Source organism: Salvelinus fontinalis, chromosome 6 (genome assembly GCF_029448725.1).
Source record: "Salvelinus fontinalis isolate EN_2023a chromosome 6, ASM2944872v1, whole genome shotgun sequence".
Classification (NCBI taxonomy): domain Eukaryota; kingdom Metazoa; phylum Chordata; class Actinopteri; order Salmoniformes; family Salmonidae; genus Salvelinus; species Salvelinus fontinalis.
In genome coordinates, this window is record NC_074670.1 from 77,402,344 (window position 1) to 77,474,432 (window position 72,089).

General features: G+C 43.2%; 2 protein-coding genes across 2 annotated transcripts; both read left to right on the forward strand.

The window, feature by feature from the left end:
- The first annotated feature begins 15,518 nt into the window (after nt 1–15,518).
- On the forward strand, nt 15,519–34,529 carry LOC129858484 (SPARC-like). Its single transcript, XM_055927748.1, has 10 exons — nt 15,519–15,628; nt 26,955–27,022; nt 27,134–27,172; nt 28,257–28,353; nt 30,729–30,850; nt 31,062–31,182; nt 32,170–32,303; nt 32,666–32,814; nt 33,172–33,320; nt 33,698–34,529. The coding sequence occupies exons 2-10, from the start codon at nt 26,963–26,965 to the stop codon at nt 33,724–33,726; spliced, it is 900 nt and encodes a 299-aa protein (XP_055783723.1). The 5' UTR covers nt 15,519–15,628; nt 26,955–26,962; the 3' UTR covers nt 33,727–34,529.
- An 11,442-nt stretch (nt 34,530–45,971) lies between these two features.
- LOC129858485 (ras GTPase-activating protein-binding protein 1-like) lies at nt 45,972–57,865 on the forward strand. The gene is made up of 12 exons (XM_055927749.1): nt 45,972–46,115; nt 47,167–47,283; nt 47,423–47,504; nt 47,726–47,899; nt 48,019–48,109; nt 48,384–48,474; nt 54,623–54,845; nt 55,191–55,292; nt 55,616–55,733; nt 56,089–56,217; nt 56,569–56,678; nt 57,070–57,865. Exons 2-12 carry the CDS (start codon nt 47,189–47,191, stop codon nt 57,310–57,312), a joined length of 1,458 nt encoding a protein of 485 aa, XP_055783724.1. The 5' UTR covers nt 45,972–46,115; nt 47,167–47,188; the 3' UTR covers nt 57,313–57,865.
- Nucleotides 57,866–72,089: the final 14,224 nt, after the last annotated feature.

Genomic DNA, 72,089 nt, shown 5'->3' on the forward strand with positions numbered 1-72,089 from the left:
AACACCAAGCACAGGCTGTGATTCAGTAGTCCCATACACCACGTCATCAGAGTTTTAAACAGTGGGCTACATCTGCAGACATTTCACTACTCAGAGGGACTAGTCGGCTGCCATGCAAGGCAGCTATTCCTCAGTTATAGCCTGTTGAAAGGTCTCTTCACCTGTTGAAAAGTCTCTTCACCTGTTGGACTGTAAATATACTGTCCTACTTCAAGAATGGATAATGTCTACTATTAGCTATATTAATGTAGCTAGTAAATCTGTCAGACAGTCTATAGGGCTTCACTGTTCTTCACTGTGCTGCGCTGTTCTTCACTGTTCTTCACTGTTCTTCGCTGTGCTGCGCTGTTCTTCACTGTTCTTCACTGTGCTGCGCTGTGCTGCGCTGTTCTTCACTGTTCTTCACTGTCCTTCACTGTGCTGCGCTGTGCTGCGCTGTTCTTCACTGTACTTCACTGTTCTTCACTGTTCTTCACTGTGCTGCGCTGTTCTTCACTGTTCTTCGCTGTGCTGCGCTGGTCTTCACTGTTCTTCGCTGTGCTGCGCTGTTCTTCACTGTTGTTCACTGTGCTGCGCTGTTCTTCACTGTTCTTCACTGTGCTGCGCTGTTCTTCACTGTTCTTCGCTGTGCTGCGCTGTTCTTCACTGTTCTTCACTGTTCTTCACTGTTCTTCGCTGTTCTTCACTGTTCTTCGCTGTTCTTCACTGTGCTGCGCTGTTCTTCGCTGTTCTTCACTGTCCTTGATAGTCATTTTAAGTCATCTACGTGTCCTAGCTATTATCCCAAAGTCAGTTAAAAGGGAGAATGAAAGAACTGTCAAAAGACGTCTTCTTCTCTGCATCCTGCCAAAATAGGTCGTCTTCTCTGCATCCTACCAAAGTAGGTATTATTTTCTGCATCCTGCCAAAGTAGGTATTATTTTCTGCATCCTGCCAAAGTAGGTATTATTTTCTGCATCCTGCCAAAGTAGGTATTATTTTCTGCATCCTGCCAAAGTAGGTATTATTTTCTGCATCCTGCCAAAGTAGGTATTATTTTCTGCATCCTGCCAAAGTAGGTATTATTTTCTGCATCCTGCCAAAGTAGGTCTTCTTCTCTGCATCCTGCCAAAGTAGGTCTTCTTCTCTGCATCCTGCCAAAGGTGGTCTTCTTCTCTGCATCCTGCCAAAGTAGGTCTTCTCTGCATCCTGCCAAAGTAGGTCTTCTCTGCATCTTGCCAAAAGAGGTCCTTTTATTTCAATAAAATCAAATACACTTACTCTCTCAATATTAACAATTTGACATCTGTAGGCTAGTGAAGCCTAAAAGACATCATGGATGGGCCTAGAAACTGCTCCACATGATGACAATACCGTCAGCGTCACCTGGTGTCCTCTGTGTGTCTCTGTGTAATTACAGAGTACAACTAACTGCCAATCAGTATAAATCTCCAGGGTTACTATGTGGTCAGACAGACAGTTACGATAGCCTGGACTCAGATTTGTTTTGTGCAAGACATCACACACAGATACGGGACCAGGTTGGTACATAACAACATTCATGCATTTTATTTTATTTGTTTTGATTAGGATCCCCGTCGCCGATGGCGACAGATCGTCTTACTGGGGTCTGACACAAAAGACTTTACTATTAACACATATTTAAAACATTGACATATAGGTGTGTGTGTGTGTGTGTGTGTGCGTGTGCGTCTGTGTATCTATCAGTTACACATACATGTCAGTATATACACACAACAAGTAGTTCACATGGTGGAGAGGCGTTGTGCCACGAGGTGTTGCTTTATTTGTTTTTTGAAACCAGTTATGCTGTTCACTTACGCTACATAAGATGGAAGAATGTTCCATGCGCTCATGTCTCTGTATAATACTGTACGTTTCCCTGAATTTGTTCTGGACCTGGGGACTGTGAAAAGACCCCTGGTGGCATGTCTGGTGGGGTAACTATGTGTGTCAGTGCTGTGTGTAAGTTGACTATGCAAACAATTTGGAATTCTCAACCCGTTAATGTTTCTTATGAAAACAAGAAGTGACGCAGTCAGTCTTTCCTCAACTCTTAGCCAAGAGAGACTAGCATGCACAGTATTACTACTATCCCTCTAATTACATGGAAGAGCAAGACGTGCCGCTCTGTTCTGGACCAGCTGCAACTTAACTAGCTCTTTCTTTGCAGCTCTTGACCATATGACGACAATAATCAAGATAAAATAAAACTAGAGAATGCAGGATTATATATTTTTATATGTATATATACAGTTGAAGTCGGAAGTTTACATACACCTTAGCCAAATACATTTAAACTCAGTTTTTTCACAACTCTTGACATTTAATCCTAGTAAAAATTCCCTGTCTTAAGGTCAATTAGGATCACCACTTTATTTTAAGAATGTGAAATGTCAGAATAATAGTAGAGAGAATGATTTATTTCATCACATTCCCAGTGGGTCAGAAGTGTACATACACTCAATTAGTATTTGCTAGCATTGCCTTTAAATTGTTTAACTTGTGTCAAACATTTCGGGTAGCCTTCCACAAGCTTCCCACAATAAGTTGGGTGAATTTTGGCCCATTCCTTCTGACAGAGCTGGTGTAACTGAGTCAGGTTTGTAGGTCTCCTTGCTCGCATGCGCTTTTTTAACTCTACCCACACATTTTCTATGGGATTGAGGTCAGGGCTTTGTGATGGCCACTCCAATACCTTGACTTTGTTGTCCTTAAGCCATTTTGCCACAACTTTGGCAGTATGCTTGGGGTCACTGTCCATTTGGAAGACCCATTTGCGTTCAAGCTTTAACTTCCTGACTGATGTCTTGAGATGTTGCTTCAATATATCCACGTAATTTTTCTCCTCATGATGCCATCTATTTTGTGAAGTGCACCAGTCCCTCCTGCAGCAAAGCACAGGATGATGCCACTCCCGTGCTTCACGATTGGGATGGTGTTCTTCGGCTTGCAAGCATCCTCATTTTTCCTCCAAACATAACGATGGTCATTATGGCCAAACAGTTCTATTTTTGTTTCATCAGACCAGAGGACATTTCTCCAAAAGTACGATCTTTGTCCCCATGTGCAGTTGCAAACCGTAGTCTGGCTTTTTTATGGCGGTTTTGGAGCAGTGGCTTCTTCCTTGCTGAGCGGCCTTTCAAGTTATGTCGATATACGACTCGTTTTACTGTGGATATAGATACTTTTGTACTTGTTTCCTCCAGCATCTTCACAAAGTCCTATGCTGTTGTTCTGGGATTGATTTGCACTTTTCGCATCAAAGTACATTCATCTCTAGGAGACAGAACGCGTCTCCTTCCTGAGCGGTATGACGGCTACGTGGTCCCATGGTGTTTATACTTGCGTACTATTGTTTGTACAAATGAATGTGGTACCTTCAGGCATTTGGAAATTGCTCCCAAGGATGAACCAGACTTGTGGAGGTCTACAATTTTTTTCTGAGGTCTTGGCTGATTTCTTTTGATTTTCCCATGATGTCAAGCAAAGAGGCACTAAGTTCGAAGGTAGGCCTTGAAATACATCCACAGGTACACCTCCAATTGACTCAAAGGATGTCAATTAGCCTATCAGAAGCTTCTAAAGCCATGACATAATTTTCTGGAATTTTCCAAGCTGTTTAAAGGCACAGTCAAATTAGTGTATGTAAACTTCTGACCCACTGGAATTGTGACACAGTGAATTATAAGTGAAATAATCTGTCTGTAAACAATTGTTGGAAGAATTACTTGTGTCATGCACAAAGTAGATGTCCTAACCGACTTGCCAAAACTATAGTTTGTTAAGAAATTTGTGGAGTGGTTGAAAAACAAGTTTTAATGACTCCAACCTAAGTGGATGTAAACTTCCGACTTCAACTGGATATATTTTATTTTTATTTTATTTATTTTATTTTACCGTTATTTTACCAGGTAAGTTGACTGAGAACACGTTCTCATTTGCAGCAACGACCTGGGGAATAGTTACAGGGGAGAGGAGGGGGATGAATGAGCCAATTGTAAACTGGGGATTATTAGGTGACCATGATGGTTTGAGGGCCAGATTGGGAATTTAGCCAGGACACCAGGGTTAACACCCCTACTCTTACGATAAGTGCCATGGGATCTTTAATGACCTCAGAGAGTCAGGACACCCGTTTAACGTCTCATCCGAAAGACGGCACCCTACACAGGGCAGTGTCCCCAATCACTGCCCTGGGGCATTGGGATATTTTTTTAGACCAGAGGAAAGAGTGCCTCCTACTGGCCCTCCAACACCACTTCCAGCAGCATCTGGTCTCCCATCCAGGGTCTGACCAGGACCAACCCTGCTTAGCTTCAGAGGCAAGCCAGTAGTGGTATGCAGGGTGGTATGCTGCTGGCTAATATACTGTATATGGTTTTTTTTTTGGGGGGGGGGGGGGGGTGGGGGTAGGCCAGCTTTAATATTGCAGATAGATTGTAACTTCCATCAATGTAATTGTCTGCATCACTTCCAATCTGTAACGATTGTTCTCCTCCTCGTCTGGGGAGGAGCATGGATCGGACCAATATGCAGCGTAGTTTGAAGACATAATGATTTATTAAAATAAAGACGAACACGAAGCACACTTGATAAATTACAAAATAACAAACGACGTAAACAGACCTGAACATGAGAACTTACAGACAACGAAGAACGCACGAACAGGAACAAACTAACAAACGAAACAGTCCCGTGTGGCACAAACACTGACACAGGAACAATCACCCACAAACAAACAGTGTGAACAGCCTACCTTAATATGGTTCTCGATCAGAGGAAACGTAAAACACCTGCCCCTGATTGAGAACCATATCAGGCTAATTGAAAAGAACCCAACATAGAAACACATAACATAGAATGCCCACCCAGCTCACGTCCTCACCATAGTAAACAAAGACAAAATAAAGGAAATAAGGTCAGGTTTTTGTACTGTTTTTCTACTTGTCCAGGTGTCGACTATCTTCCCCATTATCCCCTGTGTATTTATACCTGTGTTCTCTGTTTGTCTGTTGCCTGTTTGTCTTGTCAGGTCTTACCAGCGTGCTTTCCTGTCTTCCTGCTTTCTAAAATGTCTGTTTCCTAGTTTCCCCGGTTCTGACCATTCTGCCTGCCATGACCCCGAGCCTGCCTGCCTGCCGTTCTGTACCTCATTGGCTCTGCCCTGGATTACGGACCTCTGCCTGCCCTTGACCTGTCTTTTGCATGCCCCCTATTTGGGTCAATAAACATCTGGGATTTCTAGCTGTCTGCATCTGGGTCTTATCCTGAGTTATATATATATATATGAGTACCAGTCAAAGTTTGGACACACCTACTCATTCAAGGGTACTCCTTTATTTTTATTATTTTCTACATTGTAGAATAAAAGTGAAGACGTCAAACTATGAAATAACACATTTGGATGGACAGTACCTGTCACGATCGTCTTTACGTGAATGAGTGGACCAAGGCGCAGCGTGAGAGAAATACATCTTCCTTTTATTTGACGAAGACGTAACACGAAACGAAACACTCTTACAAAACTAACAAAACAATAAACGACCGTGAAGCTATAAACGAAAGTGCACACACAAGCTACTAACGTTCAACATAGACAATTATCCACAAAATACCCAATGAATATGGCTGCCTAAATATAGCTCTCAATCAGAGACAAATGAACAACAGCTGCCTCTAATTGAGAACCAATCTAGGCAGCCATAGACATACAAACACCTACACCAGACCATGACCCATTTAACATACAAAAGCCCTAGACAATACAAAAACAAAAAAATTCCCCATGTCACACCCTGACCTAACTAAAATAATAAAGAAAACCAAGATAACTAAGGCCAGGGCGTGACAGTACCAAAACAAATGATCTAATGATTCTGTCTCTTTGCAGCAAAATCTGCAGAGCTGGGAAGGTTGTATACTTCATATAAATAACATTATATTCGTTGCAAGAATTTTGTATAATAAGTTAATTAAAAAGTTATACGTTTTGAATCCTCCGTCATTTTGTTTACCAGTTCATAAACCATGTGTCATGGAATCGGTATGTCAAAAATCTCTTCCTAACTATTTTGTAAATATATGTCAACTTTTTTATTTATCAACATTTTCTTTAACCAATTATGGTCTTTAATGCAGGGCCGACAGAACAGTTACCTACTTTTTCCCCATCCACCTTCCTCTTCCATTTTTGCAGTAATGCTGCAATTAGTTGGTTGTAATTTTGGGTAGAGCAGACATTTCCATAGGTTTTTGTTAGCTGTGTGTGTGACATAACTGCACTAGTCCTATTTATGATATAATTTATGAAGATTGTACCTTGTTTAAAATAAAATAAAATTAAATACTGTTTTTTTAATCAACTATTATATTTGACTTTAACCACAATATTTGTTGTAATATTTCTGTCTTTTCTGGTGGATTGAATTGAAATTGCAACCAACTTTCAACGGCTCGTTTTAAAAATTGCGATGTTTGGGGGATGATTTCCTTTTCAAATAACTGAAAGTGGGAGATTGTAATCTGAATAAAGGGAAAAATGCCTTTCTTTAACATAGGGTGAGACATTCTTACTAATTTGCTAAAGAACCAGTTTGGATTTAAGTATAACTTTTGTGTGACTGAAGCCTTTAGTGAGATGTCAGGTGCTTTAATATCATTTCTGCCCTCCGAATTCATATTCATTATATAAATAGGCCAGTTAAACTTTGTCTGACTTGCCGTTCCAAATAAGATTGAATATTTTTTCCTCAAATAATAAAAAAAAACTGTTCACTAGGTGTAGGCAGGACCATAAGCAAATAGGTCAACTGGGATATGACTAAAGAGTTCATCAGGGTGATTTTTCCACAAGTAGACAGGTATTTACCTTTCCATGGTAGCAAGATCTTATCTATTTTTGCTAACTTTCTATTAAAATGTATTGGAGTGAGATCAGTTATATATTTTGGAATGTGTATACCAATTATATCCACATCACCATCAGCCATTTTATTGTTAAACTACACGATAATGTAAAAGTCATATTTTTTTGTGATCCAGTCATTTGTTTGTAATCCAGATAGGTTAGAAAAATTATCTAGATCCTCTATGAGGCTGCGGAGGGATCCAAGTTGTGGATTTAAAAGAAAACATGAATCATCAGCGTACAATGACACCTTTGTATTTAAGCCATGGATTTCTAATTCATTGATTCTATTGTTGGATCTGATTTTAATAGCTAACAATGTGATGGCCATAATAAAAATATATGCCGATAGTGGACAACTTTGTTTTATTCCTCTTGACAGTTTAAAACTTTACGAGAAGTAGCCATTATTTACTATTTTATACCTAGGGGTACTATACATGATTTTAACCCATTTTATGAAATTCTTCAAAATTGAAATATTCCAGGCATTTATATATAAACTCAAGTCATACTTTCTCAAAAACCTTTTCACGGTCAGCTATGAATAGCAGGCCTGGTTTCCCAGATTTATCATAGTGTTCTTTTGTTAACAGTACGTGCAGTATCTCCAATGTATTGTCCATGGAAAACCTGTCTGATTAGAATGAATAATGTCCGAGCTTTTTAATTCTATGCACTATACATTTTGCTAGAATTTTTGCATCACAATACAGAAATGTAAGGGATCTCCAATTTTTTAAATGGACTGGATCTTTATTTTTCCCACTTGGATCCTATTTCAGTAATAGTGAAATCAGACCTTCTTGTTGAGTGTCTGATAATCTACCATTTATATAGGAATGGTTAAAACATACTAATAATGGTCCTCTGAGTATATCAAAAAAAAGTTTGGTATACCTCAACTGGTACGCCATCCAGCCCTGGAGATTGGTATACCTCCACTGGTATGCCATCCAGCCCTGGAGTTTTCCCCGACTTAAAGGCTTTAATTGCATCAAGAAGTTCCTCCTGTGTAATTTTGCCTCCACATGAGTCTTTCTGTACAGCTGTTCATTTTACATTATTAATAGAAAACGAATCCATGCAATTAGCTTCGGTTAGAGGAGATGGAGGAGACTGCTTAAAGTCCTTTGCTTCCTCTTTCAAAATATAATTTGGTGAATCATGGGTGACTCCGTCATTTCTAACAAGATTCAGTAAATTATTTTTGGTAACATTTCTATGTGGGAGATTAAAAAATAATTTGGTGAATTTTTCCCCATATTCCATCCAGTTTGCTTAATTTTTAAAATATACTGTATTACACTTTATCTTTCTTGAATAAGTTCCTCCGTTTCTTTTAGTTTTTCCTTTAACTTCTTCCTGCCTGCAGGACTTTCTTTGTGGAGTGTGGTGTCAAAAAAGCAAAGCATCTCTTTATTACGGACAGACCTCTCCCCATCTTTACAGCCATTGAATCTATATGTTTTGACCATGACAGTGTACAGTCTAAGGTAACAAGGGATTTAGCATAGGGCTGCATCAGCCTGCATTGTCATCTATGTGCGTGTTCACAAAAGTCTTGTTATGGATTATTGTACCAGAGAGGGACAAACAGAGGACAATCAAGAACCTATAATTTACACTTTAACTAAAGAGTAAAACCCAAAACGAACTCACTAGGCTTTCATTTATTCCAGTCTGTGTTTGTGCTGCTGTTGGAGTTGCATCCCGAATGGCAATGTTCACTATGTAGTGCACTACTTTTGACCAGGGCCCATAGAGTGGTGCATTACTTTTGACCAGGGCCCATAGGGTGCAGTTTTGACCATTTGTAGCGGTTAGCATAAAGCCAAACATCTATCATATAAATGGACCTCTGTCCCTCCCAGTGCAGTCATCATTGTTTAAGGACTCAGTGAGGCTTAGGTGTTTGATCTTTCCAGCAGCATTTAATGTTCAATCCTCCCCTCTCCCCTTTTTGAATTTCCCAGCTTCCCCGTGGTATGCACTCATCCTGAAGAATATACTTATATACTTTACTTACTCCCTCATTCTGAAGTATTTACTTAGTATACTTTTCTAATTCGCTCATGCTGAAGGAGTGTCTCCTGACCCCTCCTGTCTCAGCCTCCAGTATTTATGCTGCAGTAGTTTATGTGTCGGGGGGGCTAGGGTCAGTTTGTTATATCTGGAGTACTTCTCCTGTCTTATCCGGTGTCCTGTGTGAATTTAAGTATGCTCTCTAATTCTCTCCTTCTCTCTTTCTTCTCTCTTTTGAGATATTAGCTGATGTACGAAGGGCTATATGAATAAATTTGATTTGATTTATTTATATACTTTACTAATTCCTTCTTGCTGAAGGATTTATTTAGTATACTTTATTGATTCACATGCAGGTCTGCCAGAAGCGAAAAATAAAAACTGTAGAAAACTGAAAAATCACATCACTAAGCAGGTTTCCATCCTTTTATCTCTGTAAAGTACATGTCAAATAAATTTTTTTATGACAGGCTTGATGGAAACAGAACATCAGAAAACTTTCCAAATGTTGACAAAACAAAATATGCTAGACAAGATGGGATCTTTTTGTGTTGGTAAAAATTATTATGCAACAAATGTTGGTGGAAACGCTTTTATGCCCAAATCTTGATATAATAACCATCATACTGAAGTACTGGAGTCAAGCGATGACACGTTGTGTGTTCCTCCCACTACGACTCAGGAAAGCATGCAGTTTAATAAGCTACAGATGAAATAAATGAGGATGAACTTCACAGGATGGTGAAAGTGCAAGGTGATGATGTCACGATTGTCTTGACGTGAATGAGAGGACCAAGGCGCAACATGATATGAATACATCTTTATTTATAACAACGAAGATGATCACGAAACACTTAAACAACACTAACAAAAACAACAAACGATCGTGAAACTTCAAACGCAAGTGCACACACAAACTACTTACGTCGACATATATACATATACAATGACCCACAAACAGCTAAAGCCTATGGCAGCCTTAAATATGGCTCCCAATTAGAGACAACAGAAACCAGCTGTCTCTAATTGAGAACCCATTCAGGCCACCATAGACTTTCCTAGAAAACTACACACCCATAGACACAGCTAGATACATACACTCAACACAAAACCATACACTACAACCAACACCCCCTCTACCATATAATACCCCAAACACACATACCCCATGTCACACCCTGACCTAACTAAAATAATAAAGAAAACAAATAATACTAAGGCCAGGGCGTGACATAACCCCCCCCCCCCTTAAGGTGCGAACTCCGGGCGCACCAGCACATAGTCTAGGGGAGGGTCTGGGTGGGCGTCCTTCCACGGCGGCGGCTCCGGCACTGGTCGTGGTCCCCACCCCACCATAGTCATAAGGGGCAGCACCGGGATAAGGGGCAGCACCGGGATAAGGGGCAGCACCGGGATAAGGGGCAGCACCGGGATAAGGGGCAGCACCGGGATAAGGGGCAGCACCAGGATAGATGACGGCTCTGGCGGATCCTGGCTGGACGGCTCATGGCTGGCTGACGGATCTGGCTGCTCATGGCTGGCTGACGGCTCTGGACGCTCATGGCTGGCTGGCGGATCTGGACGCTCATGGCTGGCTGGCGGATCTGGACGCTCATGGCTGGCTGACGGATCTGGACGCTCATGGCTGGCTGACGGATCTGGCAGATCCTGTCTGGTTGGCGGCTCTGGCAGATCCTGTCTGGTTGGCGGCTCTGGCAGATCCTGACAGACGGGCGGCTCTGACGGCTCGGGACAGACGGGCGGCTCTGACGGCGCTGGGGAGACGGATGGCTCAGACGGCGCTGGGGAGACGGATGGCTCAGACGGCGCTGGGGAGACGGATGGCTCAGACGGCGCTGGGGAGACGGATGGCTCAGACGGCGCTGGGGAGACGGATGGCTCAGACGGCGCTGGGGAGACGGATGGCTCAGACGGCGCTGGGGAGACGGATGGCTCAGACGGCGCTGGGGAGACGGATGGCTCAGACGGCGCTGGGGAGACGGATGGCTCAGACGGCGCTGGGGAGACGGATGGCTCAGACGGCGCTGGGGAGACGGATGGCTCAGACGGCGCTGGGGAGACGGATGGCTCAGACGGCGCTGGGGAGACGGATGGCTCAGACGGCGCTGGGGAGACGGATGGCTCAGACGGCGCTGGGAAGACGGATGACTCTGGCCGGATGAGGCGCACTGTAGGCCTGGTGCGTGGTGCCGGAACTGGAGGCACCGGGCTAAAGGCACGCACTTTCAGGCTAGTGCGGGGAGAAGGAATAGGGCATACTGGACCCTGGGGACGCACATTAGGCCTAGTGCGTGGGACCGGAACTGGTGGTACCGGACTGGGGACACGCATCTCAGGGCTAGTGCGGGGAGCAGCAACAGGATGCACAGGACTCTGGAGACGCACAGGAGGCTTAGTGCGTGGTGCCGGAATTGGTGGTACCGGGCTGGAGACACGCACCATAGGACGAGTGCGTGGAGGAGGAACAGGGCTCTGGAGACACACTGGAAGCCTGTTACGTGGTGTAGGCACTGGTGGAACTGAACTGGGGCGGGGAGGTGGCGCCGGAAATACCGGACTGTGCAGGCGTACTGGTTCCCTTGAACACCGAGCCTGCCCAACCTTACCTGGTTGAATGCTCCCCGTCGCCCGACCAGTGCAGGGAGGTGGAATAACCCGCACCGGGCTATGTAGGCGAACCGGGGACACCATGCGTAAGGCTGGTGCCATGTATACCGCCCGAGAAGACGCACTGGAGACCAGACGTGTTGAGCCGGCATCATGGCACCTGGCTCAATGCCCAATCTATCCCTACCAGTGCGGGGAGGTGGAATAACCCGCACCGGGCTATGAACACGTACAGGAGACACCGTGCGCTCTACTGCGTAACACGGTGTCCGCCCGTACTCCCGCTCTCCACGGTAAGCCTGGGAAGTGGGCGCAGGTCTCCTACCTGCCCTCGGCCCACTACCTCTTAGCCTCCCCCCAGGAAATTTTTTGGGCTGACTCACAGGCTTCCTACCACGTAGTCGTGCTGCCTCCATTCGCCGGTATCCCTCCTCACACTGCGCCAGAGAATCCCAGGCTGGCTCCGGCACTCGCCCTGGGTTGATCGCCCACCTGTCGATCTCCTCCCACGTAGTGTAGTCCAGATTACACTCCCATTTCCATTCCTCCTTGCGCTGCTCCTGTTGCCGCTGGTCATGTTGCTTGATCCGGGTTTGGTGGGTCATTCTGTCACGATCGTCTTGACGTGAATGAGAGGACCAAGGCGCAACATGATATGAATACATCTTCTTTATTTATAACGACGAAGATGATCACGAAACACTTAAACAACAAACGATCGTGCAAGTGCACACACAAACTACTTACGTCGACATATACATATACAATGACCCACAAACAGCTAAAGCCTATGGCAGCCTTAAATATGGCTCCCAATTAGAGACAACAGAAACCAGCTGTCTCTAATTGAGAACCCATTCAGGCCACCATAGACTTTCCTAGAAAACTACACACCCATAGACACAGCTAGATACATACACTCAACACAAAACCATACACTACAACCAACACCCCCTCTACCATATAATACCCCAAACACACACATACCCCATGTCACACCCTGACCTAACTAAAATAATAAAGAAAACAAATAATACTAAGGCCAGGGCGTGACAGATGAGCTTGATGCTCTTTTCAATAAATATTGAGGGTCTTATTCTGGTGACATGATCATCAATGCTTGGCTGCCATTTGACAAATAAAAAGAATCTTGCTCTTTTGTCCATAATAATCTCATCATGTAGACTAGATAGCATTTTTATAGTATAGTAGATAGTATTTTCATAGTATTCTAGATAGTATTTTCATAGTATACTATATTGTATTTTTATAGTATACTAGATAGTATTTTCATGATATCCTAGATAGTATGTTTTATAGTACACCAGATAGTATTTTTTATAGTACACTCTATAGTATATTTATAGTATACTAGATAGTATTTTTTATAGTATACTACATAGTATTTTAAAAGTATACTAGATATAATTTTTTATAGTACACTACATAGTATTTTTATAGTATACTAGATAGTATTTTTTAAAGTATACTAGATATAATTTTTTATAGTATACTAGATAGTATTTGCATAGTATACTAGATAGTATTTTTTTCAAATATAATACTTGATAGTATTTTTGTAGTGTAATAGATAGTATTTTTTATAGTATACCAGGTAGTATTTTCTTATAGTATATATACTACATAGTACTTTTATAGTATACTAGACAGTATTTTATAGTATTTTTATAGTACACTAGATATGATTTTTATAGAATACTAAATATAATTTTTTATTGTATACTAGATAGTGTTTTTATAGTAGAAGTTAGTGTAATATCTTACAGTATGTTGTTCTTGTCTATTACTGTTCTGTATTTTGTCATGTATTTGTATGTTTTATGTGGTCCCAGGAAGAGTAGCTGCTGCATGTGCAGTAGGAAATGGGGATACTAATAACCTAAACTAGGCTAAACTAAACTAGACATCCCACACAGCCTACCTTCACTGTATCTGCGAGCTGTTGGCTAGAGAGCAGGTGCCAAGACCAGAGTAGATCCATTTGCTATTTAAACACAACAGTTTTTTGTAACTAAACTATCGGTAGTGTTGAAAATGCAATGGAAACACATCGAACTTTAGATTTTGTTTCGGTACATGAACATTTAAGCGAAGAAGTACAATTTATGTGCACTACCTCATCACGTACAGATTTTATCCGCCATAAGTACATTTTGTGAAAACCTACCACTGGATTATAGAATAGTCACATGAAAATCTGTCACCCATTGGATGGAAACCTAGCTATAGATCTCTGTCTACAAGTGATTGCTGCCAACTTTTTCAACTAATTCTTTCTTTCTCAGATAATAATTTTGATAATGAAGGTGTATATAGTAATCTGAGGCTCACACACAGCTTGTTATCTGTACTGTAGGCAGGCAGCTGGGTTGCCTGTTTTGCATGTTATTTTGGCATTAATACGTGTCACATATCAATTTGCAAACAATTTAAAAAAAATAATATATATATATTTACGTTTTTGCCCCACCAAGATTTACATGCTAAAATCACCACTGTCTACACTAGATTCCATCTTCCAATCCTTCTGTATAACTAAATCTGTGACGACTTGTTGGCTCAGATACAGGCTGTGTACTAAATGGCCCCCTATTTCCTATAGTGCACTACTTTTGACCAGAGCCCGCATAGGGAATAGGGGGCCATTTTAGACACAGCAGCCTGTACAGACACTACTGCTGCCACGTCTACAGGGAAACGTGAGACTCGGTTTAACTCTGTATAATTACACCGCCTCCTTTCTCTCTCGCTCCATCACATGCATTGGGTCTGGGGTTTAAGAATCTGTTCCGGACAGAATGGAAAATGCCACGTTGCATTGCAGCTATTTTCCCCTTGTCTGATCCAGATGTTGTTCTCCGTCCACACTGGTCTGACTGGGAAACAGACATTAGTAATCCACCATAGAGAGGCACCATCCGATATATATGTATCTGTAACCCAGTGTTTCCCAACTCCAGTCCTCCAGTATTCCCAACAGTACACATTTTTATTGCAGCCCCGGACACACCTGACTCAACTTGTCAATTAATCATCAAGCTCTCAATGAGTTCAATCAGGTGAGTTTGTCCAGGGCTACAACAAAAAGGTGGGCTGTTGAGGCTACTGGTGGACTGGAGTTGGGAAACACTCCTATAACCCACTTCACAAAAATGTGATTTGAGATTGATTATTTCTGTCTGATGGTTCAATGTTGCACCAGTCACTGACTCCCCCAATGATAGAGAAATTGTTACAGCAGGCCAATAAGATTACTTATCTCCACGTTGCCTCTCAATTTGTTCCCTTGAGGTTTATGAGAAATATTTGAAACAACGTTTTAAACTTATGGAAACAATAATATGAATCAATATTTCATCTCATCTGACATTGAAATTGAGAGTGAAACACATGACAGTTTGACAATGGGTGTGTTCTGTATTTCAGCAGCTTCTTTCAGTAGTTATATCATTTGTCCTGTGGAGTCACGGTCAAATGTCATCTAGTGGTTGTGTATATCAGACCGAGGATGGAAACCTGTAGGCCTAATTAGTTAGGGGTGAACCACGATGACATGACCCTGGTCAGGACGGTAAACATCACAGTAATAACAGTCATGAGATCTTCTCCCTGGTTTCCCAGACACTTCGTCAGACAACATAGAAGCTGAACATAGGAGTGGTTTCATGCGTTTCAAAACGTTATCACTGTCAAGTAAAATGTATACACAGTCAAATATCTGCTGTCTACTGTAAGATAGAAACATAAGAGTAACAACTTCTGAAAATGCATATCCTCCCAGTCTCTAAATAATGTCAACAACAACAACAAAGAAAGTAAAAAAGCAGACCTCAGAGTGTCTTCTGTCTAGAAGGCAGCATAGAGTTAAATTTAGGAGCGTCTGTCAGACCTGATCCCCTCCCCCAGGGGGTGGGGTGGGGGGGCTGCTTGGGCCAGCCCACTGTAAATGTCTTCTGTGTGAACTGGTGTAGCAGTTAGATTGACCCAGGAGCCTCTGCACAGCTGACTTCTCTTCTGCCTTTTCTGCTTTTTGGTGTTCTGAAGGTAAGACTGAGTATCCCCCTGAAGGACTTGCTGTGATTTAGCCAGTAAGGACTTCTCGGGCTAACGTGGCATTAGAAACGTTGTGCAGTGTTTTGAGTCGCTGTGATACTTGAACTATGTCAGGGTTTTCACAGTGTTTATATGCACAACAGTGATTGGAGGCTTTCCTGTGGTTGTAAAAAAAGAGCAGTTATATTCAAGTTATGCTTGAAAATCATTGTTTTTTTCTTGACCTCACCTTGAAAGTTAAAGTATATTGTGTGAGAGAGTAATGACACGACAAAATATCTATTATATTTGAATGGTAAATAAGTTAAGGTTTTAGTGCAAAATTTGAAATTAGTAAATATTTATTTTGAAACTATTGTTAATAGAATATTTAGTTCAACAGAATATAGAAAAGTTATAGTCAAACAATTGATGTCCTTTTTCATTCATTCTCTTTTGGAACAGCACAATGTTCCAGAAGTATTGTGTGCCACATAGTCACTAGGAGGAGTGGTGGAGGGGGATGGGGCTCGACAAAGCCTGAGAGAGACCGAGACAGAGAGAGACAGAGACAGAGACAGAGAGACAGAGACAGAGAGACAGAGAGACAGAGAGAGAGAGAGAGAGAGAGAGAGAGAGAGAGAGAGATTATTACTGTTAATTTTTATTGTTTATTTCACTTTTGTTTATTTTCTACTTCACTTGCTTTGGCAATGTTAACATATGTTCCCCATGCCAATAAAGCCCTTAAATTGAATTGAATTGAATTGAGATAGAGAGAAAGAGAGACAGAGACATAGAGAGAGAGAGAGAGAGAGACAAATAGACAGAGAGAGAGAGGAACTATTTTCAACACAGATCGCTCCCTCCACTCCCAATTACTTCCATCAAAAGGAATGCATGTTACCATGGCAACCCCCACCAGCTGTTTAGGGGCTTTGTGAGACCTTGCAGATGTCTGTCTGATGGACTCTGAGTTTGACAAAGTCTCTGTCCACTGTTCTGCCTGAGAAGAACTGCAACTTTTAATACAAATAAATACTTTTAAAACAAAGAAAAGTGATAACCATCTATTCTAAATTGCCTTTTTATACAATGATTAAACTCTATTAGGATATTAATCAATGTTTTCATATTTTTTCCTTATGTTTTGAAGTTGTCAGCTTTTCAGGAAAAGCACATTTCACCCGTTGAGAAATCAAAGCTGGCTTATAGGATCTATTTATCTTTTTTTCAGTCTAGCAGTGAACTAAATGAAGTATTCAGGTTTGAGTTAACGACTAAAGAATGGCAAACTGTTTACGCAATGGAATGTTTTTTTTCTTCACATATCCTCTTGCCTTTTGGGGAATTTAAAACGTTTATTTAACTGTCTAACTTAGTATGAGAGGAGGTCGCATTTCCCTCCTCTAGTTGTTTGGTTCTATGTGCTGAAGGGTAGCTACTGTTGTGCAGAGTTGAACGTTTAAACCAATTCAAGAAAGAGAGAAAGGACTGTGGACATTTTGAATTGGCTGCATGGCAACCCTAAGAAAGCTCTAATCCTTGACAGGAAGGAAGTTATTGTCCTCATGCCATCTCTTCACCAAAAGTCTGACGTGGACATGGCGAAAATCTAAACTCGAGTCAGCATTTAAAAAAAAAACCCCGATGGAATTAACCATAGAGTCTTAGCTAGACCAGGAACGCCGGATCTCACTCCTTCACTTCTTCAACCACTGAGCAAATGTACAGAATCACAAGGGGATGGAAACCCAGGGGGATGGGTGTGAGAGAGAGAGGGAGAGAGACTCAGAGAGACGAGAGGTTTAGATTTACAGGAAGCAGGAGCGTATTGTCTAGCGACACTCCTCTGGTTCCGTGCCAGTACAGCTAGAAGCGATGAGGGTCTGAAGGCCTGTATCCAGCGTTGCAGACTGGCTAGCCCGTTTGTAGATGACAAAAGAGCTTCTGTGTTACATCGTAAATGGCTGACATACTCAATACCACATCAGGCCAGACTTCAGAGTGAAATGTGTTTATTCCAGAAACACATGTACAGCCAACTCCATACTCAATACGAACTCAAACACATAATTGGCACAGATTTTGTATTAGTTACAGCTTGTGGTAAATTGTTAAATGATGTAACTGGAGGAATAGGAAGCTGATATCAGTTGTTTAATGTGAGACAGGCGTGTGTTTTAAAGTTTGGGACCAGTAGACAAACTGAGCGGATTTAAGTCCAGAGAGAATAACAGAGAAAAGGTCTAACACACAATTCCATTCAGATATGTATCTTAGTCACATGTTTCAACCCACTGCTTTAAGGTTATACCCCGTGAGAAAAGAGACAAAGCAAGAGAGAGGTGATGGTGGGATAGGGTCAGGTGACTAAGTCTTAACGGGTTACATGGACTCCATATATCAGTCCTTGACTTTTCTCCCGTTCTCTTTTGTGTAGCTTAGAGGTCCCATGTGTAATGAATGGCCCATGTGTGTCAATATAAAAAACCTTTTCTAAATCTATTTTATTTGCCCCTCCTGAGATTTTTTCTCAGATAGAGCACTTTGATTTGTTGTGAAAAGGTGTCATTTAAAGCATGGTAAAAATATGCTTGCTGTTCAAGTAGCTTGCTGTTCAAGGAACGATAACATCAACATAGGGATTGTGGACATAGGGTATTGTGGACATACCCAACATAGGGATTGTGCACATAGGGTATTGTGGACATACCCAACATAGGGATTGTGGACATAGGGTGTTGTGGACATACCCAACATAGGGATTGTGGACATACCTATTCCAAAGGTTCTGGAATAGGTTCGCAACATTTGACATGTTGTGAGATTTGCAGTAAAGGTTCTGAAATGGAATGGACAGGTGTGTCCTGTGACAGATACCACCTATTTCCTGTACTGCATCATGTATCTCATTGGACCTAGTTGTCCAGAGAAAAACAGCTAATTCAGAAAATATGTTATTTGTTAGTATATTTCTCAAGACTAACAACGTATGACTAGATTCATTTATAATTTTTTTAAATTATTTTATTTCTAAATAAGTGCATGAGTTCAAAAGTGCATTGAGTCTTTGAGAGGTACTTTTCCAGTGTTTTTCAGAATGTACATTTAATGCCGGTAAATGTTTGTCTATTTACCATGCTGAGGTCCTCCTCTGACCCACATGCACAGAGGCTGAGCCCCTAGTCCCCCTTTAGCCACCAAGCTTCTTTTCCAAGACATTTAACCACCGGTTATATCACCCTGGATAAGCAGAAAGAATTCCCTAATCCTGCAGCCTTTAAAGCCTCTTTGAAAACGTTTAGATCTGCCTGGGCTGTTTCCCTCATAGTCGAGTTTACGCCCCAACCCAACTTGCTTACCCAACAAACATTCAAATTAAATACCTGCTGAAAAAGGGCCTCTTTATATCAGTTTCCTCTACCTCTACCCTGTTTGATTATGAGCACCGCTTTCCAAATAAAATAATAATAAAATAATTAGTCATCCTCCCAATGAACTGATTGTCTTCCACATAATTTAAGAAAACATGACTAAGTATGAATATGTTAAAATATCATTAAATAGGAAGTTTGGGAACACCGTAGCCCTCCAAGCTCAATATGGACATTTCTTGGAGATGATACCAGTATCTTTGTTTTCACTGTCGGTTCTCACATCTCTAGCATCCTCTCAGACACTACCTAGCCATATGTTTGTTAGAGGTGGTAGTCCAAGTTCTCAGTGAATAAACACTTATTTTTTTTATTTTTCAAAGCAGAGAACTTTCCTTGTGCACAGTATTTTGAGACGTCATCATCCGCAACTGCTGCCAGAGTCCCTGTTTTTTTCCACATCCAGAGTTCCAGACGCAGCAGAGGAACACATAGCTTTGACACGGCTCATCTCTAGACCGGGGCCTTGATCCCTTCTCCTACTGAGTAGTTTTCCTCGCTGGCCAATCAAAAAATGTGAGCTGAACAGACTAAACAGGCTTGGCATGATTGGTTATTGTGACATCTTAGGCCATTGTGATTGGCTGCTTACATTGTCACTCAACTTTTGCGGGAACATGACCCAAACTGCATATGGTCCTCATCAGCAGTGGCCTGTTGTGATAGCAGTGACCCACTGACACAATGTAGTCTGTTGTGATAGCAGTGACCTACTGACACAATGTAGTCTGTTGTGATAGCAGTGACCCACTGACACAATGTAGTCTGTTGTGATAGCAGTGACCCACTGACACAATGTAGCCTGTTGTGAAAGCCACTCTAAAATGTGCTGTTTTGTCACACAACCACAGATGTCTCATGTTTTGAGGGACCATGCGATTGGCATTCTGACTGCAGAAATGTCCACCAGAGCTGTTGCCAGATAATTGAATGTTAATTTCTCTACCATAAGCCGCCTCCAACATCACTTTAGAGAATTTGTCAGGACGTCCAACTGGCCTCACAATCGCAGACCATGTGTAACCACGCCAGCCCAGGACCTCCACATCCAGCTTCTTGACCTGCGGGATCATCTGAGACCAGCAACCCAAGACAGCTGCTAAAACTGTGGATTTGCACAACCAAATAAATTCTTCACAAACTGTCAGAAACCGTCCTTAACAAGGTCTTGACCTGACTGCAGTTCGGGGTAGTAACTGACTTCAGTGAACAAATGCTCACCTTCGATGGCCACTGGCATGCTGGAGAAGTGTGATCTTCATGGATGAATCCCGGTTTCAACTGTACCAGGTAGAAACGGTTTGCGTGTGGACGAGCGGTTTGCTGATGTCAACGTTGTGAACAATGCCCCATGGTGGCAGTGGGGTTATGGTATGGGCAGGCATAAGCTACAGACAACAAACACAATTGCATGTTATCGATGGCAATTTGAATGCACAGAGATATCATAACGAGATCCTGAGGTCCATTGTCGTGCGATTCATCCACCGCCATCTCGTCCTGTTTCAGCATGGTAATGCACAGCCCCATGTTGGAAGGATCTGTACACAATTCCTGGAAGCTGAAAATGTCCCCATTTTTCCATGGCCTGTATACTTACCAGACATATCATCCATTGACCATGTTTGGGATGCTCTGGATCGACTTGTATGACAGCGTGTTCCAGTTCCCACCAATATCCAGCAACTTCGCACAGCCATTGAAGAGGAGTGGGACAACATTCCACAGGCCACAATCGAGAGCCTGATCAACTCTATGCGAAGGAGATGTGTGGCGCTCCATGAGTCAAATGGTGGTCACACCAGATACTGACGGGTTTTCTGATCCACACCTTGACCTTTATTTGCGGGGTATCTGTGACATGAGTATCTGTCAGGGGTGAATGTTAGGCGGTACAGTACGGTACATCATCCGAGCAAAAGACATAGTGGGGGTACGCCGTACCGGTAAAACATGAGCCTATCGCAATAATTTTAAAAAAATGTCCAGAAAACTATAGGCCATTATACCACTTTTTATCATTACTAAACTCAGCAAAAAAAATGATCTTCCCTTTTTCAGGACCCTGACTTTCAAAGATAATTCGTAAAAATCTAAATAGCTTCACAGATCTTCATTGTAAAGGGTTTAAACACTGTTTCCCATGCTTGTTCAATGAACCAAAAACAATTAATGAACATGCACCTGTGGAACGGTCGTTTTAAGACACTAACAGCTTACAGAGGGGTAGGCAATTAAGGTCACAGTTATGAAAACTTAGGACACTAAAGAGGCCTTTCGACTGACTCTGAAAATCACCAGAAGAAAGATTCCCAGGGTCCCCTGCTCATCTGCGTGAACGTGCCTTAGGCATGCTGCAAGGAGGCATGAGGACTGCAGATGTGGCCAGGGCAATAAATTGCAATGTCTGTACTGTGAGACACCTTAGACAGCGCTACAGGGAGACAGGACGGACAGCTGATCGTTCTCGCAGGGGGAAACCTACTGTTAGCTTTATATTTTGAAATAAATAAATACAAAGTATACAGATAATATAACCATGTTTAACTCCGTGAACCATGTTTAACTCCGTCCTCATGCCTCAAACGTCAAGCCATGCTACAAACAAGCTTTAAAATGCCTGCGAAAGATGTGACTCTGTGTCACGATCGTCATAAGGAGTGGACCAAAATGCAGCGTGGTATGTTTCCATCCTTTTTATTCGGAAGAAAAAACTCAAATAACAAAAACAATAAAGCGAACAAATGAAACGTGAAGCTCAGAGTAGTGCTCACAGGCAACTATACCTAGACAAGATCCCACAAAGCACAAAGGGGAAATGGCTGCCTAAATATGATCCCCAATCAGAGACAACGATAAACAGCTGCCTCTGATTGGGAATCAGGCCAACATAGACATATAAACACCTAGTCACACCCCGACCTAACCAACATAGAGAATAAAAAGCTCTCTGTGGTCAGGGTGTGACACTCTGATGCGTATGGGGATACATTGATTAATCTCTATGACCATCTGAAGCTGAGCTGCGGCCTTCAATATTCGAGGAGACAAAAAAAAAAGGGAATTTTCTATTCTGCCCCTATTAATTGAGCTTTTCACTTTCTGAAAAAGAGATGTTTAAACCCAGGCAGCTTTTAGGGAAGCACTTCTGCTGTTGGGTTTATCAACGGACGAGTAGTCAGCAGTTTAAGCTTACAATGTTCTGTGTCGATCGAGCCTCTGTCTGGGTTTGAAAGGTATAACTTTTGGAAGTGCCATGCTTAGATTCATACGGATGTCTAATATTTCATTATTTGCTAATAGGAACCGTTTCGTTGCAAACAACACACTCTGGTTTGATATAGGAGAAATACGGTAAGAATGCCTATTCCTCTGTCCATTCTTCCCCGTAAACTTATATTTTCATTATCCACCTTTCTTTTGAGACAATCTCAGAGGGATCTCAGAGGGGCAATCAGAAGGAAGATATTAGGCTACGTTATTAACATTGAACTGATTATATAGCCTACTAACCAGATGTGGTAAAAGGTGTTTAATATTTGCCCAAGTTCAAACCTCTCGCCGACCCTTGCTGTACACTATTCTAGTTTAGTGAGGATAGGAGGGTGAACAGGGCCGTTCTGCCACCCATACATTGTTTGGGGTTCATGTGCATGCAGACAAAGAAGGTCCTGTACCCAGAAGATATAATCTACTTTCATCCCTGATATCTGTGTTCTCAGTCATGTGAAATCCATAGATTAGGACCTAATGAATGTATTTCAATTGACTGATGTCCTTTGGGAAATGAGAATAAATAGAGAGAGAGAGAGAGACAGAGACAGAGACAGAGTCAGAGACAGAGATACAGAGATACAGAGACAGAGATACAGAGACAGAGACAGAGACAGAGACAGAGACCGAGATACAGAGACAGAGATACAGAGTCAGAGATACAGAGACAGAGACAGAGATACAGAGACAGAGACAGTCAGAGACAGAGACACAGAGTCAGAGACAGAGATACAGAGTCAGAGACAGAGATACAGTCAGAGACAGAGATACAGAGACAGAGTCAGAGACAGAGATACAGAGTCAGAGACAGAGATACAGAGTCAGAGTCAGAGATAGAGAAGTCAGTGAAGTGCACCTGTGAGACAAAGGGCCCTTGTTTTGAAGCACAGATCAAACTCTTCACAGGGCTCAGTCAGAGAGAGATGGAAGACAGGGGTTTTGCTCTACAGGACAAAGATATAGTCCCTGTTGGGGTCAATTAGAACTGTCCTTGTTTTTGAAAGAAAAGCAAATTTTTTGTCCATTAAAATAACATAAAATTGATCAGAAATACAGTGCAGACATTGTTAATGTTGTAAATGACTATTGTAGCTGGAAACGGCAGATTTTTTTTATGGAATATCTACATAGGCTACAGAGGCCCATTATCAGCAACCATCACTCCTGTGTTCCAATGGCACGTTGTGTTAGCTAATCCAAGTTTATCATTATAAAAGGCTAATTGATATTTAGAAAACCCTTTTGCAATTATAGTAGCACAGCTGAAAATTGTAATTCTGGTTAAATATGCAATAAAACTACCCTTCTTTAGACTAGTTGAGTATCTGGAGCATCAGCATTTGTGGGTTTGATTACAGGCTACGAATGGCCAGAAACAAAAACCTTTCTTCTGAAACTCGTCAGTCTATTCTTGTTCTGAGAAATGAAGGCTATACCATGCGAGAAATTGCCAAGAAACTGAAGATCTCGTACAACGCTGTGTACTACTCCCATCACAGAACAGCGCAAACTGTCTCTAACCAGAATAGAAAGAGGAGTGGAGGCCCCGGTGCACAACTGAGCAAGAGGACAAGTACATTACAGTGTCTAGTTTGAGAAACAGACACCTAACACGTCCTCAACTGGCAGCTTCATTAAATAGTACCCACAAAACACCAGTCTCAACGTCAACAGTGAGGAGGCGACTCCGGGATGCTGAGCTTCCAGGCAGAGTTGCAAAGAAATAGTCATATCTCAGACTGGCCAATAGAAAGAAAAGATTAAGATGGGCCAAAGAACACAGACACTGGACAGACACACCTCTCCCTACCATAATACCATGACAGTAGTAAATAAGATAGAGAGAGAAAGAGACAGAGACAGAGACAGGACCTCTCCCTACCATAATACCATGACAGTAGTAAATAAGCCAGCGTGGAGAGGGAACATCCCACTGGGCACGAACTGGTTGAAATCAACGTTGTTTCAACGTCATTTGTCAACGTATTGTGACGTGGAATCTAGGTGGAAAATAGGGTGACATTTCAACCACAGAATTGTGTCATTCATCATGGTAACCAATTTTCAACATAGACAAACTTATTTATAAAATATGTTTAATTTTTACCTTTGAAACAACGTCAGATCTTCAACGTTTTATCAACTACCCCCCCCCCCCCCCAAAAAAAAAATTTTTTTTAAAAAAGAGACTGGGCAGCACCTCCTAGTGGAGAGCAGATCCATCTACAGCTGACATTTGGTCTCCAAACCAGAGTTTTAACCAATCCCTGCTTAGTTTTGATATTTGTCACTGACTACTACCAATGTGCTGTGGTGAAAATGATTATTGAGCGATCTCTAAATAATGAAATAGATTCACTGTTGCTATCCAAGTCATTCCAAAGGGTAGGTTTAATAACAGAGCAAATGAAATGGGACTCGTACTTTATCCCTCCTGTATCATCAAGGATGATATTTAGGCCTGTAGAGCATTAAGGAAGTCATCAACAGATATTGTTTCAGTTCAACCCAGGATTCAACTAAAAATAGACACTACATATAGAGGCCATAGAGCTCCAATTATTATCTGTCAAGTTGATCATTCATATGCGGGATTCACATCTCCATCTCATCCAAAAATAGGACTAAATCAAATCAAACTTGATTTAAAGTGCGTTTAAAAAGTTCGATGTAGTCCTATTCTTTAACTTTTTGTTGAGATGGAGACATGAATCCAACATATCAATTATTAATTTGTAAACTGGATTTTGAATTGTATTCGGTTGTCAACGCGACCAAATTTCGACATTTAAAGGAGATGTATCTTCTGCTTGGATAGTTCCATCTATACCACAGACTTAGACTGGCTTTAATTACAGTTTGTCTACAAATTAATCATTCATATGTTGGATTCATGTCTCCATCTCAAACAAAACAATTAGTCTGTGTGATTAATGGGGGGGGGGAACTTTACATCTGTAAAGTTCGAATGGTTTGAGCTACAAACTATTAAAAGATATCTATGAAAAGCTGAGAATCTCACGAACACACAAGTAGTGTCTATAATACTGTAATAAGCGCACATAGTTGCTGTCACAAACTCTAAACTCCACACAGTTGTCACTGACTAGTTGGACAATACTTTCCCACTGAGAAAAATATATAAATTCATTTTTATCAGGTTTTTGCTTTGGCACAACTTGTTTTTTTTTATTGACATTTGTCATTAAAACTCATGAAAGCAACTGTTTATGTCAAATAATTTTGTGTTCTACTTGTATCCCTGGTTATTGTGATAATAAAATGATAAAACACTTCATTGTGAGGCTCAATATAAGGGCTGGACATGCAGACAAATGAAAAGCTGATTTTTAGCTGGGATCTCAGGACTGATAGGGTTAAAAAGAAATGATATGTTGGATTCAAGTCTCCAACTAAACTAAAGAAAAGGATTGAATCTATCCAAACATTACATACCTAGTTGATATTTGGTTGGGTTGTCAACCAAACAACACAATTCAAGATTACTTTAGTTAAGAATACTTTAGTTACGGTTATCTTACAAACAAATGTATTTATTCAACCTTAAAAGGAGGTTATTGTAACTATAAATGTAATCATAGAAGGCGTGCATGCTTAAGATAGCATGTGAAAGGTTTCAGGTCTGTGGAGATTCTTCACAATTGCTATAGCAAGCTGTTCAGAACCTCGACAGCATCGATCATGTACTTTTACTGTGCTATTGATGTAATCTCAACTGGAATCCAGGTCATTTGATTGTTCTATGAGATGAAGCACAGTGATAACACAATAAGTTGTTGTATAAAATGTAAAAAATATCTGACATTGATAGTGCAGTGAAAACACATTTAGATGACAACTAAACCAAAAAAATTGAAATTGTTTTCCGTTGGACTGGTTGAAAGCATAGCGATAACACATTGGGAATTCAACATATTTCTGGTTGTCTTTTTGAGTGTGTGAAAATAGGTTGGAATCTCATTGATCAATATCAGTCTTTTTGAGTGGGTGAGTAAAGGTTGAAACGTCTCAAACAAATATTACCCACATTTCCACAAATAACGTGGTGTGCCCAGTGAGATGCCTGTTCATAAAGAAGGTGGAATGTGATCCAAGTCTATGCTAAAAATCTATACAAGTTTACCTCAATGTAATACTGTAGGCCACTAGTACTAGACTATATTCAAAATTACTTATCTTATTATCTATTATTCAGGTGGAAATCAATAAGTCGATCAGGAGATGGAATTTAGCTCCGGTGATTGAATTGAAGAGTCATTTGAGCTATCCACAAAGAATGTGAACGTAGATATCTCCATATAATCAGACAGGACAGTGAACGGTTTGTCTGGAACCAAACACTACCCATGAGCCTTTGTGATTCTTGAAGTAGCATCTTGTATTTTGCCTGCATGACTTGTTTGACCACACCTGAGCAAATGTCTGGACTGTGTCTGGCCCGTACACTTTATACACTGTGTATAATAAGGTACATAGTGCTGCAATCTAGACAGGTGGTAAACTGGAAAGGTATATGACCTCAACTGCACCTCGTTATCAACCAAACGTCAGTTGAATTGAATGTGTGTAATGTGTATTAAAATGTTCCTCTTTGTGTCTCTCTCTAGACTGAACGATGAGGGTGTGTATCGTCTTCCTCCTGTGCCTAGCTGGCCAGGTGTTCACCGCTGCCATTGTAAGTGTCCCTTTGATGTGTGTGTTTGTGTGTGTGTGTGTGTTCACTTGTATTGTCACTGAAAAAGCATTGCAAGCAATCATAATAACACCATCATCATAACCATTTCAGACCGAGGAGGAGCCCATCATTGATGATGTCGTTGAGGAGGTAAGGTCATTGACTTGTTTACAGAATTCTATGGACAGGTGTGCTAAATAAGGGGGGAAACAATATTACACAGCTTGAACATACCCACTGGGCACACACTGGTTTGTTTGAATCAATGTTGTTCCCACATCATGGATTAGATGTTGAATTGATGTCTGTGCCCAGTGGGAGCAAATTAGGAATAGTGTACTGTAGGAATAAAAACAAAGCCAGATGAAAATAATTAGGAATATTGTAGTTTAGGATTAAAAACACAGCCAGATTAAAAGCAATGACTCTACATTTATATTCTTTACTCTCTCTGTGTCTTTTGACAAATTAACAAACTAAAACAAAACAGTACAACTTTGAATAAAATAATTTATCTCCACCATTTTGTGGCAGAGGACTTTTCTCTTGAATGATGACCATTTCCTGCAATGAAGCCAAATCGAGAGAGAGAGAGAGAGTTAGAGTTAGAGAGAGAGCGAGAGAGAGTTAGAGAGAGAGAGAGAGAGAGAGAGTTAGAGAGAGAGAGAGAGAGTTAGAGAGAGAGAGAGAGAGAGAATTAGAGAGAGAGAGAGTTAGAGAGAGAGAGAGAGAGAGAGTTAGTTAGAGAGAGAGCGAGAGAGAGTTAGAGAGAGAGAGAGAGAGAGAGAGAGAGAGAGAGAGAGAGAGAGAGAGAGAGTAGAGAGAGAGCGAGAGAGTAGAATCCCACAGGTTATAAATACAGCGGACTGGAAACCATGACGTTTTAATGGCTTCACCACATGTGGCTCAGACTCTATCCATCCCATCCAGCTGCAGGCTGCTAGACCTCTCTCAAGACCTGTCTGAAGTATAGATGTCTGCTAGACCTCTCTCAAGACCTGTCTGAAGTACAGACTTTGGCTACACTTCCTTCTGCACCGTGATAACTAAAGAGATTTAGCTACAGCTCAATTTCCTGGTACTGAAGTAGTGCTACCAAATCATGCCCATTGCCCGTAGCTTATGTACAAAACTGTCATCTTTGATATGGTATATATTCACTTTAAATGTGATGAGTCAAACTGTTGGAAGTACAGTCTATTGTCGGCTCCATGTTGTGACTGGTTTGTCTCAGGCACAGCCAGAAGTGGGAGCCAACCCAGTGCAGGTAGAGATCGGAGACTTTGACGAGGCCATTGATGTTGAGGAGGAGGAAGAGGACATCGCTGAGAGTGAGTAAATACACATTGTAGCTGGTTGAGAGATGCTGGTTGAGAGAAGCTGGTTGAGACAATGCCAAGAATGTGCAAAGCTGTCGTCAAGGCAAAGGGTGGCTACTTTGAAGAATCTCAAATATAAAATACATTTTATTTTTGATTAACACTTTTTTGGTTACTACATGATTCCATATGTGTAATTTCATAGTTTTGATGTCTTCACTATTATTCTACAATGTAGAAAATAATCAAACTAAAGAAAAACCCTTGAATGACTTTTGACTGGTACTATGTGATCATCTAAAAATGTAAGCAAGGTTAGAAATTATTATGTTTTAGTCAAATATTACATCAGTTTGGGCTTCTTGTGGTCAATTTGCAGTCTACAAATTATTTGTAATTATGTACCGGCCCCCTGACCATCCGCTCAAGAAAATATTGTCCCGCAGCTGAATCTAGTTGATGATCCCTGGGCTAGTATATATTTTAAGCTGCTTAGGAACTATTAGCTTTAGTAAATGAAGCTGTATGTTGGTGCTCCTTTGCAGCAGCTGTGTTGTGAGATGTTGGCTAGATAGTAGAGAGGGGGGGGGGGGGGGGGGGGGGGGGGGGACACACGTTGGTAATGACAGAGTGCTTCTGTCTCAAAAGACAGACCTTTTATTATGTGTTCCATCCAATGGTTCCACCAAGCTTCTTGGAAATGAAAAATACCCCCTTCTCCTAATTGGAAGGGGCGCCGCCACACTCCTTCTCTGCTAACTACCGCCAGGAATATATATATACAATTAATTTGGAAAGTATTCAGACCCCTTGACTTTTCCCCACATTTTGTTATGTGACAGCTGTATTCTAAAATTGATTAAATATTTTTTTCTCCTCGTCAATCTACACACAATACCCCATAATGACATCACAATACCCCATAATGACAAAGCAAAAACTGTTTTTTAGACATTTTTTATTTCATTTATAAAATTAAAAATTAAAAAATCACATTTACATAAGTATTCAGACCCTTTACTCAGTACTTTGTTGAAGCGCCTTTGGCAGCGATTAAAGCTTTGAGTCTTCTTGAGTATAAGTATAAGCTTGGCAAACCTGTATTTGGGGAGTTTCTCCTATCCTCTCAAGCACTGTCTGATTGGATGGGGAGCATCACTGCACAGCTATTTTCAGGTCTCTCCAGAGATGTTTGATCGGGTTCAAGTCCGGGCTCTGGCTGGGCCACTCAAGGACATTCAGAGACTTGTCCCGAAACCACTCCTGCGTTGTCTTAGCTGTGTGCTTAGTGTCGTTGTCCTGTTGGAAGGTGAACCTTCGCCCCAGTCTGAGGTCCTGAGCGCTCTGGAGCAGGTTTTCATCAAAGATCTCTTTGTACTTTGCTCCGTTCATCTTTCCCTCAATCCTGACTAGTCTCCCAGTCCCTGCCGCTGTAAAACATCCCCACAGCATGATGCTGCCACCACTATGCTTCACTGTAGGGATGGTGCCAGGTTTCCTCCAGACATGATGCTTGGCATTCAGCCAAAGAGTTCTATCTTAGTTTCATCAAACCAAAGAATCTTGTTTCTCATGGGCTGGGAGTCTTTAGGTGCATTTTGGCAAACTCCAAGCAAACTCTTTTACTGAGGAGTGGCTTTCATCTAGCCACTACAGTGGAACTGGAGCTCTGTCAGAGTGACCATCGGGTTCTTGATCACCTCCTTGACCAAGGCCCTTCTCCCCCTGAATACTCAGTTTGGCCGGGCGGCCATCTCTAGGAAGAGTTTTGGTGGTTCCAAACTTCTTCCATTTAAGAATGATGGAGGCCACTGTGCTTTTAGGGACCTTCAATGCTGCAGAACATTTTTGGTACCCTTCCCCAGATATTTTCCTTGGAGATCTTCGGACAATTCATTCGACCTCATGGCTTGATTTTTGCTCTGACATGCACTGTCAACTGTGGGACCTTATATAGACAGGTGTGTGCATTTCCAAATCATGTCCAATCAATTACATTTACCACAGGTGGACTCCACTCAAGTTGTAGAAACATCTCAAGGATGATCAATGGAAACAGGATTCACCTGAGCTCAAATTCGAGTCTCATAGCAAAGGGTCTGAATATTTATGTAAATAAGGTATTTCTGTTTTTATTTTTAATACAATTGCATTTCTAAAAACCTGTTTTCGCTTAGTCATTTTGGGGTATTGTGTTTAGATTGCTGTGATTTTAGAATAAGGTTGTAAGGTAACAACATATGGAAAAAGTCAAGGAGTCTGAATACTTTCCAAATGCACTGTATCTGTTGAATAACTGAGCAGGAAATTCAAGGGCAAAAGAACACTTCCGATATGTTCCATTTTTAATGTTCCAGAATTTAAAGAAAATGTTTTTCCTTCGTTAGATCCCTGTTTGAACCACCACTGCAAGAAGGGGAAAGTGTGTGAGGTGGATGAGGAGAATACCCCCATGTGTGTCTGCCAGGACCCCACTACCTGCCCTGCTGCCATTGAAGAGTTTGAGCATGTGAGTTTGAGCATATCATCATAGAAATGATATTCTAATCTGTTCAGATCAACATCAAGTAGTCCAAGACATGTCTCATAGACAATACTGTTCCTAATTCAGTACAACCTTGACCTGTACAGTAATGCTACTACTGATATGCATCATTGGCTCATTCTTGATATAAATTCTGATATATATCTGATTCATGAATGTAATCTGTGTATCCCAGGTTTGCGCCACCGACAACACAACCTACGACTCTTCCTGCCACTTCTTTGCCCAGAAGTGCAGTCTGGAGGGAACCAAGAAGGGCCACAAGCTGCACCTAGACTACATCGGGCCGTGCAAATGTGAGCTATGCTTTATAGTTACAAAATGTATTTAATTAATATCAATTCAATGTAATAACCCTCCCAGGGGCTATCGAGAATGTTTTAATCTAACCATTCAATTCAGTGAAATCATTTTCACCTTTTTGAGAATCCCCTTTAGGCATATTTCCCTCTGAGACTCCGTCCCCAGTGTAATTGGTTCTGCTGTCTTAGAGCTGAAGCCTTGCTGAAGGCTTCTCCAGGGGAATGATTAATGGGCTGAACTAGAGGGATTTTGCCTTAAGGACAGAGTGAAGGGCAGGCTGTAACATGCTCACTGCGTCGCTGCCCTTCTCAATTTACCGCTGAATCTGCAGCTAAACGTCTGTCATTAAATAACAGAACCAAGCCCATGTATCTCTCACTGTTGGTGATGAGTACCTTAGGACTGAAGGGCACAGATGGAGAGGATGTTGTTGCATGTTGTGGACCCCCAAAAACTTAAAATAACACTTTTTTTTAAAACTATTGGCCTCTAAATGTCAGGTACAGTATTCAACCAAGGAATAAAACAAAAGATACAAACTCATTGCCTTAGGGGCTGTGTGCATCAACCATACATTTCAATGGACACACGTTACATTTTGAGTTCTGGGTTTTATGTTCTATGACAAAAGGCGGGTTGAGAATGGATTTTGACTTGAATGTCATACTTGCACAACAACTTTCTGACCATGACTTACTTGACTGAATTAAATTAAACCCTTTGGCTCCTTGTGGACCACAGGTCATTGAACATACCTTCTCCAATTGTTCCTGGGTATTCCCCGTTTCCTTTTTCTCTCTCTGACCATACCTAATGTTTCTTCCTGTTTATTCTCCAGTCACTGAGGCTTGTGTGGACAGAATAGCTCTAACATACAGTATAACTAACCTTCCTGTTTATTCTCCAGTCACTGAGGCTTGTGTGGACAGAATAGCTCTAACATACAGTATAACTCATTTTCCTTCCTGTTTATTCTCCAGTCATCGAGGCCTGCATGGATGCTGAGCTGAATGAGTTCCCCCTGCGTATGAGGGACTGGCTGAAGAACGTTCTGGTCACCCTGTACGAGCGCGATGAGGAGAACAACCTCCTGACTGAGAAGCAGACGCTCAGAGTAAGTCGTCTTTATCAATTTCTATCAACACAGCACAGAAACCATTTACTGTTTGCCTATTGAGGATGGGTCAAAATCATTATTAAACACAGCATAGAACCAATTCATTTTGCTTGCGTTCATTTACCGAACTCTGCAGATGGGTCAAAATATATATATATATATATACGTATTTAACCTTTATTTAACTAGGCAAGTCAAATATGAGTAAAGGATTTGATGTTCTGCTCTCACTATGAAGTTGATTCCTTTTGTGTATCCAATCCAACTGGGAATTATTTATCAGTTGGTTCAATTCGAAAGAATATTAGACAAACTAATGTTTGCAACAAAAAAAATTATACATCTGAATTGCCTTGCAGGTGAAGAAGATCTATGAGAATGAGAAGAGACTGCAGGCTGGAGAGCACTCCCTGGACCTGCTGGCCCACGACTTTGACAAGAACTACAACATGTACATTTTCCCCGTCCACTGGCAGTTCGGTCAGCTGGACCAGCACCCCGTCGACGGGTAGGTTGAGGAGAAGAAGAAGAAGAGTTTCCTGTCTTCTGCTTCAGCTGGATTGTTTCAAACATCACACAAATACAGGCTTGGGCCTCCATACCTTTGATTCAACTCTGTACCAGTCAGGACATCAATAATGAGACATTTCTACAATGTCTCAGAAAGGATATTGCCAGCCTGCCTGAATCTATTGTTTTACGAGCAAAAACAAAGCAACTGACAATGCTACATTCTTCATAATGCTGACTATTTAAAGGATCATATGGGTTTTCTAGGGTCTAAAACTATAGCTTATAAAGCCTTCATAAAGCCTTTATAAGGCCTACGTAGATGCTTCGTAACAGGTGTTCTGTGGTGTTGTAGGTTCCTGTCCCACACAGAGCTGGCCCCCCTGCGCGCCCCTCTCATCCCCATGGAGCACTGCACCACTCGTTTCTTCGAGCAATGTGACGCTGACAATGACAAGTACATCGCCCTGGAGGAGTGGGCCAACTGCTTCAGCATCAAGGAGCGTGAGTAGTTTTAAAAACACCTCGTTCATAGTTTACACTCGTTATTTTACTGCCTCAAAGAAACCAGGAGGACCAAGGCACACTTTGGGCTGTTAAATCAAATTTGATCAAAATTTGATCAAAATACAATTTGATTTGATTTGATTTAAAATGCCTTCATTGTTTGCGTCTTAAATTGCACCCTATTCCCTATATAGTGCACTACTTTTGAACAGAGCCCTTTGGGCTATATAGGGCACAGGGTGCCATTTCAGACGTAGCCATGTCTTCCCCGTCCTTCTATTTTACTGTTTGGTTTTTGATTTTAAAATGGTTCAGAGCATAGGCCATTTCATTACTGCTTGTTAATGCTGGGCTTGTTTTTCTTCTGTTTTCAGAGGATGTCAACAAGGACCTTGTCATCTAAACTCACCCGCTGACCTACAGTATGAAAACTAGTCTCTTAATGGGACGAGGTGCTAAACTGATCCCTAAATTAAATGAACGCAGTAACGGTGCTAACTGTAACTAATTAAGGACCTACCTATACCACTAACATTGATGAATAAAAGAGATGTTCACCGTCTGAACTAACAATCACAAAACGTGATCATGATGCAACTTCAAATTTGTCTTGTTTTTGGGCAAATAAATAAGCATTTTTTTAACCAGATAGATTAGTAATAGAGAGAGACTTGTGACGAGAGGGAGAAATACATGGATGTTGAACTGGTTGTGATAATGGATATTGATCACAACATTTCTCTTATTTCACTTAATCAGAGCTGTGATTTAATAACTTCAATTTGAAAATTCTTTGAAGGAGACAAATTTGTAAAATCAAATAAATTCTAAATAAATGCTCCTTTCGCTTTGTAAACATATTTAGTTGTTTTCACTCTTTTGGTGGTGGACTCATTTTGTAATTTCTGTTCTTTTGTGTGTTAGTTCATTGACTTTGACTACTGCTTTAAATTAAGGCCTGAATATCCACAGGTTGGTTTTCTGACATAGATTCTGTCACACAACAAGGGCATAAGTGTACTGAAAGGTTATTGAGACAATAAAAGGAAATATTGTTGAAACTCTACGAGGAAAGCATCTTGCAGGCTGAGCGTTTTTCCTCACACTATACCGTGTAGCGTGTTCACTGACGTTCGTATACTTTTTGGATACCGTGTGAACACAATAGAAATCTTTGCTCAAATAAAAATGATCTGAAATGTCCAACACTGTTGCATGCTTTCCTATCTGCATTTCTTCAGAATCCTCACAACGTTGATACATTTCAACTGGAACAAATGAAAAACATCTTAACACTGACTTAGAACATTTCATGGGAATTAGTTGTATTTACCTGGTAGTTTTAGGGAAAAAAGACCTCTAAAGTGTCCATATCACAGATATGAAGTACATCGTCATGAAGTATCAATTCATTCACATTTTTTAAGAATCACCTTTCCCTTAAAATAAAGAATGCCACATGTACAGTTACAGCACAAGGTGTTCTGTACTGCATGGTAGGCTACGCCTTAGACTTATGAGTACAGGCTCAGTACACGTCTCAACATCCTGTGATGACTCATCTGGTAACGACTAACACGTTCAAGTTTCAGAACACCAGAGTGTAGTCCTGGCCCTTGAGTCCAGTATGTTTTGTCAAAACATTGGTATGCCAGAATGCAAACGTTTTCTAACCCTATATTTAAGAGTCTATTTTGAAAAGTTCAAACCAGCAGCACTTTGCATACACTTGAAGCTATCCTATCTAATGACTTCTTTGTTAGACCAATAACCTCGTGCAGTTAATAAAATGTCCTGTCTGCTTCTGTTGTCATGAATGCAATGACTTATGAGATCAAATACTGTGCCATAGAATTGCATTGTCTTTGTAAAACCAGCTGGACACCCTGTCCCAGTGAACCCAGATGAATAGATTTGCCAGGACATGGCTAGTTTAGTTTTCTATAATCGTTAGAGATATAATAACATTATTACATATTATAATCAGAGAAGTTAATGAAATGTATTCTCTAAAGCAAGAGAAAGAAGATCAAATGGCCATACTTCCATATTTGGTCCAAAACTAGAACAAGCTCAGAGTTTCCTCTCGAGAGAATGTAAGAAAGGTCCCGTGAGAGTCAGAGGGAAGAAAAAGCCTGTAGGGCATTATTACAGCACCCTGTTACCATCTCCACCCGTTCAGCCAGACAGTACAGGGAGGCAGGAACTCTGAACAGCTGGAGAGCCTCATCCACAAAGGCTCAGCCAGAGGCACCGCCCCTTCTTCCACGAGGGGAAAATATCTTCCCTTCTCTCCAAGACAAACGGTGGAAATAAGAGTTGAATACAATGATACAATTGACAACAATTCTCACAGGTTTTTGGGGGGGATTAATAAACAACGTGAATTAAACAAATGTTTTGGCATATTTTTAATTTCTCTGACTAGAAGAAAATGTGTTCACCTTTATTATGATGTTCAATGTTGAATTGACCACAGATCATTTGTATCGTTCTGGTGAGATACTGACCGTTCACAGGATGCACTAACAAACCAGAAAGTGTTTTTATATATATACACATACAAACATACATACACACACACACATATGTATATAAATATACATACGGTACATATACAGTACCAATCCAAAGTTTGGACACACCTACGCATTCAAGGGTTTTTCTTTATTTTTACTATTTTCTACATTGTAGAATAATAGTGAAGACATCTAAACTGTGAAATAACACATATGGAATCATGTAGTAATCAAAAAAGTGTTAAACAAAAATCAAATATATTTTATATTTGAGATTCTTCAAAGTAGCCACCGTCTGCCTTGATGACAGCTTTACACACTCTTGGCATTCTCTCAACCAGCTTCATGAGGTTGTTACCTGGAATGCATTTCAATAAACTGGTGTGCCTTGTTAAAAGTTAATTTGTGGAATTTCTTTCCTTCTTAATGCATTTCAGCCAATCAGTTGTGTTGTGACAAGGTAGGGATGGTATACAGATGATAGCCCTATTTGGTAAAAGACCAAGTTGTTATGGCAAGAACAGCTCAAATAAGAAAAGAGAAATGACAGTCCATCATTACTTTAAGACATGACGGTCAGTCAATCTGGCAAAAGTTTATTCAATTGCAGTCTCAAAAACCATCAAGCGCTATGATGAAACTGGCTCTCATGAGGACCGCCACAAGAGTTACTTCTGCTGCAGAGAATAAGTTCATTAGAGTTACCAGCCTCAGAAATTGCAACCCAAAGAAATGCAAGTAACAGACACATCTCAACATCAACTGTTCAGAGACTGCGTGAATCTGGCCTTCATGGTCAAATTGCTGCAAAGAAACCACTACTAAAGGACGCCAATAAGAAAATACTTGCTTGGGCCAAGAAACACAAGCAATCAACATTAGACTGGTGGAAATCTGTCCTTTGGTCTGATGAGTCCAAATTTAAGATTTTAGGTTCCAACCGCCGTGTCTTTGTGGGACGCAGAGTAGTCCCACACTTAACCAGCATGGCTACCACAGGATTCTGCAGCGATACGCCATCACATCTGGTTTGCTCTATCATTTGTTTTTCAACAGGGCAATGACCCAAAACATACCTCCAGGCTGTGTAAGGGCTATTTGACCAAGGAAAGTGATGGAGTGCTGCATCCGATGACCTGACCTCCTCAATCACCTGATCTCAACCTAATTGAGATGGTTTGGGATGAGTTGGACCGCAGAGTGAAGGAAAAGCAGCCATCAGGTGCTCAGTATATGTGGGAACTCCTTCAAGATTGTTGGAAAAGCATTCCTCATGAAGCTGGTTGAGAGAATGCCAAGAATGTGCAAAGCTGTCCAATGCAAATTGTGTCTACTTTTAAGAATCTAAAATCTAAAATACATTTTTATTTGTTTAACACTTTTTTGGTTACTGTATGATTCCATGTGTTATTTCATAGTTTTGATGTCTTCACTATTATTCTACAATGTAGAAAATAATAAAAAAATAAAGAAAAACACTTGAATGAGTAGGTGTGTCCAAAATTTTCACTAGTACCGTATAGATATATTTTCAAAATATATTTCCTTTATTATTTTCCACTAACCCTCCCTTAATTGGAGTTAACACTAGTGGAGTAAACACTTCCAGCTTATACATACTATGTACATTTTACGGACAGTCTATTTTACAATAGTTATATATGTGTCACGATCGACCATGGGAGAGAGAGAGAGGACCAAGGCGCAGCGTGTAAAAAATACATCTTCTCTTTATTAAGGAGATGAACGAACGAAGCAAAACAACAAAAACAGGCGACCGTGAAGCTATAACCGAACAAAATGCAAACATGCAACCTAGACACAGACACAGACCTAGACACTGACCCAACAAAAACATGATGCCCATGGCCGCCTAAAATATGGCTCCCAATCAGAGACAAATGAAAGACATCTGTCTCTAATTGAGAACCACTCAGGCAACCATAGACATACCTAGAAACATTCACTCAACACAAACCCATACACTAAACCCAACACCCCCTTTTCCATATAACCACCCAAAACAAGACAAAACACAAACATTCCCCATGTCACACCCTGACCTAACTAAAATAATAAAGAAAACAAAGAATACTAAGGCCAGGGCGTGACATAACCCCCCCCCTTAAGGTGCGAACTCCGGGCGCAGATGGCACTGGGTAGACGGACGACTCAGATGGCACTGGGTAGACGGACGACTCAGATGGCACTGGGTAGACGGACGACTCAGATGGCACTGGGTAGACGGACGACTCAGATGGCACTGGGTAGACGGACGACTCAGATGGCACTGGGTAGACGGACGACTCAGATGGCACTGGGTAGACGGACGACTCAGATGGCACTGGGTAGACGGACGACTCAGATGGCACTGGGTAGACGGACGACTCAGATGGCACTGGGTAGACGGACGACTCAGATGGCACTGGGTAGACGGACGACTCAGATGGCACTGGGTAGACGGACGACTCAGATGGCACTGGGTAGACGGACGACTCAGATGGCACTGGGTAGACGGACGACTCAGATGGCACTGGGTAGACGGACGACTCAGATGGCACTGGGTAGACGGACGACTCAGATGGCACTGGGTAGACGGACGACTCAGATGGCACTGGGTAGACGGACGACTCAGATGGCACTGGGTAGACGGACGACTCAGATGGCACTGGGTAGACGGACGACTCAGATGGCACTGGGTAGACGGACGACTCAGATGGCACTGGGTAGACGGACGACTCAGATGGCACTGGGTAGACGGACGACTCAGATGGCACTGGGTAGACGGACGACTCAGATGGCACTGGGTAGACGGACGACTCAGATGGCACTGGGTAGACGGACGACTCAGATGGCACTGGGTAGACGGACGACTCAGATGGCACTGGGTAGACGGACGACTCAGATGGCACTGGGTAGACGGACGACTCAGATGGCACTGGGTAGACGGACGACTCAGATGGCACTGGGTAGACGGACGACTCAGATGGCACTGGGTAGACGGACGACTCAGATGGCACTGGGTAGACGGACGACTCAGATGGCACTGGGTAGACGGACGACTCAGATGGCACTGGGTAGACGGACGACTCAGATGGCACTGGGTAGACGGACGACTCAGATGGCACTGGGTAGACGGACGACTCAGATGGCACTGGGTAGACGGACGACTCAGATGGCACTGGGTAGACGGACGACTCAGATGGCACTGGGTAGACGGACGACTCAGATGGCACTGGGTAGACGGACGACTCAGATGGCACTGGGTAGACGGACGACTCAGATGGCACTGGGTAGACGGACGACTCAGATGGCACTGGGTAGACGGGCAGCTCTGGCCGGCTGAGGCGCACTATAGCCCTCGTGTGTGGTGCCGGAACTGGTGGTACCGGGCTGGGGACACTCACCTGAAGGCTAGTGCGGGGAGAAGGAACAGGGCATACTGGACCCTGGATACGCACATTAGGCCTAGTGCGTGGTGCCGGAACTGGTGGTACCGGGCTGGGGACACACATCTCAGGGCTAGTGCGGGGAGCAGCAACAGGACACAGTGGGCTCTCAAAGCGCACTATAGGCCTAGTGCGTGGTACCGGCACAGGTGGTACCGGGATGAGGACACGCACTTCAGGGCGAGTGCGGGGAGAAGCAACAATGCGAACAGGGCTCTGGAGACACCCTGGAATCCTGGGGCGTGGTGCCGGAACTGGTGGTACCGGGCTGGGGCGGGAAGGTGTTACAGGAGGTGTAGGACTAGGAATGCACACAGGAGGCCTGGTTCGTGGGACTGTCATTCCCAGACGGTTAGCACGCAACTCAGGACGAGCATGAAGAGCTGACTCAAGTAACATCACATCCCGCACACGCTCTGTCGGGTGGATGTTGTGCCTCACGCACCAACACAGCAGCTCCCTCTTTTCACTCTCCTCCAAACTCCTCAATAAATCCTTAACAGTCTCTGTATCCTTCCCATTGCTCACCTCCAGTATCTGCACAACTGGCTCTGGCTCCCTCCTTTCACGCTGCTTGGTCCTGAGTGGTTGGGTCATTCTGTCACGATCGACCATGGGAGAGAGAGAGGACCAAGGCGCAGCGTGTAAAAAATACATCTTCTCTTTATTTAGGAGATGAACAAACGAAGCAAAACAACAAAACAGGCGACCGTGAAGCTATAACCGAACAAAATGCAAACATGCAACCTAGACACAGACCTAGACACTGACCCAACCAAAAACATGATGCCCATGGCCGCCTAAAATATGTCTCCCAATCAGAGACAAATGAAAGACATCTGTCTCTAATTGAGAACCACTCAGGCAACCATAGACATACCTAGAACATTCACTCAACCATAGACATACCTAGAAACATTCACTCAACACAAACCCATTCACTAAACCCAACACCCCCAAAACGAGACAAAACACAAACATTCCCCATGTCACACCCTGACCTAACTAAAATAATAAAGAAAACAAAGAATACTAAGGCCAGGGCGTGACATAACCCCCCCCCTTAAGGTGCGTGACAATATGTTTTGTTTTTAGTACTGTCCTTCCACTATCTATTTCTGATGTCCATCCAGTTAGATTTTAACATGCCATATATTTTTAACTGTGCTGTTTCACAAAAGTTCTGAATATATATACAGTTTACGGACACAGTACATTTTACAGTTATCTTGTTGTTATTAGTCCCACCCTTCAGATCCATTCTACCTCTCCCATCTATCTCTCAACACCATCCATGTTGGATTTCTATTTGCAGTATATTTTTCAACTGTGCTGTGATGCTTCACAAAAGTTCTGAACCATTCTATTCTCATAGTTTCTACAGATTGTAAATTTAAGATATAATTTTTTGCTAAAAGTATTATTATATTATTGATCGATTGACTATGACTTTACAAATCACCCAGTATTGCTATCTGCAGAGTTGGCTCCAGGTAAATGGTACAATTCTTCAGCCATTCCTGGACCTGTGACCAAAAACAAGCTACATATGTACAGTACCAAAATAAATGATCTAATGACTCTGTCTCTTCGCAGCACAATCTTCAGAGCTGGGAAGGTTGTATCCACCATATATATAACAATTCAAAGTTTTGAACACAACCCATAAAGTTTTTGCAAAAAGTAATACCTTTAAGAATTAGATCATGACAGTCTAAAGAATGGAGGGAAGATGACCAGTGCAAATTTGATAAATGTTGGGCAAAAGTTCTGATCCAATAAGGTTCCATATGAGTGGTCAACCGTCAGAAAAACACAAACTCATTATCATGCAATTAGGGGTTGAGAATAAGCCCTACTGCCTACAGTTCAGTCCAGACATCATGTGACATGAAGAGGTCTGTGTGTATTTGTGTCGCCCCCTAGTGGATGAATGCATAACTTCTCTAGAATATATAGGTACGCTTGATTTATCTCGCCTGTCGCACCGGTTGGACAGAAGTTTCAGTTTTGGGTTCATTCCATTGGTGCTGAAAGAGAACGCTGCCCACCAGGTGAAGCTGCCACTGTATTGAAGCCATTGTATGCAGTTCATCTTCGCACACTACACTTTATTACGGGTGATGGGGTCAATCAATGAATTGGTTCAGGACACATCAATGTATTCTGTATCAGAAAGTAAGCTGGCCATCTTTGAAGTCTCGTAGATCGTTCCATTGCACTCTTTTTGTTTATAAAGACCTCCTGCATAAACTTCCGCTGTACCTTACTTCATCGTTACAGACGTACAAGATACCAGACCTGGTGTCAGGGATAGCTAACTCTGGAGATCCCTACGATGTCCAAGGAGAGGTAAATCTGCTTTTAGTTTTTTTTCACCTTATCTGTAGAATGATCTCCAAGGCTCTCTATAGTTGGATGACTTGGTGCCTGTAGCACTATTCAAAAGACTGATTCAAGACCTTTTTTACTGAAGAATGTGTTTGTTTTCTATGATTGTGTTTTGCTTTTTCATTTATTGATTAGAATATTGATGAGAATATTGATGAGACTGCTCTTCCAAGGTCACGGAGGCTCTTGGCAAAGCAGACTCCTATCTCCTTATCCTCCTTTACCTATCCACTGCCTTCGACACCGTGACCCATCAGATCCTCCTCTCCACCCTCTCAGAGCTGGGTGTCTCAGGCTCTGCACACTCTTGGACTGCATCCCACCTGGCAGGCTCTCCTTCCAGGTGACATGGAGAGGATCTTTTTGCACCAAATACTCAGGGCTCGGTTCTAGGCCCTCTTCTCTCTATACACCAAGTCACTCGGCTGTCAAATTCTCACATGGTCTCTCCTATCATTGCTATGCGGATGACACTCAACTACTTTTCTCCTTTCCAAATTTTGTAAGAATCTTTTCTTGGTCCACTGATATAGGACTATTAAAGGCCCAGCGCTGCAGACTGCTGTATAGATCCAATAATATAGGACTATTAAAGGCCCAGCGCTGCAGACTGCTATATAGGTCCACTAATACAGGACTATTAAAGGCCCAGCCCTGCAGACTGCTATATAGGTCCACTAATATAGGACTATTAAAGGCCCAGCCCTGCAGACTGCTATATAGGTACACTAATATAGGACTATTAAAGGCCCAGCGCTGCAGACTGCTGTATAGGTCCACTAATATAGGACTATTAAAGGCCCAGCCCTGCAGACTGCTATATAGGTCCACTAATATAGGACTATTAAAGGCCCAGCGCTGCAGACTGCTATATAGGTCCACTAATATAGGACTATTAAAGGCCCAGCCCTGCAGACTGCTATATAGGTCCACTAATATAGGACTATTAAAGGCCCAGCCCTGCAGACTGCTATATAGGTCCACTAATATAGGACTATTAAAGGCCCAGCGCTGCAGACTGCTATATAGGTCCACTAATATAGGACTATTAAAGGCCCAGCCCTGCAGACTGCTATATAGGTCCACTAATACAGGACTATTAAAGGCCCAGCCCTGCAGACTGCTATATAGGTCCACTAATATAGGACTATTAAAGGCCCAGCGCTGCAGACTGCTATATAGGTCCACTAATATAGGACTATTAAAGGCCCAGCCCTGCAGACTGCTGTATAGGTCCACTAATATAGGACTATTAAAGGCCCAGCGCTGCAGACTGCTATATAGGTCCACTAATATAGGACTATTAAAGGCCCAGCCCTGCAGACTGCTATATAGGTCCACTAATATAGGACTATTAAAGGCCCAGCCCTGCAGACTGCTGTATAGGTCAACTAATATAGGACTATTAAAGGCCCAGCGCTGCAGACTGCTATATAGGTCCACTAATATAGGACTATTAAAGGCCCAGCCCTGCAGACTGCTATATAGGTCCACTAATATAGGACTATTAAAGGCCCAGCGCTGCAGACTGCTATATAGGTCCACTAATATAGGACTATTAAAGGCCCAGCGCTGCAGACTGCTGTATAGGTCCACTAATATAGGACTATTAAAGGCCCAGCCCTGCAGACTGCTATATAGGTCCACTAATATAGGACTATTAAAGGCCCAGCGCTGCAGACTGCTATATAGGTCCACTAATATAGGACTATTAAAGGCCCAGCCCTGCAGACTGCTATATAGGTCCACTAATATAGGACTATTAAAGGCCCAGCCCTGCAGACTGCTATATAGGTCCACTAATATAGGACTATTAAAGGCCCAGCGCTGCAGACTGCTGTATAGGTCCACTAATATAGGACTATTAAAGGCCCAGCCCTGCAGACTGCTATATAGGTCCACTAATATAGGACTATTAAAGGCCCAGCCCTGCAGACTGCTATATAGGTCCACTAATACAGGACTATTAAAGGCCCAGCCCTGCAGACTGCTATATAGGTCCACTAATATAGGACTATTAAAGGCCCAGCGCTGCAGACTGCTATATAGGTCCACTAATATAGGACTATTAAAGGCCCAGCCCTGCAGACTGCTATATAGGTCCACTAATATAGGACTATTAAAGGCCCAGCGCTGCAGACTGCTATATAGGTCCACTAATACAGGACTATTAAAGGCCCAGCCCTGCAGACTGCTATATAGGTCCACTAATATAGGACTATTAAAGGCCCAGCCCTGCAGACTGCTATATAGGTCCACTAATATAGGACTATTAAAGGCCCAGCGCTGCAGACTGCTGTATAGGTCCACTAATATAGGACTATTAAAGGCCCAGCCCTGCAGACTGCTATATAGGTCCACTAATATAGGACTATTAAAGGCCCAGCGCTGCAGACTGCTATATAGGTCCACTAATATAGGACTATTAAAGGCCCAGCCCTGCAGACTGCTATATAGGTCCACTAATATAGGACTATTAAAGGCCCAGCCCTGCAGACTGCTATATAGGTCCACTAATATAGGACTATTAAAGGCCCAGCGCTGCAGACTGCTATATAGGTCCACTAATATAGGACTATTAAAGGCCCAGCCCTGCAGACTGCTATATAGGTCCACTAATACAGGACTATTAAAGGCCCAGCCCTGCAGACTGCTATATAGGTCCACTAATATAGGACTATTAAAGGCCCAGCGCTGCAGACTGCTATATAGGTCCACTAATATAGGACTATTAAAGGCCCAGCCCTGCAGACTGCTGTATAGGTCCACTAATATAGGACTATTAAAGGCCCAGCGCTGCAGACTGCTATATAGGTCCACTAATATAGGACTATTAAAGGCCCAGCCCTGCAGACTGCTATATAGGTCCACTAATATAGGACTATTAAAGGCCCAGCCCTGCAGACTGCTGTATAGGTCAACTAATATAGGACTATTAAAGGCCCAGCGCTGCAGACTGCTATATAGGTCCACTAATATAGGACTATTAAAGGCCCAGCCCTGCAGACTGCTATATAGGTCCACTAATATAGGACTATTAAAGGCCCAGCGCTGCAGACTGCTATATAGGTCCACTGATATAGGACTATTAAAGGCCCAGCCCTGCAGACTGCTATATAGGTCCACTAATATAGGACTATTAAATGCCCATACCTGCAGACTGCTATATAGGCCCACTAATATAGGACTATTAAAGGCCCAGTGCTGCAGACTGCTGTATAGGTCCACTAATATAGGATTATTAAAGGCCCAGCCCTGCAGACTGCTATATAGGTCCACTAATATAGGACTATTAAAGGCCCAGTGACATTATTTTTTATTTTTCAGCTGGTGCTGCAGCACCGTCAGCACCCCTATTTCACGCGGCTATGCCCATGTGGCAACACGCATCTCTGCGTGCCTGGCAGATATTTCAGCTAGGATGTCAGCCCACCACCTCAAGCTCAACCTAAAAAAAACGGAGCTGCTCTTCCTCCTGGGGAAGGCCTGACAGCTACAAGACCTTTCCACCATGATTGACAACTCCACGATGTCCCACTCCCAGAGTGCAACGAACTTTGACGTGAACCTGTAAAACAACCTGTCGTTCTATGCAAACACTGAAGAAGTGACTCGCTCCTGCAGGTTCATGTGCCCTTCATGCATTATCATGCTCCGTGCCCATCCTCTGAAAACAGCTGAAACCCGACCTCTTAAATAAACCCACAGTACCCCACCAAAACAAAAATATTATTGTGATCTACAACTTGCACTTGACTTTTTTCCCCCCTTAGTAGCTCAGACTTTGCAGATAGTTACTTTATTGAAGAAAGATGTACTTACTATGACTGTGAAATGCGGTTGTCCCACCTAGCAATCTTAGACGACTAAAATGTTAAATGTGTATATACAGAATGTATAGCCAGCCTATTGATGTGTTTGGTGTGTATTTGTGTGTATACAGGGCTCATCTCAGAACGAATTCCTGTTCAAATAAAGGTTAAATAAAAAATGTGTGGTGCGAGTGTTAAATCAATGCAGCGAAAAACGCCCCCATTAATTTTGATCCGGGCATGATCCAGCGTGGGCCGCTCCGTAAAATGTTTAACCAATCATAACCATAATCAGAATCCACCACACTCGTTTCCTATTGGCTATATTTAGACTGACAGGTCTCCACATACTCCACACGATTGGTTGTACACTAAACAGCTCAGAGTACATACATTTGATTGGCGACATAGTTTCTCTCGCAGTAAATTCATTGGTTCATGCATCGAGGCTGTAAATTCTGGGTAGGTTGTCCACGTCCCACGTTTGAGACCGGTAAAAGAGCAGCCGAACACGTTGTGCGCTGCCCTGCTAGAACAATCTTTCTAGCTACCGCCTGGCAGAGCGGAGGTGATTCAGTGAAATCACTTCTTTTTTTTAAAAAAGTAAACAATTGCCTCCTGGTAAGTACATTACCCTGTTTGGAATTATTGAATAAATATCCGCTGCAGTAATATTCGTAATCTTAAAGCGTTGTTTGATGCTAGTAAGCTAACGCTAGTTCGCATGATAAAGCTAAGTACTTTTAGTTGTGCTAACTAGCCAGTTAACTTACGTCACCTAGCTAGTGCATTCTTTCCTTAAATTATTCAATGTGCCACGAATGAGTCTTAAATCAGTCAGTCAATGCCCGAGTGTACGGTCGAAATGTTCAACTAATCCGATGAGGTTGGTTAGAAGACTGGCCTTTCCCGGCTTTAGTTAACTAGCTGGAATGGCTAGCGAACCATGGCTGCCCAGTTAGCGATGTTTGTCTGTTAAAATGTTTATGATATCAGTTTGATGTCGAAGATCATCAGTTGACTGCTGTTTAGTCTGCTACGTTAGGTAACTAAATATTTAGTTCGCTAAATAAACTGAGCGGAAAGGAGCCGTGGCTAGCCTAGGAAACTAGCTAGTTAGCCAGCATTGTATTTGCCGCACGTGTTGGTTATACAATCTATCGTTGTTAGTTATTTCCAGCTGTCCGAGTTGATTGGGTAATAGGATATAGTTGTCTGGTCAGCGACATAACTGGCATGTCAAAATCGTTACATTTCGATAAAATTCCTTTTCTGTCTATGACGTGACCGGTGTTGCAATTCGGCCTTTCTAGGCATAGACCCTTGAAGCACAGCTTAGCTAAATAACGTTAGTTTAGCTGGGTGGGTCTGGTCGACTCATCTGTCTACTACAATTAATTTCATACTACTATGAACTGAAACCTATTATTGGTTGAATTGACTTGATTTCTAGCGAGCTAGACATCCACAGATTAGCTTGAATGCCAATTATGCTCTTGCACAGACTCCTGTAACGTTAGCGCTAATGGTAACGTTTCTTGTCGCCACGATTGGCTAAATAAATAGCTGGGTGATATGGCTTGCCGGGTTTGTCAGACAGAACAGACACGGATGGTGACTGGTACAGATCAGACTCCATTATCCACACCATGACAACCACACCTTGTTTCAGTTCTCTCCAGCTGACCAAAGAAATGGTGATGGAGAAACCAAGTGCCCAGCTCGTCGGGCGGGAGTTTGTCCGACAGTACTACACACTACTCAACCAGGCACCCGACTACCTGCACAGGTAAAGCTAGTACAGTACTAGAAAAATCTTCCCAAACAGTATCTGTTCTATTGGGATCTGCTTTAATATATTAATGGGCTATCTATGCCTCTCCTACAAAGACAAGAAGTAACTGATTTTAAACTTTTTTTTGTTTTAGGTTTTATGGGAAAAATTCCTCCTATGTACATGGAGGTCTGGACAACAATGGCAAACCAGTTGAATCAGTCTACGGACAGTCGGTGAGTACTGATTTACAATTTTCATTACTTTGTGAAGCAGTATTAAACATTTCCTTTGTAAAATATCCAACGCGACACATCAACACATGATTTTATGGCAAAGATCTCTCAGTATGTTCATATTAAAGATGGGTATATATATTGTCAGTTAGGCTTTCTGATACAAGATTAACACATTTTAAGTTTGAGATTTTCATCAAGGTCTTTATTTCCGTATAAAGGAGATCCATAAGAAAGTGTTGGCGCTGAACTTTCGTGACTGCCACACCAAGATCAGACATGTGGACGCCCATGCGACCTTGAACGAGGGCGTGGTGGTGCAAGTGATGGGAGAGCTGTCCAACGACATGCAACCCATGCGAAAATTCATGCAGACATTCGTGCTGGCCCCTGAGGTAGTTCCTTCAACTGTATAGATGGACATTGAAAATGTGTCCTTGATATGTTTTCATTTGTGTATTAGTGTTCAGTTAAAGGATTGATTGTTTTAAACTCAATGACGTTGGTGTTTCAGGGCACTGTAACAAACAAGTTCTACGTTCACAACGATGTATTCCGTTACCAAGACGAAGTGTTTGGGGATTCTGACTCAGAACCCCCTGAAGGTGAGCATGTTAAAGATTAGGAAGCTTCTTTACGTTTGGCTTGTTTGGTTTCATATGTAATTTATGTCTCATGACGAATACATAATGGTTAGAGGATGTTATTGAACTCCATTGCGGTGCTTTGTACCTCTGTGTCAACGCTACTATTATAAATAATATGCCTTCACCGTTTAGGTATATAGAAGCATCTGCTAAATGACTAAAATGTAACAGGTATTTCATTTAGCTCTTAAACTGCTTTAATTGGGACTCGGTCATGTTCTTGGTGTTTCAGAGTCTGATGAGGATGTTGAGGAGATGGAGGAGAGAGTACCATCACCTGAGGTGGCCCAGGAAGTGGAGACCTTCTGCAGACAGACACCTTGGTAAGGAAGCGGATCCATCTTAGTCCTGACTACATTGACAATCCTATTCCACTTGTCCTCCTCAATGCTAAGTCTGTAATACTATAACATGAATGGTGGCAAACACACCTTTCATCAGAGAGGGAGTAAGAGAGAGGTGTTCACCCATGGTGCTCAAAAGAAAACATTTTTAGATTGTAATTAATCATAACAGAATGTAAAGGGTAGAACTATGTTATACCAACATGACCGGTTTTATTGAAAAGCAAAACATTGACCATTGCGTCTTCATTCCAGCTATATATATCATTCAAAAAAAGAACATTTAACCTAGAAGGAACAAGTCACCTACACAGTACAAAACTCCAAAATATAATATTTGTCCTGTAGGCTATTTGTATAAACATTTTAATTCATAACAAAACAGCTCTGTTTTCAATCTAGGCCTCTCATTTAATTTAGCCTTGGCTAATAAAAACCAAACATGGCTGTCTACAAACACTAGAGCAGGCTGGTCATGGCTAGAATGGATCCAGCTTGTCAAATTAACATCAGATTTGACTTTTCGTATCAGGTTAGGAGAATTTGCGCCGCATGTTTGGAGAATTAGGAGAAGGGTTAGAGTTAGCTAAAATGAAACTTTTGACGAACTGTATCCCTTCTAGCGATGACCGTGCTGGTCCGCCCCACTCCCGTTGCGATTCAGCACCACAGCAAATGAAAAGGGAACAGGCAGCAACAAAATGAAGAAATTATAACACTGATCTTGTCCAATCAAATTTGGACAACAGTGTTTTATGTTTACATTTCTACTGGAGGATGTTAATAAATGTTATGCTTATTGTAATTTGAACTATTGTGCGGTTGTGTGATTTTATACGTGGTTTATTGACAACAGTTTCGTACTATGGGCAGTTGGCTGCTGAATACGCTCAACTGAAATGCACCGATTGCGCATAATACTGTACTCTAGTCTACCAATCCATTCCAAATCTTTATAGACTACTATACATGAAACGGGCGGCACAGGTTGATCTTGCCTAGGGGAGCAGAACTTCTACAGCTGTCCTGACCAACACAATTTGTCTAATTTACGACTGTCCTCGGCCTGCTCAGCGAGCCGCTGCCGTTGGGAAATTAAAACTGTCCCACTCGTTTTTTTAAAGCAGCTTACGATATCCATCAGCCTTGTTACTTTGTTCTCAGGAAGGCGTGATCTAGGGGCCTTCCGAGTGGCTTAGTGGTCTTAGGTAGTGCTAGCTGTGTCAGTAGAGAGTTGGGGTTTGAGTCCAGGCTCTGTTGCAGTCGGCCACAACCGGGAGACCCTTGGGGCAGGGGACAATTGGCCCATCGTCGTCTGGGTAAGGGGAGGGTTTGGCCCATCGTCGTCTGGGTTAGGGGTGGGTTTGGCCCATCGTCGTCCGGGTTAGGGGAGGGTTTGGCCCCGCGTCGTCCGGGTAAGGGGAGGGTTTGGCCTAGCGTCGTCCGGGTAAGGGGAGGGTTTGGTCCAGCGTTGTCCGGGTCCCATCGCGCATTAGCGTCTCCTGTGGCGGGCCGTGCACGCTGACGCGGTTACCAGGTGTACAGTGTTTCCTCTGACACATTGGTGGGCTGGCTTCCGGGTTAAGTAGGCATTGTCAGGAAGCAGTGTGGCTTGGTTGGGTTGTGTTTCGGAGGACACACTGCTCTTGACCTTTGCATCTCCTGAGTCCGTACGGGAGTTGCAGCGTCGTGACAAGACTAACTACCAATTGGATACTGTTCCTTTCGTCCTTGTCAATCATTGATGAAATTAGTGTTATGACAATATATTTAATTAAATCATTCAATAACCTTTATTAATGCAATTGCAGACAGAAGTTGACAATCAGGAACATGGCACGCATGTTTCCCAGTAAGTTCTGCATCAAACAAAGTCTCAAGTTGTTTTGTTACACCCTCAGTCTAGCCTGATGTCCCTACCTACGTCATAACCTTTTTACTCCTCAGACCAAAACCCTGCCTACCAAGCTATATAAACAATGCTATATAAACAATGGCTTTTATTGTTATCTTAAACTTAGCAGTAAACGTCCACTCCCCGAAGTTGATTTATTGTGGGATGTTTGACTAGTCTTATCTCCTCCACTCCCCTGCATAGCTCCTTCAGTCACACTTTTCTCAGAGGGACCTCTTTATAATGAGAGAGAACTAAAAAACAATTGTGGAACAATACTAAACCTCTACAATGAATGTATATATATATTGTTCATCTGTAGTCTAGGGCCCTATAAATGTAAGGAGGGAGGGGTCTTATAACCCCTCCCCTTCTCTTCTATTAATATAACATAAGCATAATCAATTATTCTAATACATCAAACACTTGTACAGCCCCAATCATGACCCCTAGGTGAACCCTAACAATACCATGAAATTGGGGAGAAAACGGAGTAGTACATTTATTAAATTTAAGGCCGTTTTAACTAGAGGTCGACCGATTTTTAAGTTTTCATAACAATCGGCAATCAGCGTTTTTGGACGCCGATTACATTGCACTCCACGAGGAGAACTGTTACGCGAGTGCAGCAAGGAGCCAAGATAAATTGCTAGCTAGCATTAAACTTATCTCATAAAAAAAAAAAACTTAACATAATCACTAGTTAACTACACATGGTTGATATTACTAGTTTAACTAGCTTGTCCTGCGTTGCGAATAATCAATTCAGTGCCTGTTAATTTATCATCGAATCACAGCCTATTTCACCAAATGGGTGATGATTTAACAAGCGCATTCGTGAAAAAAGCAGTCGTTGCACCAATGTAACTAACCATAAACATCAATGCCTTTCTTAAAATCCATACACAAGCATATTTTTTTAAGCCTGCATATTTAATTAAAGTTAATTAATTTTAGCAGGCAATATTAACTAGGGAAATTGTGTCACTTCTCTTGCGTTCTATGCAAGCAGAGTCGGGGTATATGCAGCAGTCTGGCTCGTTGCGAACTGTGTGAAGTCCATTTCTTCCGAACAAAGACTAATTATTTTGCCTGAATTTTACATACATTGCACAACCTTCAATATTAACAGCAATATTTGGACTTATGGATGCCACCCGTTCGATAAAATATGGAACGGTTCCGTATTTCACTGAAAGAATAAACGTTTTGTTTTCGAAATTATAGTTTCCGGATTTGACCATATTAATGACCTAAGGCTCGTATTTCTGTGTGTTTATTATATTATAATTAAGTCTATGATTTGATATTAGATAGATCAGTCTGACTGACCGGTGGTAGGCAGCAGCAGGCTCGTAAGCATTCATTCAAACAGCACTTTACTGCGTTTACTGCACTTTACTGCCTATAAAAACATCCAATAGTCAAAGGTGTATGAACTACAAATGGTATATAGATATAGTCCTATAATAACTACAACCTAAAACTTCTTAACTGGGAATATTGAAGACACATGTTAAAAGGAAACACCAGCTTTCTCATGTTCTGAGCAAGGAACTTAAACGTTAGCTTTTTTACATGGCACATATTGCACTTTTACTTTCTTCTCAACACTATTTTTACAATATTTAAACCAAATTGAACATGTTTCGTTATTTATTTGAGACTAAATTGATTTTTATTTATGTATTATATTAAGTTAAAATACGTGTTCATTCAGTATTGTTGTAATTGTCATTATATATAGATATAAAAATCTGACGATTAATCGGTATCGGCTTTTTCTTGGTCCTCCAATAATCGGTATCGGCTTTTTCTTGGTCCTCCAATAATCGGTATCGGCTTTTTCTTGGTCCTCCAATAATCGGTATCGGCTTTTTCTTGGTCCTCCAATAATCGGTATCGGCTTTTTCTTGGTCCTCCAATAATCGGTATCGGCTTTTTCTTGGTCCTCCAATAATCGGCGTCGGCTTTTTCTTGGTCCTCCAATAATCGGCGTCGGCTTTTTCTTGGTCCTCCAATAATCGGCGTCGGCTTTTTCTTGGTCCTCCAATAATCGGCGTCGGCTTTTTCTTGGGGTCCTCCAATAATCGGCGGCGGCTTTTTTTGGGGTCCAATAATCGGCGGCGGCTTTTTTTGGGGTCCTCCAATAATCGGCGGCGGCTTTTTTTGGGGTCCTCCAATAATCGGCGGCGGCTTTTTTTGGGGTCCTCCAATAATCGGCGGCGGCTTTTTTTGGGGTCCTCCAATAATCGGCGGCGGCTTTTTTTGGGGTCCTCCAATAATCGGCGGCGGCTTTTTTGGGGTCCTCCAATAATCGGCGGCGGCTTTTTTGGGGTCCTCCAATAATCGGCGGCGGCTTTTTCGGGGGCCTCCAATAATCGGCGTCGGCTTTTTCGGGGGTCCTCCAATAATCGGCGTCGGCTTTTTCGGGGGTCCTCCAATAATCGGCGTCGGCTTTTTCGGGGGTCCTCCAATAATCGGCGTCGGCTTTTTCGGGGGTCCTCCAATAATCGGCGTCGGCTTTTTCGGGGGTCCTCCAATAATCGGCGTCGGCTTTTTCGGGGGTCCTCCAATAATCGGCGGCGGCTTTTTTTGGGGTCCTCCAATAATCGGCGGCGGCTTTTTTTGGGGTCCTCCAATAATCGGCGGCGGCTTTTTTGGGGTCCTCCAATAATCGGCGGCGGCTTTTTTGGGGTCCTCCAATAATCGGCGGCGGCTTTTTCGGGGGCCTCCAATAATCGGCGTCGGCTTTTTCGGGGGTCCTCCAATAATCGGCGTCGGCTTTTTCGGGGGTCCTCCAATAATCGGCGTCGGCTTTTTCGGGGGTCCTCCAATAATCGGCGTCGGCTTTTTCGGGGGTCCTCCAATAATCGGCGTCGGCTTTTTCGGGGGTCCTCCAATAATCGGCGTCGGCTTTTTCGGGGGTCCTCCAATAATCGGCGTCGGCTTTTTCGGGGGTCCTCCAATAATCGGCGTCGGCTTTTTCGGGGATCCTCCAATAATCGGCGCCGGCTTTTTCGGGGGTCCTCCAAAAATAGGCGCCGGCTTTTTCGGGGGTCCTCCAAAAATAGGCGTCGGCTTTTTCGGGGGTCCTCCAATAATCGGCGTCGGCTTTTTCGGGGGTCCTCCAATAATCGGCGTCGGCTTTTTCGGGGGTCCTCCAATAATCGGCGTCGGCTTTTTCGGGGGTCCTCCAATAATCGGCGTCGGCTTTTTCGGGGGTCCTCCAATAATCGGCGTCGGCTTTTTCGGGGGTCCTCCAATAATCGGCGTCGGCTTTTTCGGGGGTCCTCCAATAATCGGCGTCGGCTTTTTCGGGGGTCCTCCAATAATCGGCGTCGGCTTTTTCGGGGGTCCTCCAATAATCGGCGTCGGCTTTTTCGGGGGTCCTCCAATAATCGGCGTCGGCTTTTTCGGGGGTCCTCCAATAATCGGCGTCGGCTTTTTCGGGGGTCCTCCAATAATCGGCGTCGGCTTTTTCGGGGGTCCTCCAATAATCGGCGTCGGCTTTTTCGGGGGTCCTCCAATAATCGGCGTCGGCTTTTTCGGGGGTCCTCCAATAATCGGCGTCGGCTTTTTCGGGGGTCCTCCAATAATCGGCGTCGGCTTTTTCGGGGGTCCTCCAATAATCGGCGTCGGCTTTTTCGGGGGTCCTCCAATAATCGGCGTCGGCTTTTTCGGGGGTCCTCCAATAATCGGCGTCGGCTTTTTCGGGGGTCCTCCAATAATCGGCGTCGGCTTTTTCGGGGGTCCTCCAATAATCGGCGTCGGCTTTTTCGGGGGTCCTCCAATAATCGGCGTCGGCTTTTTCGGGGGTCCTCCAATAATCGGCGTCGGCTTTTTCGGGGGTCCTCCAATAATCGGCGTCGGCTTTTTCGGGGGTCCTCCAATAATCGGCGTCGGCTTTTTCGGGGGTCCTCCAATAATCGGCGTCGGCTTTTTCGGGGGTCCTCCAATAATCGGCGTTGGAAAATCATAATCGGTCGACCTCTAGTCTTGACTGTTTTGGAGAAAACCCCCCCTCGGCGGGTACACTGGAAACTTTGATAATCAACACTTTGCATTGCAACCCCCCAGACAATTTGGGCGTCAAATTTAATTTACTGGCTTTTCTGTGATGCCACATATTGGTGGTTTACCCAATAAATGACTTGCCACTTATTTAGTACCACTTCGTTCTAGTCTATGCTTGGGTTAATATTAGATATGTGTGTGTCTGGGCTATATCAGCACCGAGGCCAAGAGACCAGAGGAGGAGGTGGCTTTAACCCCAGAGCCCGAGGCAGAACCTGAGGTGGTGCCAGACGTGGTGGATGGAAAACGGGACCTGGAGCCAGAGACCCAGCAGCAACAGGAACACACCACAGAGGAGCAGGGAGAGAAGTGTCCTGTCTCCTCACCTCTGCCCTCTGCCACTGCTGACCCTGCCCCCGCACCTGCTGAAGATAACCGGGTAGGTCTCAACCCTTATGTTGGCTACGCTGTGGTTGTGATTCCTTGTGTGACCTGGCTGTATATTCCTCTGGATGCTGTGTTTTGGCTGGTTATCCACTGTCGAGGTCACTAGGCAATATGTGACTTGTCTAAACCTCTGGTTATTCCAGTTTGGTTTAAGAACTATTTTGGTTGAATCAGCTTTGATAGCTAATTTTGTACATTAACTACTATTGCTGAGAAATTCCTTCATTTGGCCCTTGATGTTCTTCATTAGGTTTACCTGGCTTCTAGTGGTTTCCCTGTACAGCTACCAGACCTCATTCAGCTTGATTTAATAACGTCTGTTTCCTCTCTCCTCCAGCCTTTCTCCTGGGCGTCTGTCACCAGTAAGAACCTTCCCCCTAGTGGAGTTGTCCCTGTCTCAGGCATCCCCCCACACGTAGTCAAAGTCCCATCGGCACCGGTACGTTAACATACAATGTTACTTCTCTCTTTGTAAAAACACTCCTGTAGCCGACATGATGTATTAATAAATACCAGCAGGAGAAACAACCACACCTACTATATTGATTACTAAGGGGATAAAATCACCTATTACACATCTAGCATGTTTCCTACCAGTTGAAAGACCACATGTACTATATTTATGATTAGGTATAATTAACATTTACATTTGACTTTTTTAAATCAACGTTCCTCTTAAAGGACAACGAACACAATCAACTAGCAGCCTTGTTGTCTTGGTCTTCTAGCCTGGTTTCTCAGGGTCTTGTCTTGGTGCTTTAGCCCAGGGTGGAGGTGAAAACAGAAGCCGCAGCACAGAGAACACAACCGAGAGGAGACCAGAGACCACGGGAAGCAAGGCCAGGCCCCCCACCAGTCAACAGAGGACCCCGACCAGGAGGTACTGTCCACCAGATAGCATCTCACCCCCAACACACGTTACCATCCACCAGGAAACTGGATCATGTTCAGGAGGTAGAAAACGTATCGAAAATGAAGCGCAACTGGGATGTACTACCTGACCTCGTCCAATAAGAACACAGATTTCTTTTCCTTTGTAAAAAAATTAATGTTTTGCTACAGTATGCTGTCTACGTTGGATGTAAACCTGTCTGTTAGTCTGAACTCTGAATGGGAATCTGTCGGTCTGTGTGTGTATAGTGCTTATTCTTTGAAGAAACATCAGACGTGTATGCGTGATCGTTAATAAAGTGATCTCCTCTCATACCTCTGTGGGGTCTGCTCTTGGTCTGCAGTGCGGGAAGGAGAACAGGGAGAGTCATCGGAGGTTAGCCGTGTGGTGAGGTATCCAGACGCTCACCAGCTCTTCGTAGGGAACGTTCCCCATGATGTGGACAAGGCAGAGCTCAAGGAGTTTTTCCAACGTATGTAGCTTTTTTTTAATATTCTGCAAAAAAAAGCTTTTGAATTAATAGCTTTATGGTTTCAACTGGCAAATAATTGATTAAATAGGGACAGCACATGGTAATCAACAACTCTGACATTCCTGGGATGTAGTAGTACCAGATTTAGATGGCTAGTCTTAATTGATCATGGTCCCCAAATGACCTGTAAAATAGTTAGACATAATTGATTAGAATCATTGATCTTTCTCATTTTTAAATGATCTGCGTCTCTGCAACGGAACACAGAATGCTTTGCAGCAACTGATGGAAGTAATCGATTGATTGAAAGAGTTGATACGTCATTTTAATACGTTCTGGTTCTTCCTACAGAGTATGGTACTGTGCTTGAGCTACGGATCAACAGCGGAGGAAAGCTTCCCAACTTTGGGTTCGTGGTGTTTGACGACTCGGAGCCTGTGCAGAAAATCCTAAGCAGCCGGGTAATAATTATTTTAAACATACGTTAAGTCTAAGTGTTTTAATTACCAACATGCTGATTTGATGAGCTCGGCTCCATTTTGCAAAGCCTTCGGCTCCATTTTGCAAAGCCTTCGGCTCCATTTTGCAAAGCCTTCGGCTCCATTTTGCAAAACCTTCGGCTCCATTTTGCAAAGCCTTCGGCTCCATTTTGCAAAGCCTTCGGCTCCATTTTGTAAAGCCTTCGGCTCCATTTCAATGATGATAGAAAGGTGCTTCACATTCCCATAAATGTCTGTTTGGAAGCAGTACATGTCATTCAACAATTATTTCTAAAAGCTCACTCTGATCTTTACAGTTGTTTTTGATCATTTTAAATGAGTTAATATACTAACAGTCCTCTTTCATTTGTAGCCCATTAAGTTCAGAGGCGATGTCCGGCTGAACGTGGAGGAAAAGAAGACTCGCTCCGCCCGGGAAGGGGACCGGCGAGACATCCGCCCCAGAGGTCCAGGTGGCCCCGGAGGGCCCCGAGAGAGGATTGGAGGGCCCAGAGGCCCCCCCACCAGGGGTGGCATGGCACAGAAACCCAGCTTTGGCTCTGGACGAGGTACTGGACCCAGTGAGGGAGGTCGCTACATGGGACCTCGTCAGTGAATGTAACTCTGAAGTTGGTCTGATGTCCTACTACCATGCCAGTTACTACTACTACTACTGATGTCAGTTGCCCCGACTCTTGAGTATTATAAAACAAAGATGGCTTCTCCATCCCTCCTTCGCTTTTTGTTTTGTTCCTTGGGATTCTGGAATGTGATCCATCTCTCCTTTCTCCTGACGTTGACATGATCTGGACTTTTCTCCTCGTCTTTTACATCATCCTGAACTTGAATTTGTTGAAAGTAATAAAATAAAAAAAGGGGTCTTAAATTAACTACTTGAATTGGAACAACCCAGTTTGGTTTTGGCGGTCTCTCCCTGTTTCTTAAAGGAACGTGTATGTTCTGCTTGGGCAGTCCTGTGTATTGCTACCACTGTCTTTTCAGGTCAAATGCAAGTAATGGTTTTATTTTAAATTGTGAAGTTGAATCATGGTTGTAAATGGTTATTATCGAGCATGTAACAGATCCGGTCTGCCTTTCACTACTGATGCACTTCATCATGACAAATTGGCTGATGAGAGAACTGAATAAACATGTTTTACTGTTTTAAACCTGACTTCTGTCGTCTATACATCGAGTTGATCTTTATGGGCCAGTTTCCTGGACACAGATTAGTCCTACTTCTGGACTATAAAGCATGTCAGGAGATGCACAAAAAGCAAGCTCATTGGATAAGATAAGGTGTCCAGGAAACTGGCCCTTATTTATTAGGAGAAAAGGAACTGGCTGCCCTAAGGAAACCTAGCCACGAACCATGAAAGATGACATCCTCAAAAAAGCAGAAGATCAGAAGCAGTGGCAGTCCTGTTGTCGATGCCTTATGTTCCACACAGGAACCAAGAGGATAAAGGAAGTCATTCTTTAACACCGAGCAAATGTATTGCCAAGATGTAAATGAGACGGCTGTACAAGAAGTAGTTTTCCTTCTTGTAGGTCAGCACAATGTTTCCTACTTAAAATGGTTAGCATTGATTTCCATCCTAACAGCATGTTCATGTAAACTAGAGATCACGTGGACTAGTTTAGGAGCGGCACCAGACGGAAGAGGATCTTGCCGGCTGCAATGGACGACAGATGGCTCTGGAGGACTTCATCAAAACAGATGCTTTAGTACAGTACAATATAGCCATGGCATGGGTAAAATCAGTATTATATATATAACATCAGTATATTCTAGTGCTATTCAGGAGCATCAGTATCTATCATAGGGTTTCAAAGGGCACACCATTGTCAGGCCAACACCCTCTGGGATTACCTTGACTATAATTGAATAGATCAACCTACATTATATATAAACAAGTATGTGGACACCCCTTCAAATTAGTGGATTTAGCTATTTCAGCCACACCCATTGCAGACCAGTGTATAAAATGGAGCACACAGCCATTCAATCTCCATAGAGCAACATTGGCAGTAGAATGGCCCGTACTGAAGAGCTCAGTGACTTTCAAAGTGGTACCGTGATAGGATGCTACCTTTCCAACAAGTCAGTTTGTCACATTTCTGCCCTGCAAGAGCTACCCCAGTCAACTGTAAGTGCTTTTATTTTGGAGTGGAAACGTCTAGGAGCATCAACGGCTAAGTGGTAGGCCACGAGTAAAAATTGTCTGTCCTTGGTTACAACACTCACTACCAAGTTCCAAACTGCCTCTGGATGCAACGTCGGCACAAGAACTGTTGCTTTGTTGAGAAATGCTTTGTTGACTTTGGAAGAACTTGACTGGCCTGCACAGAGCCCTGACCTCAACTCCATCAAACACCTTTGGGATACATTTTTTAATCCTTTATTTAACTAGGCAAGTCAGTTAAGAACAAATTCTTATTTACAATGATGCCCTAGAATCAGTGGGCTAATTGCCTTGTTCAGAACGACAGATGTTTACCTTGTCAGCTTGGGGATTTGAGCCCCTTTCAGTTATTGATCCAACGCTTTAACCACTAGGCTACCTGCCGCCCCAACATTGGAACGCCAACTGCGAGCCAGACCTAATCGGCCAACATCTGTGATCTGACCTCACTGATGCTCTTGTGGCTGAATGGAAGCAAGTCCCCGCAGCAATGTTCCAACATCTAGTGGAAATCCTTCCCAGAAGAGCGGAGGCTGTTAAAGCAGCAAAGGGGGGACCAACTCCATATTAATGCCCATGATTTTGTAATGAGATGTTCAGGGAGCAGATGTCCACATACTTTTGGTCATGTAAAGTATCTTAGTATATTAGGGTTGAAACGGTGTGTTACTTACTACAAGGACTGTGGTGGTCATGACATTTTGTCAGCCTTTTTTTGTCACGCGAAAGCCTGCTGATCTCACAGTAATAGACCGTTAGTAATGAACATAAACACGTTTAGCATCGCCAGGAATTCACACATATAAGCCGCATACAAGCTGCTGATGCGCACCTTTGGAAGACAAATAAATCCATTTAATATACACTATCACGATAACTATTCTAAAGAAATACAATATGAAGAAAATGTATTTCAAAAGAACAGAATATGAGTTGAGTATGTTATCTGGCTTTGCGCCATGCCGTAGGGTTGTTAATTTAGCAGACAAGATATGCTTAAATCCTGTGCCATTGTTTTATTTTTTTAGGATTGTATAGTAAAAAGAATATAATCCGACTATTTTCAATTTAATCTTGTCTTTACTAACAGGCGGTGGTGTAAAGTACTTAAGTAAAAAATACTTTAAAGTTCTACTTAAGTTGTATTTCGTGGTATCTGTGCTTTATTTTACTATTTATATTTTTGACAACTTTTAATCTTACTTCACTAAATTCCTACAGAAAATATTGTACTTTTTACTCCATACATTTTCCCTGGCAACCCAAAGTACTCGTTACATTTTGAATGCTTAGCAGGACAGGACGACATTTTACTGGTTGACTTTCACTTTTACTAGAGTAACTTTTTATCACGGTATCTATACTTAATCAATAACAATGTAATACACCCACAAGGACCATGTTTTATCTATACTTTTACTCAAATATCACAATTGGGTACTTTTTCCAGCACTGCTAATATGTAACATTTGTGTCGATTTAGAACGGCCCGTTATCAAAGGGGCAGGAACAGGGGCAAGATAAAAAATAAGTGTTGTCCACATGCACTCAAATAGCGAATGGAGGCCTTTCCCACCAGGTAGGCTACTTACTATATTTACCTCCTGCATCAACCACAGGTTGAGCAGCAGGCAGCCGCAGCTGCACGGCAGGAGTGGCTGCATGTTATGGGCTTTCTTAAGATTTATTTTAGTTTTAGTTTTTTTCCTGGGTTGGACTTGGGAAACCAAGTGAAATCTGTTCGGGAACATCCATAGTAACATGTTTAATTAAAATGTTGACACCTCTGTGCGCTGGAGAAAGTAATTAAGGCGAGAGGGGAGGACATTCTGAAAATAAAGGTAATGTCTGCCTATTTAATAATGAGGCTATTCATATACAAATTCACTGCAATTGTAAACAGGCCAGGGTTCCATTGCCGCAGGCAGAACAGTTGAAACTGGAGCAGCAGCACGACCAGGTGGACTGGGGACAGCGAGGAGTCATCAGGCCAGGTAGTCCTGAGGCATGGTGAGAGAGAGAGAGAGAGAGAGAGAGAGAGAGAGAGAGAGAGACCAAAATAAAAATATCTAATAAGATAAGATCAAAATAATATCTCAGTAAGACCAAAATAATGGTGTTCCAAAAAAGGTCCAGTCACCAGGACCACAAATTCCATCTAGACACCGTTGCCCTAGTGCACACAAAAAACTATACATACCTCGGCCTAAACATCAGCACCACAGGTAACTTCCACAAAGCTGTGAACGAGCTGAGAGACAAGGCAAGAAGGGCCTTCTATGCCATCAAAAGGAACATAAATTTCAACATACCAATTAGGATCTGGCTAAAAATACTTGAATCAGTCATAGAGCCCATTGCCCTTTATGGTTGTGAGGTCTGGGGTCCGCTCACCAACCAAGATTTCACAAAATGGGACAAACACCAAATTGAGACTCTGCATGCAGAATTCTGCAAAAATATCCTCCGTGTACAACGTAGAACACCAAATAATGCATGCAGAGCAGAATTAGGCCGATACCCACTAATTATCAAAATCCAGAAAAGAGCCGTTAAATTCTACAACCACCTAAAAGGAAGCGATTCCCAAAGCTTCCATAACAAAGCCATCACCTACAGAGAGATGAACCTGGAGAAGAGTCCCCTAAGCAAGCTGGTCCTAGGGCTCTGTTCACAAACACCAACACACCCCACAGAGCCCCAGGAGAACAGCACAATTAGGCCCAACCAAATCATGAGAAAACAAAAAGATAATTACTTGACACATTGGAAAGAATTAACAAAAAAACAGAGCAAACTAGAATGCTATTTGGCCCTAAACAGAGAGTACACAGTGGCAGAATACCTGACCACTGTGACTGACCCAAACTTAAGGAAAGCTTTGACTATGTACAGATTCAGTGAGCATAGTCTTGCTATTGAGAAAGGCCGCCGTAGGCAGACATGGCTCTCAAGAGAAGACAGGCTATGTGCACACTGCCCACAAAATGAGGTGGAAACTGAGCTGCACTTCCTAACCTCCTGCCCAATGTATGACCATATTAGAGAGACATATTTCCCTCAGATTACACAGATCCACAAAGAATTTGAAAACAAATCCAATTTTGATAAACTCCCATATCTACTGGGAGAAATTCCACAGTGTGCCATCACAGCAGCAAGATTTGTGACCTGTTGCCACAAGAAAAGGGCAACCAGTGAAGAACAAACACCATTGTAAATACAACCCATATTTATGCGTATTTATTTTAACTTGTGTGCTTTAACCATTTGTACATTGTTACAACACTGTATATATATAATATAACATTTGTAATGTCTTTATTGTTTTGAAACTTCTGTATGTGTAATGTTTACTGTTAATTTGTATTGTTTATTTCACTTTTGTATAATATCTACCTCACTTGCTTTGGCAATGTTAACACATGTTTCCCATGCCAATAAAGCCCCTTGAATTGAATTGAATTGAATTGAATTGAATTGAATTGAGTTGAGAGAGAGAGAGAGAGAGAGAGAGAGAGAGAGAGAGAGAGAGAGAGAGAGAGAGAGAGAGAGAGAGAGAGAGAGAGACTTCTTAAATCAGTTCTTTAAAATATTTTTCTTCCATGCATAATATGCTGCATGCTATGTATTGGCATAATCATTGTATTAATAAAAAAAATCAGGCCCGGTCTCATATATAGGCCTATTTATATTATAATATATAATATTTGTATGTCTGTTTTGAATTAATCATCACCTTAGAAGGCGCTGTACATTTCGTTGCGTTCGGCTTTGAAACAACTTTCAAGTTTTAATGTCACATGCATAAGTACAGTGAAATGCCTTTCTTGCAAACTCAACTCATAAAACCCTACAATAATCAATAACAATGTAATACACCCACAAGGACCATGTTTTCAGTTTAAACTTGTTGTTGAACTTCTTTCAATTGCTCAATCAAAGTGAGGTGAGTAAAAAAAATATATAAAAAAGCCTAATCTAATTTTATTGGTCACATGCACATATTTAGCAGATGTTATTGCGGGTGTAGCGATGCTAGCTGTGTTCCTAGCTCCAACTGTGCAGTAGTATCTAACAGTTCATAACAATACACACTAATCTAAAAAATAATATAATAATGGAATTAAGAAATATATAAATATTAGATTGAGCAATGTCGGAGTGGCATTGACTGAAATACAGTAGGACAGAATACAGTATATACATATGAGATGAGTAAAGCAGTATGTAAACAGTATTTAAACATTATTAAAGTGACTAGTTATTGAAGTGCCCAGCGATTCTAAGTCTATCTATATAAGGCAGCAGCCTCTAAGGTGCAGGGTTACGTAACCGGGTGGAAGCCAGTTACTGATGGCTATTTAACAATCTGATGGCCTTGAGATAGAAGCTGTTTTTCTGTCTCTCGGTCCCAGCTTTGATGAACCTGTACTGACCTCACCTTCTGGATGATAGCGGGGTGAACAGGCAGTGGCTCAGGTGGTTGTTGTCCTTGATGATCTTTTTGACCTTCCTGTGACATCGGGTGCTGTAGGTGTCCTGGAGGGTGTGTAGTTTGCCCCCGGTGATGCGTTGTGCAGACCGCACCACCCACTGGTGTCATGACTTCCGCCGGAGTCGGTCCCTCTCCTTGTTCGAGCAGCTTTTTGCGGTCGACGTCACCGGCCTTCTAGCCATCGCCGATCCACTTTTCATGTTCCATTTGTTTTGTCTTTGTTTTCTACACACCTGGTTTCAATTCCCCCAATACATGTTCATTATTTAACCCTCTGGTTTCCCCCATGTTTGTGTGCGTGTTTGTTTTATTGTTCAGGCTGTTACTGACGGCTGGTATTTTGTTGCCGGGTTTCGTTATTACGCCTGTTTATTTCGTGGTACCGGTATTTTTCCCGCACCATAGTATTGTGTTTTTACTGGTGTTATCTTTTATTAAATACCTTGTCCACGCATCTCAGCTCTCCTGCGCCTGACTCCTTTCACCAATTACCCACAGCCTTGACAACTGGAGAGCCCTGCGGATGAAGGCTGTGCAGTTGCCGTACCAGGCGGTGATACAGCCTGACAGGATGCTCTCAATTGTGCATCTGTTAAAGTTTCTGAGGATTTTAGGGGCCAAGCCAAAATTCTTCAGCCTCCTGTGGTTGAAGAGGTGCTGTTGCGCCTTCTTCACCACACTGTCTGTGTGGGTGGACCATTTCAGATCGTCAGTGATGTGTACTCCCAGGAACTTGAAGCTTTCCACCTTCTCCACTGCGGTCCCGTCGGTGTGGATGGGGGCGTGCTCCCTCTGATGTTTCCTGAACTGCACGGTCAGCTCCTCTGTTTTGTTGACGTTGGGTGAGAGGTTATTTTCCTGGCACCACACTCCCAGGGCCCTCACCTGCTCCCTGTAGGCTGTCTTGTCATTGTTGGTAATGAGGCCTACTACTGTTGTGTTGTCTGCAAACTTGATGATTGAGTTGGAGGCATGTGTGGCCACGCAGTCATGGGTGAACAGGGAGTACAGGAGGGAGCTGAGCATGCACCCTTGTGGGGCCCCTGTGTTGAGGATCAGCGAAGTGGAGGTGTTCTTTCCTACCTTCACCACCTGGGGGCGGCCCATCCGGACGTCCAGGACCCAGCTGCACAGGACGGGGTTCAGACCCAGGGCCTCAAACTTAATGATGAGCTTGGAGGGTACTCTGGTGTTGAATGCTGAGTTATAGTCAATGAACAGCATTATTACATAAGTATTCCTCTTGTCCAGATGGGATAGGGCAGTGTGCAGTGCGATGGCGATTGCATAGTCTGTGGATCTATTGGGGCGGTAAGCAAATTGAAGTGGGTCTAGGGTGACAGGTAAGGTAGGGGTGATATGATCCTTAACTAGCCTCTCAAAACACTTCATGATGACAGAAGTGAATTCCATGGAACAATGGTGGACATCTTGAAGCAAGTGGGGATAGCAGACTGGAATAGGAAGAGATTGAATATGTCCGTAAACACTCCTGCCAGCTGGTCTGCGGATGCGGCTAGGGATGCTGTCTGGGCCGGCAGCCTTGCGAGAGTTTAGACGTTCAAATGTCTTACGTCGGTCACAGAGAAGGAGAGCCTACTGTCCTTGGTAGTGGGCCGCGTCAGTGGCACTATATTATCCTCAAAGAGGGCAAAGAAGGTGTTTAGCTTGTCCGGAAGCAAGACGTTGGTGTCCACGACCTGGCTGGTTTTCCCTTTGTAGTCCTTGATTGTCTGTAGACCCTGCCACATACGTCTCGTGTCTGAGCCGTTGAAATGCGAATCCACTTTGTCTCTATACTGACATTTTGCCTGTTTGATTGCCTTACGGAGGGAACAATTACACTGTTTGTATTTGACCATATTCCCAATCACCTTGCCATAGTTAAATGTGTTGGTTTGCGCTTTCAGTTTTGCGCGAATGCTGCCATCTATCCACGGTTTCTGGTTTGGGTAGGTTTTAATAGTCACAGTGGGTACAACATCTCCTATACACTTCCTGATGAACAGTCACCGTATTCGTTGATGTTATTCTGAGGCTACCTGGAACATATCCCAGTCCACGTGATCAAAACAATATTGAAGCATGGATTCCAATGGGTCAGACCAGCGTTGAATAGTCCTTAGCATGGGTACTTCCTGTTTGAGTTTCTGCCTATAGGAAGGGAGGAGCAAAATGGAGTCATGATCAGATTTGCTGAAGGGAGGGCGGGGGAGGGCTTTGTAGGCATTTCGAAAAGTTGAGTAGCAGTGGTACAATGTTTTCCCAGAGCGAGTACTACAGTCAATGTGTTGGTAGAACTTCGGTAGCGTTTTCCTCAGATTTGATTTGTTAAAATCTCCAGCTACAATAAATGCTGCCTCAGCATATGTGGTTTCCAGTTTGCTTCGTAATGGTGGTGTGTTACCACCGCTCTGATATCCAAATGTTATTTCCGGCTGTATGTAATAACACATAACACTACCTGAACTTAGGTTGAAACGGGGTGGTACTACCTGAACTGAGGTTGAAACGGGGTGGTACTACCTGAACTTAGAGTTGAAACGGGGTGGTACTACCTGAACTGAGGTTGAAACGGGGTGGTACTACCTGAACTTAGGTTGAAACGGGGTGGTACTACCTGAACTGAGGGTTGAAACGGGGTGGTACTACCTGAACTGAGGTTGAAACGGGGTGGTACTACCTGAACTTATTGTTGAAACGGGGTGGTACTACCTGAACTTAGGGTTGAAACGGTGTGGTCCTACCTGAACTTATTGTTGAAACGGGGTGGTACTACCTGAACTTAGGGTTGAAACGGCGTGGTACTACCTGAACTGAGGTTGAAACGGGGTGGTACTACCTGAACTTAGGGTTGAAACGGCGTGGTGCAACCTGAACTTATTGTTGAAACGGGGTGGTACTACCTGAACTGAGGTTGAAACGGGGTGGTACTACCTGAACTGAGGGTTGAAACGGCGTGGTACTACCTGAACTGAGGTTGAAACGGGGTGGTACTACCTGAACTTAGGGTTGAAACGGGGTGGTACTACCTGAACTTAGGGTTGAAACGGTGTGGTACTACCTGAACTGAGGTTGAAACGGGGTGGTACTACCTGAACTTAGGGTTGAAACGGGGTGGTACTACCTGAACTTAGGGTTGAAACGGGGTGGTACTACCTGAACTGAGGTTGAAACGGCGTGGTACTACCTGAACTGAGGTTGAAACGGGGTGGTACTACCTGAACTTATTGTTGAAATGAGGTGGTACTACCTGAACTTAGGGTTGAAATGGCGTGGCACTACCTGAACTTAGGTTGAAACGGGGTGGTACTACCTGAACTTAGGTTGAAACGGCGTGGCACTACCTGAACTTAGGGTTGAAACGTGGTGGTACTACCTGAACTTAGGTTGAAACGGGGTGGTACTACCTGAACTTAGGTTGAAACGGCGTGGCACTACCTGAACTTAGGGTTGAAACGTGGTGGTACTACCTGAACTGAGGTTGAAACGGGGTGGTACTACCTGAACTTATTGTTGAAACGGGGTGGTGCTACCTGAATTTATTGTTGAAACGGGGTGGTACTACCTGAACTTATTGTTGAAACCGGGTGGTACTACCTGAACTGAGGTTGAAACGGCGTGGTGCTACCTGAACTGAGGTTGAAACGGCGTGGTACTACCTGAACTTAGGGTTGAAACGGGGTGGTACTACCTGAACTGAGGGTTGAAACGGGGTGGTACTACCTGAACTTAGGGTTGAAACGGGGTGGTACTACCTGAACTGAGGTTGAAACGGGGTGGTACTACCTGAACTTAGGGTTGAAACGGCGTGGTGCTACCTGAACTTATTGTTGAAACGGGGTGGTACTACCTGAACTGAGGTTGAAACGGCGTGGTACTACCTGAACTTAGGGTTGAAACGGCGTGGTACTACCTGAACTTAGGGTTGAAACGGCGTGGTACTACCTGAACTGAGGTTGAAACGGGGTGGTACTACCTGAACTTAGGGTTGAAACGCGTGGTGCTACCTGAACTTATTGTTGAAACGGGGTGGTACTACCTGAACTGAGGTTGAAACGGGGTGGTACTACCTGAACTGAGGGTTGAAACGACGTGGTACTACCTGAACTGAGGTTGAAACGGGGTGGTACTACCTGAACTGAGGTTGAAACGGGGTGGTACTACCTGAACTCAGGTTTGAAACGGGGTGGTGCTACCTGAACTTAGGGTTGAAACGGCGTGGTACTACCTGAGATGAGGTTGAAACGGGGTGGTACTACCTGAACTTAGGGTTGAAACGGCGTGGTACTACCTGAACTTAGGGTTGAAACGGGGTGGTACTACCTGAACTGAGGTTGAAACGGCGTGGTACTACCTGAACTGAGGTTGAAACGGGGTGGTACTACCTGAACTTATTGTTGAAACGGGGTGGTACTACCTGAAAATAGGGTTGAAATGGCGTGGTACTACCTGAACTTAGGTTGAAAGGGCGTGGCACTACCTGAACTTAGGGTTGAAACGGGGTGGTACTACCTGAACTGAGGTTGAAACGGGGTGGTACTACCTGAACTTATTGTTGAAACGGGGTGGTACTACCTGAACTTATTGTTGAAACGGGGTGGTACTACCTGAACTTATTGTTGAAACGGGGTGGTACTACCTGAACTTATTGTTGAAACGGGGTGGTACTACCTGAACTGAGGTTGAAACGGCGTGGTGCTACCTGAACTGAGGTTGAAACGGCGTAGTACTACCTGAACTGAGGTTGAAACGGCGTGGTATTACCTGAACTGAGGTTGAAACGGGGTGGTACTACCTGAACTGAGGTTGAAACAGGGTGGTACTACCTGAACTTAGGGTTGAAATGGGGTGGTACTACCTGAACTTAGGGTTGAAACGGGGTAGTACTACCTGAACTTAGGGTTTGAAACGGGGTGGTACTACCTGAACTTAGGGTTGAAATGGGGTGGTACTACCTGAACTGAGGGTTGAAACGGGGTGGTACTACCTGAACTTAGGGTTGAAACGGGGTGGTACTACCTGAACTGAGGTTGAAACGGGGTGGTACTACCTGAACTTAGGGTTGAAACGGTGTGGTGCTACCTGAACTTATTGTTGAAACGGGGTGGTACTACCTGAACTTAGGGTTGAAACGGCGTGGTACTACCTGAACTGAGGTTGAAACGGGGTGGTACTGCCTGAACTTAGGGTTGAAACGGCGTGGTGCAACCTGAACTTATTGTTGAAACGGGGTGGTACTACCTGAACTGAGGTTGAAACGGGGTGGTACTACCTGAACTGAGGGTTGAAACGGCGTGGTACTACCTGAACTGAGGTTGAAACGGGGTGGTACTACCTGAACTTAGGGTTGAAACGGGGTGGTACTACCTGAACTTAGGGTTGAAACGGCGTGGTACTACCTGAACTGAGGTTGAAACGGGGTGGTACTACCTGAACTTAGGGTTGAAACGGGGTGGTACTACCTGAACTTAGGGTTGAAACGGGGTGGTACTACCTGAACTGAGGTTGAAACGGCGTGGTACTACCTGAACTGAGGTTGAAACGGGGTGGTACTACCTGAACTTATTGTTGAAATGGGGTGGTATTACCTGAACTTAGGGTTGAAATGGCGTGGCACTACCTGAACTTAGGTTGAAACGGGGTGGTACTACCTGAACTTAGGTTGAAACGGCGTGGCACTACCTGAACTTAGGGTTGAAACGGGGTGGTACTACCTGAACTGAGGTTGAAACGGGGTGGTACTACCTGAACTTACTGTTGAAACGGGGTGGTGCTACCTGAATTTATTGTTGAAACGGGGTGGTACTACCTGAACTTATTGTTGAAACGGCGTGGCACTACCTGAACTGAGGTTGAAACGGGGTGGTACTACCTGAACTTAGGTTTGAAACGGGGTGGTACTACCTGAACTTAGGGTTGAAACGGCGTGGTACTACCTGAACTGAGGTTGAAACGGCGTGGTACTACCTGAACTGAGGTTGAAACGGGGTGGTACTACCTGAACTTATTGTTGAAACGGGGTGGTACTACCTGAAAATAGGGTTGAAATGGCGTGGTACTACCTGAACTTAGGTTGAAACGGCGTGGCACTACCTGAACTTAGGGTTGAAACGGGGTGGTACTACCTGAACTGAGGTTGAAACGGGGTGGTACTACCTGAACTTATTGTTGAAACGGGGTGGTACTACCTGAACTTATTGTTGAAACGGGGTGGTACTACCTGAACTTAGGGTTGAAACGGGGTGGTACTACCTGAACTTATTGTTGAAACGGGGTGGTACTACCTGAACTGAGGTTGAAACGGCGTGGTGCTACCTGAACTGAGGTTGAAACGTCGTAGTACTACCTGAACTGAGGTTGAAACGGGGTGGTATTACCTGAACTGAGGTTGAAACGGGGTGGTACTACCTGAACTGAGGTTGAAACAGGGTGGTACTACCTGAACTTAGGGTTGAAATGGGGTGGTACTACCTGAACTTAGGGTTGAAACGGGGTAGTACTACCTGAACTTAGGGTTTGAAACGGGGTGGTACTACCTGAACTTAGGGTTGAAATGGGGTGGTACTACCTGAACTGAGGGTTGAAACGGGGTGGTACTACCTGAACTTAGGGTTGAAACGGGGTGGTACTACCTGAACTGAGGTTGAAACGGGGTGGTACTACCTGAACTTAGGGTTGAAACGGTGTGGTGCTACCTGAACTTATTGTTGAAACGGGGTGGTACTACCTGAACTTAGGGTTGAAACGGCGTGGTACTACCTGAACTGAGGTTGAAACGGGGTGGTACTACCTGAACTTAGGGTTGAAACGGCGTGGTGCAACCTGAACTTATTGTTGAAACGGGGTGGTACTACCTGAACTGAGGTTGAAACGGGGTGGTACTACCTGAACTGAGGGTTGAAACGGCGTGGTACTACCTGAACTGAGGTTGAAACGGGGTGGTACTACCTGAACTTAGGGTTGAAACGGGGTGGTACTACCTGAACTTAGGGTTGAAACGGCGTGGTACTACCTGAACTGAGGTTGAAACGGGGTGGTACTACCTGAACTTAGGGTTGAAACGGGGTGGTACTACCTGAACTTAGGGTTGAAACGGGGTGGTACTACCTGAACTGAGGTTGAAACGGCGTGGTACTACCTGAACTGAGGTTGAAACGGGGTGGTACTACCTGAACTTATTGTTGAAATGGGGTGGTATTACCTGAACTTAGGGTTGAAATGGCGTGGCACTACCTGAACTTAGGTTGAAACGGGGTGGTACTACCTGAACTTAGGTTGAAACGGCGTGGCACTACCTGAACTTAGGGTTGAAACGGGGTGGTACTACCTGAACTGAGGTTGAAACGGGGGTGGTACTACCTGAACTTACTGTTGAAACGGGGTGGTGCTACCTGAATTTATTGTTGAAACGGGGTGGTACTACCTGAACTTATTGTTGAAACGGGGTGGTACTACCTGAACTGAGGTTGAAACGGCGTGGTGCTACCTGAACTGAGGTTGAAACGGCGTGGTACTACCTGAACTTAGGGTTTAACGGGGTGGTACTACCTGAACTAAGGTTGAAACGGCGTGGTGCTACCTGAACTGAGGTTGAAACGGCGTGGTACTACCTGAACTTAGGGTTGAAACGGGGTGGTACTACCTGAACTGAGGTTGAAACGGGGTGGTACTACCTGAACTTAGGGTTGAAACGGCGTGGTGCTACCTGAACTTATTGTTGAAACGGGGTGGTACTACCTGAACTGAGGTTGAAACGGCGTGGTACTACCTGAACTTAGGGTTGAAACGGGGTGGTACTACCTGAACTTATTGTTGAAACGGGGTGGTACTACCTGAACTGAGGTTGAAACGGCGTGGTGCTACCTGAACTGAGGTTGAAACGTCGTAGTACTACCTGAACTGAGGTTGAAACGGCGTGGTATTACCTGAACTGAGGTTGAAACGGGGTGGTACTACCTGAACTGAGGTTGAAACAGGGTGGTACTACCTGAACTTAGGGTTGAAATGGGGTGGTACTACCTGAACTTAGGGTTGAAACGGGGTAGTACTACCTGAACTTAGGGTTTGAAACGGGGTGGTACTACCTGAACTTAGGGTTGAAACGGGGTGGTACTACCTGAACTGAGGGTTGAAACGGGGTGGTACTACCTGAACTTAGGGTTGAAACGGGGTGGTACTACCTGAACTGAGGTTGAAACGGGGTGGTACTACCTGAACTTAGGGTTGAAACGGTGTGGTGCTACCTGAACTTATTGTTGAAACGGGGTGGTACTACCTGAACTTAGGGTTGAAACGGCGTGGTACTACCTGAACTGAGGTTGAAACGGGGTGGTACTACCTGAACTTAGGGTTGAAACGGCGTGGTGCAACCTGAACTTATTGTTGAAACGGGGTGGTACTACCTGAACTGAGGTTGAAACGGGGTGGTACTACCTGAACTGAGGGTTGAAACGGCGTGGTACTACCTGAACTGAGGTTGAAACGGGGTGGTACTACCTGAACTTAGGGTTGAAACGGGGTGGTACTACCTGAACTTAGGGTTGAAACGGCGTGGTACTACCTGAACTGAGGTTGAAACGGGGTGGTACTACCTGAACTTAGGGTTGAAACGGGGTGGTACTACCTGAACTTAGGGTTGAAACGGGGTGGTACTACCTGAACTGAGGTTGAAACGGCGTGGTACTACCTGAACTGAGGTTGAAACGG

Bases quoted from the DNA above. Each gene is read 5' to 3' on its own strand.
- LOC129858484 (XM_055927748.1), top strand. From the start codon at position 26,963: ATGAGGGTGTGTATCGTCTTCCTCCTGTGCCTAGCTGGCCAGGTGTTC. The intron at 27,023-27,133 runs GTAAGTGTCCCT...TAACCATTTCAG, and splicing joins AGGTGTTCACCGCTGCCATT to ACCGAGGAGGAGCCCATCAT. The intron at 32,815-33,171 runs GTAGGTTGAGGA...GTGGTGTTGTAG, and splicing joins GACCAGCACCCCGTCGACGG to GTTCCTGTCCCACACAGAGC.
- LOC129858485 (XM_055927749.1), top strand. From the start codon at position 47,189: ATGGTGATGGAGAAACCAAGTGCCCAGCTCGTCGGGCGGGAGTTTGTC. The intron at 54,846-55,190 runs GTAGGTCTCAAC...TCTCTCCTCCAG, and splicing joins CACCTGCTGAAGATAACCGG to CCTTTCTCCTGGGCGTCTGT. The intron at 56,218-56,568 runs GTATGTAGCTTT...TTCTTCCTACAG, and splicing joins GCTCAAGGAGTTTTTCCAAC to AGTATGGTACTGTGCTTGAG.